General features: G+C 44.9%; 2 protein-coding genes across 4 annotated transcripts in view; both read left to right on the forward strand.

The window, feature by feature from the left end:
* Nucleotides 1-11,343: 11,343 nt before the first annotated feature.
* On the forward strand, nt 11,344-29,714 carry LOC137383944 (Krueppel-like factor 15). 3 transcript variants are annotated; one of them, XM_068057374.1, is made up of 4 exons: nt 11,344-11,556; nt 16,093-16,262; nt 18,794-19,885; nt 28,015-29,714. In XM_068057374.1, the coding sequence occupies exons 3-4, from the start codon at nt 18,927-18,929 to the stop codon at nt 28,181-28,183; spliced, it is 1,128 nt and encodes a 375-aa protein (XP_067913475.1). In that variant the 5' UTR covers nt 11,344-11,556; nt 16,093-16,262; nt 18,794-18,926; the 3' UTR covers nt 28,184-29,714. The 3 variants fall into 3 exon arrangements, with proteins under 3 accessions (XP_067913475.1, XP_067913474.1, XP_067913477.1); XM_068057376.1 differs by lacking the exon at nt 11,344-11,556 and adding an exon at nt 12,841-14,058; XM_068057373.1 differs by lacking the exon at nt 16,093-16,262.
* Nucleotides 29,715-56,836: 27,122 nt separating this feature from the next.
* LOC137383942 (AMP deaminase 2-like) overlaps nt 56,837-62,086 on the forward strand; it is a 194,206-nt gene continuing 188,956 nt past the window's right edge. The window contains exon 1 of the mRNA XM_068057371.1: nt 56,837-57,124. Within this exon, the coding sequence (XP_067913472.1) occupies nt 57,115-57,124 (10 nt within the window). The 5' untranslated portion in view covers nt 56,837-57,114. The remainder of the gene's footprint in view (nt 57,125-62,086) is intronic.

Raw genomic sequence — 62,086 nt, forward strand, 5'->3', positions numbered from 1 at the left:
AACGGGTGGTTGATGGTCGGCACAGACTCGGTGGGCCGAAGGGCCTGTTTCAGTGCTGTATCTCTAAACTAAACTAAACTAACTGGGTTACGGTTAATTGGACCTATTTGAGGGGTTGTATTTTTTGTCGCTATTGTTTCACCAGGGAGGCAAGCTTGGGACTTTGTCATCTCCAGCAACAGACCTCTGAACCTTCTCCCCAACTTGGTTCTGTCCATGACAGTGAAGGTTTCAGCTGCCTTTAACTTCTTCTTGACACTTGGATCAGCCAAGTTGCAGTGCACCATTGCACACATCTGGCCTGAATTTAGTGAGCCCGTCGTGGGTCCCGGCAGCGGACCCAGAAACGTGCGCATTCCCGCTAGTCATGTGGGTGGGTGGCACACCGCGATCACGCGGCAGGCGGCCACTTTACATAATGAAGACATGGGGGCCGACCAATCACGTGGCGGGGGCAGAATGCGAGATGCCGTATACGTATGACTCCGGAGCAGGGGTACTGGTGCCATATTTAAAGCCCTGCCAGCCCTGCTTGCATTGTTGCTGGAGTAGTATTGAGAACTATTCACACGAGATGGCTGTAGGTGAAGCAAGCAAAATTTATTCAGAACTGCAAGTATACATACAGGGGAGTATGTCTCTCAGTGAGATTCGAGAGGCGACTCAAAACTCCTTTGTTCAATCCACATTAACTTCACATGACATTCTCTGCGTCAGCCATCTAGCCTTTCCAAGGCCATCGGTTTGTGGTTCGATCACTCGGTCCCCTTCTTTGTTCTTGTCCTTTCCCCTAGTCACGTCTCCCTTTAACTGTATCTTCACAGTTGAGATTATACATTATTTTCAGTTTTCTACTTCAGTGGCTCACATAACATTGTTAGTAGTTTCAGCATTCTTCTTGCTAATTATCCCATGATTCCCTACTTCAGCTACCTTGGACTGATTTGCTGCTTTCTGTTCACTACTGAGACCAGTGTTGGAGGGATTCCTAGCCCCCACCCCCCCAACCCCCTGGAGACGGACCCCTCAGAATAGCAGAGGCAAGACACAGGGTAGCCCCACGGTTTAGAGATACCTCCCTTGAGATTTTCCTCCAGGCTCCAAGGGAAAGGCAGGAGGTCCTCTTACCCGGCAATAGCAAGAACAGGTCCTCCCACCTGTCCAAGCAAACCTGAATGGAGATTGCTGAGGAGGTCAGCAGCTGTGGGGTCACCCCACCCCCGGACATGGGTCCAGTGCTGCTGCAAGAGGGTCAATGACCTCCTTCGTTCTGCCAAGGTGACAAGTCCATAACTCTCTCCTTTTGAGGGATTGCAAGGGGTTATGGAGGAGGAATTGGGGCATGGGGAGGGAGGCACTACAACTGCGCTGGTGGACGAGTTTAGGCATCCCCTCATCCTGACAGATGCAAAGCTGCATCTCGGCCACAGGCCACCTTCTTTCACAGCTCATTCCCATTAACTACCCTGAGAGTGGATAGGGGCATGAGCCCTACCCCAGTAGGGGACAAGGGGCTAGCAGAACTGTCATGTTTATCTCTCCGCAAAGTATTAATCTTGCCAATCTCCTGTGTGTCCAACTCACCCTTCCCAGTAGCGACCCGATTGGCTCAGCTAGTGGATCAGCTCTCACCACCACCCCGCCCCCCTCCACTTATCTTTCCGGCATGTCCGTTCCCTTGTGAAAAAAGGCCCTTGCCATCTTGAACTTATCGTGCATGATTGCATCAACATCAAGGCCTTGACAAAAACAAGGCTGATGGGTGATGACACCTTCCCCCTAAATGAAGCCTCCCTGACTGGCTATACCTTCCACCACTTGCCCCACCCAGACTGACAGTGTGGCAGTGTGGCTCTTATCATCAAATCACACCTAGGCTGACTGTTAATGGTAGGTTAATTATGTTGTTAACGATACACAGGTGAAGGACATTGTTTAATTAAGGACTTAGAGCAGATATAAAAAGAGCCTTCTAGGATATGGGGAGGAAGGTAGGAGGCAGAGATATGTAATGCTGCATTCTGTGAATAAACCGACTATCAAGAAAAGGATCTGTGTTTATCTTCATTCTTCACATTTGGCTCAGATTCATTTAACACTGAACCCCTACTCTTGACACTGACTCCTCCTTTGAGCATCTCACCTTGTTCCACCCCTCTTGCCTCTTATTTAAAGTCCTTATTCTCTACCGCCCACCCAGTAGGATGAAAACTTTCTCACCGAGATATCTTCACTGCTTTCCTCCTCTGCACCGAATGACTTTTAATCTTCAGTGATTTCAACCTCTATTTCAACTCATCATGTTCTCTCTCCTCTGAGTTCACTGGACTCTTCTCCTCCCTAAATCTCTCCTTCCATGTGAACTCTCCAAACCATATTCACAACCATTCCCTTGAACTCACTAGGGTCTAGCTACTCCCATTGTATTAACAACAGATAAGGCAATCTCTGATCACATCCTTGTATCACTCTCCACTCACATCCCCCTTACACGCACCAACCCTACCTCCTTCTGTACCCAACCCTGGAAAAAACTAGCCCCCCGGTTCACTTACAACTGTACTTTCAAAATCCCAACTATCTAGCCTTCGGCCTTCTGTTCACGACATTTCTGCACCTACTGATATGCTCAACTGCACCCTCACCGCCACTTTTGATGCCCTCGTTCCCATTAAAACCAGTACCTTCTCTCACTCTGGCTGTTTCCCCCGTTAACCCCTAATCTCCGCTTCCTTAAGCCCAAGGAATGCAGACTTGAATGGATATGGTGGACAACCACATAAAGCACTATCAGGTCCTGCTCTCATCTGTTAAAATTGCTCACTGTTCCAGGATCATCCTGGAATCTAAAGCTAACCCCAGCTTCTCCCCTGCAGACCATCTTCTTAAACATCTCTCCCTTGTCCCCTTCACCCTCAGCTATAGCAATAAGTGCAAGGAGCTCACGGACTTCTTGGTCACTAAGATCGATACCATCCAATCAGCCTCCTCTACTTCCCTCCCTTCCACTAGCCCATGAGGCCAAACTTCCACTAAAGATCCCCCCCGCCCTAGAGCTGAACTCATATCTTTCTTTAGTTTCTCTCCTATCTCACTTCATGCCCTCTCTGAGCTCATCATGTCCATGAGACCCGCCTCCTGCTCTCTCGACCTTATTCCCACTGAACTGCTGATCACCCAACTTCCCCTCCAGGTCCCCATGTTAGCTGATTTTGTTAACAGATCTCTCTCTCTCTTCAGGGTCTGTTTTTCTCTCTCTCCTTTAAACCTGCCGTTATCACCCCTATCCTAAAAAATAACCCTTGACCTTGCAAACTACCGCCCCATCTTCAATTTCCCTTTCCTCACCAATGTCCTTGAATATGTTGTTGCCTCCCAAATCTGTGCCCATCTTTCCCGGAATTCCATGTTTGAATCCCTCCAATCTGGTTTCCACCCATGCCACAGTATCGTAATGGCTCTTACCAAAGTCACAAATGACATCCTGTGTGACTGTGACAAAGGTAAATTATCCCTCCTCCAACTTCCTGATCTGTCTGCAGCCTTTGACATCGTTGACCACACCATCCTCCTCCAATACCTGTCCACTGTCATCCAGATGGCTGGGGCTCAACTTGCCCGATTCCATTCTTATCTATCAAATTGCATATAGAGTATCACTTTGCATGGCTTCTCTTCTTGTTTCCGCACCATTACCTGTGGTGTTTGCCAAGAATCTATCCTTGCCCCCCTTCTCCATTTTTCATCCATATGCTGCCCTTTGGTGACATCATCCAAAAACATGTATGCTGATGATACCCAGCTGTACCTCACCAACACCTCCCTCGACTCCTCCACTACTAAATTATCAGACTGCTTGTCCAACATCCAGTGCTGGATGAGCAGAAATTCTCCAATTAAATATTAGGAAGATTGAAGCCATTGGGCTGAATTTTGTTGAGCTCTTGATGTCGGGCTCCGTGGTGGGGAAGGGGTGGGGTGGGGGTGGTGCTGAAAAATCTTACCGGCAGTGGCCCGCCAAGGAGCCCGACACCTGGATTGCCAAGTTCGATCTTCTGGGCAGCGGCAAGGCTCCAGGGCAGCCCCCCTGTCACTCGGCAATGGTTCTGACTTTAAATATTTAAATAAAGTATATGAATACATTTAAATGTAATTTCCCCTGATCCTATCGGCTGTCCGGGATCTTGCTTGCGGCAGCTGGCACTCACGCCTTCACTTTCCCTTCCTGGGAAAGCTGGCAAGACCGAGGTGGAGAAGGGGGGAGCTTAGGATTTTTAGAGTGGGGGGCGGGGGGGGGGGGGGGTGGTGAAACAGGGTTAGATCTGCATATATAGTGTAGAGGGGGAGGGAAAGGGGTGACCTCAGCACTTTGAACATTTGAGGGGGGAAGAGAGGTCAAATCATCAATGTAAGTGTTTTTGGGTGGGAACAGGGCATCCATTTAATTCCATTGTTTTGGGTGGGGGAGATGGGTCAGAAAATAAGTTTCAGTGTATTTGCGGGGGTTGGGGGTTGGGGGGTAGGTGGTTCCACTGTGCCGGTCTGGCAGCCCTTTAAAAATAACACCAGTGCAGAGGCAGCTCACCAACGCTCGCTACCGGCAGAGGGAACGTAAAATCCATCCCATTGTCTTCAGTTCCCACCACAAACTCCATCCCCTAGCTACCAATTCCATCCCTCTTCCTGGCAACTGTCTGAGGCTGAACCAGAATGTTTGCAAACTTGGTGTCATATTTGACAACGAGATGAGCTTCTGACCATATATCCACGTCATTACTAAGAACTCCTATTCCCACCTCCATAACATTGCCCGACTTTACTCATGTCTCAGCTCATCTGTTGCTAAAACCCTCATTCATGCCTTTGTTACCTCTACGCTTGGTATTCCAATGCACTCCTGGTCAGTGTCCTTAATGCACTAAGTCCCATTCATCTATCACCCCGTGCTTGCTGATCTACATTGGCTCCCAGTCAAGCAACGCCTTGGTTTTAAAATTTTCATCCTTGTTTTCAAATCCCTCCATGGCCTCACCCCTCCTCTGTAATCTCCTCCAGTCCCACAGCCCTCAGAAATCTGCACTCATCTAATTCTAGCCTCTTGAACACCCCTGATTTTAATCGCTCCACTATTGGTGGCAGGGTCTTCATCTGCCTAGCCCCTAAGCTCTGAAATTCCCTCCCTAAATCTCACAACTCTCTTTCTCTATGTAAATTCAAGTCCTTTCTTTTTCATTGTAAAAATGAAAATAAAAAATGAGGTAGTAAAGCTTCTACCCTTTGTGCTTGGTGCTTCCATTTTCACCTACTGTAGATGGTTAAGCAGAATGTACAGTATGATTGCATTCTAAGCAGATGGATAATCATGTTATGTGTTTTTTAAATGTGTTGATATGAGTAAAGTGCTGAAAGACTGCACACCTCATTAGTTAGGTAGGCATCTTGACAAAGTGAGTCCCTGCTTAAAGAGCCTGATACTTCCATGTGTGCCATGTGCCATGTTGGTGGCACCAAGTCCACTAGCCAGAAGGTTGTAAACTTGCCTGTCTATGTGCACAGTACCATTCGCAATGAAACATTTGTGTATTTCTCTATTTTATTGTTTTTTTCCTCCCAGAAGAATACAAACCGCATTTGGCAAATTTAATCTGGTGGAGCATTCCAATTGTTCGGAGCCACGATTGCTTCCTTTTAAGCATTGTTTTGGTATTTCTGTTGTCATTGTTATAAATAGTAGCAATGGTTTTGGTGCTTGGTTATTTTTCCTGAAAGGCCAGACCATGTTTTTGTGTTTGCCTGCTGCTGTGCATCTCTAAAAGTTAAACATTTCCAGTCTGACTGTGTACTAAGCTTACAATTTTATAATGCCTTAAACATGACGTTTCTGAGGCCTGTTATCTAGAAAAGCTTTCCCCTCAATTTTCCAACAGCAGATTTCAATTTTTTTGCGGCATATTACAAACCACGTCTTCGGTTTAATGTTGATGTATAACCCCTGAATCTGAGATGCTTTGCTAAAAGAGTGAAAGCTGAGAATTAGAAGAATGATGATGTAAAGCAATTGAAAATACTATTTTGTGGAAATACCTTGATTAATATTTTTAGAAATAGTTATTGGGTCTGCTTTCAGGAGGTGGTTAGCTGATGCATGATTGCTTATTTGAAACAATATTAAAAACAGATGTATACCTTAGATCAAACCTCGGGACACGTTCAATGATTGTTGCCAGGTTTTCTCACAATGCACCCATCAGATGTCTATCCTGATTAAGAATGACTTCAAATCTCTCCTTTTGATATTTTTCACATTAATGTCCTGATAGGCGATGACTGCATTATTTCATACAACTTCAAACACACCATTTTTGAGAAGTTAGAAATGAAAGAATATTAAAAGTTTCCTTTATCTATCTTCTGTTTCCCACTTTCGCTCTTGATTTCTGTCTGCAGTGTCACAATTTGTCCATTTCTAGTTTATCGGGTCGCCTCCCCTTGTGGCTCCAATCCTCATATACCTTTCCCCCATAGGCCTTTGCTTTTACACCCACCTTTCAAGCCCCCATGCTGCCAGATCTTTAGCCCCTTCCTGCTCTGTGTCCTTCTCCACCCTCTGTACCTTCTTGGAGTATTTATGGGCTCCTTGCTGCTTTGTATCCTGATGCTGTTGAATTTCTGTAAGTGAGCTGACACCAATTAGTCAAAGGCTGACGGTTAATGTTTGCATGTTTACTTCTTCAGATTTCAAGATTGTGCACTTCTGTTATCTTTATTATCACAGAATTTTTTAGAAATACTTTAAAAAGGATGTAATTGGTCTTCAGCAGCATTTCAAAGCAGGCAATAATTAATCGGCAGCCCATTTTACACTTTGCCCAAGTTTCGTTGCAATTTATTTTGGCAGGGTGTAAAACGGGCTGCCAATTTGTTACTACACGTTTTGCATTATCACCGGAGACCAATTTCACTTCCATGGTGAGAACAGGCTTCCCTAAGGCTCAGTGAGTTTACTTCAACAGCACCTCTCATTCAAGAGCAGCAATATCAAAGGAACACCATCACCTCCAAATTCCCTTCCAGGCCACATATCAGGCTGATTGACAAAATATCACCTCTTTTTCATTGTCATTTGGTCAAAATCCTGGAAATGCCCACCTAACACTATCATCGGAGCACCAGCCCTACAAGAAGGCGGCTCTCCATCACTTTCTCAATGTAACTAGGGATAAAACAAGAACTTGAATTTATATAGCACCTTTAACATAGAAAAAGGTCCTAAGGTGCCTCAGATAGGCGCATAGAAAATGGACATGGGCCAAAGGAGAGATTAGAATGTACGAGTTGAGTTTTAAGGAGGGGGAGGGGGACCTGGGGAGATAAAGGGGCTTAGGGAGGAAATTCCAGAGAGTGGGACCTATATGATTGAGGCACAGCCAGCAGTGGTGGGGTGACTGGATGGGGGTTGCTCATGAGGCAATAATTGACGAGGAAAGCAACCTTGCCAGTGTCACTGACAACCTGTAAACAAATTTAAAAAATCTCGTGAGGAGTTAAGCCATAGAGACCAGGCAAGCACAAGGTGTAATCCCTGCTGTCTGCAGAATTAATAGTTGAGCAATCAGTAGAGGCATTATCTTTGGCTTGTGGCTCAGAGTTAAATTTTATTTGATGGTGCTTCTGTGAAATGGCTTAGGGTATTGTACTTCATTAAAGTGGTATATAAATGCAAGTCATTATTGCGCTGCCACCCTGGGGAGGGAGGGAAGGAGAGAGGAGGAATTTGTAGGTTTCCTCCTCCTGACCCCTGCTGGAACTGCGCATGTATGAATGTCAGATGAAGACAGAACAGGTTTTGGCAGTGACTCCTGCTGTGGTCAGATAGGCTGCCAACTGTGATTTTCAAGCCTCCAATCATAAAATATTGGCAAACGGGGAGCACTTGGGTAATTTTAGCCCAGCAAAGTTTGATTTTTTTTCCCCCCTCATCTTTCAGCTTGATCATTTTTTTGCATCAAATATTGCTGGAATTGTGAAATGATAATGGTGCGGCAAGTTCAACGTGCCATCTGGTTCCTTGGTGAAAGATGGGACCAATAGTCTCCTTAACTAATGAGATTTAAGGATAAAGAAATAGAAGGAATAATGGAGAAGATATAGGGTGAATTAGAGTCAAATTAGATACTGAAGGAGAAATGGAGAGGAAATGAAAGATTGGAAGAAGAGAGAAAAAAAGGAAAAGTAGGATTTTTTTTAAACCTTGAGGAACAATTTAGTCCCTGCAGAAGTGAGACTCCACAGTTTTAATTGGTCCCTCTCTGAGCCTCCAAGGTTGGGTGACATTACAGGAACATAAATTTCATCCTTAAAAAGCCCTTACGTTGTTAACCCCTAATTTTCTGCATAAGTTTAATTTGTTTTAACAGCGCTACTGCTGCCAATTTCTTGAAATTCATGGGGGTGTTTTTCTAAATATAACGACAGAGTGGGACAAATCATTCAGCAATTTGTGGCGATTTGTAACTCTTCCTTGCCATCAATTACTTAAATTGGTTTAGATTTATGGGCTTTCACTCTGGGGACATTGGGATATCTTTTCATGTGGCGGGACTTGAACAGTCCAGATGGGTTGAAGCCCAACAGGGCCGGGACCAATATCCTTGCAGGGTGGTTTGCTGGTGCTATTGGGGAGAGTTTAAGTTAACTTGGCAGGAGGGTGGGAACATTAGAAAGGAAAGCAAGGTGCACAAAGGATTGGGAGAGACAGATAGCACTAGGGTAGGAAATAGTAAGGTATTGGTGGGGTCAGAGTAAGAGTGAATGCACTGTGGTCTAAATTAGGTTTACACTTCATGTATGTGAATGCACGGCATGCAGTAAATAAGGTTGGTGAGCTGTCGGTGCAGGTATCCACATGGGAATATGATGTTGTGATGATAATGGAGACCTGGCTCAAAAAAGGGCAGGATTGAATAATAAATATTCCTGGATACAAGGTGTTCAGAAAAGATAGGGAAGGGAAAAAAAAGGAGGAGGGGTGTCAGTATTGATTTAGGGCAATCGGCTGAATTTTGTCAGCCTCAAAGAAGTCCCACTGCCGGAACTGGAAGTGGTAGCCAGCCCCACACTGGCGGGCACTCTGGACTGGCATTTTACTAGTGGTGGCCAATTACCAGGCTGCCACCAGGGCCACTGTCTAATTGCAGATTGGTAGAATGGGTGGACACATGGCAGATGAAATTTAATGCTGTGAATTGTTTGGTGATACATTTTGGGTGGAAGAACAAGAAGAAGCAGTATAAAATAAGGGATACAATTCGGGGTTTGTCTTATGCAGAGAGATTGAGCACTTTAGGCCTTTACTCTCCAGAGTTTAGAAGAATGAGAGGAGGTCTAATTAAGGTATATAAGATGACTAAGGGGATTGACAAAGTAGACGTAGAGAGGATGTTTCCTCTTGTGGGGAAATCTAGAATGAGAGGTCATAGTTTTAGGATAAGAGGTAGCAGATTTAAAACCGAGATGAGGAGAAATTACTTCTCTCAAAGAGTCGTGAGTCTGTGGAATTCACTACCCCAGTGGATGCCGGGATATTGAGTAAATTTAAGGAGGAGATGGACAGATTTTTAATTAGTAAAGGGTTGAAGGGTTATGGAGAACAGGCAGGAAAGTGGAGTTGAGGGCGAGACAAGATCAGCCATGATCGTATTGAACAGCGGAGCAGGCTCAAGGGGCTGAATTGCCTACTCCTGCTCCTAGTTCTTATGTTCTTATGTTCAAGGGGGTGCAGGAACAGAGAGAACTGGGGGTATATGTGCACAAATCATTGAAGGTGGCAGGGCAGATTGAGTAAGTGGTTAAAAGTGCATACAGGATCCTGGGCTTTTTACATTGAGGCATGTGGTACAAAACCAAGGAAGTATAAAGCACTGGTTCACCCTCAACTGGAGTCTTGTGTCCAATTCTGGGCACCACACCTTTGGAAGGGTTTGTAAGCTATAGAGGGTGGAAAAAAGTTTTATGGGAATGGTTCCAGGGATGAGGGACTTCAGTTATGTGGATAGATTGGAGAAACTGGGGCTGTTCTCTTGAGAGAGGGTGAGATAGAGGAGTTCCAAATCATGAGAGGCCTGGACAGAGATGAAGGGGATGAAGGGCTTACCTTATGAAGAAAGGTTGAACAGGCTGGGCCTATACCCCTTAGAGTTTAGAATAATGAGAGGTGGTCGTATTGAAAATATAAGATCGTGAGGGGACTTGATAGAGTGGATACTGGGAGGATGTTCCCACTTTTGTGGGGAGACTAGAACTAGGGGACACAGCTTTAAGATGGAGATGAGGAGAAATCTTTTCTCTCAGAGGGTCATTGGTCTGTGGAATTCTCTTCCCCAGAAAGCAGTGGAGGCTGGGTCAATGCATTCATTCAAGGCTAAGTTAAATAGATTCTTGATAGATGAGGGAGTCGAGGGTTATGGGGAGCAGAGAGGAAAGTGGAGTTGAGACCACCACCAGATCAGCCATGATCTTATGGAATGGTTGAGCAGGCTTGAAGGGCTGAATGGCCTACTCTTGCTCCTAAGTCCTATGTTCCTATATCCTATGTTCCTGATAGAGAAACTATTCCCAGTGCCTGAAGGTGTTGTGTGATTGCCTTTAAAATCTTAGTATGCTAATGAGCCAAGTACCAGGACGTAGTCATATGACTACATGCCAGTCTCACTCTGTCACTGTAACACCAAGCGGCAGCTTCTGTAATAGCTAGCTCTGTACTGTATATATTAGTTAGCTGTTTGAGATCTTCAATCGATCTGAACTCCATGCATCTCACTTATGTTGCATCAGACAACATAAAAAAGCTTCTCATTGCAGAAGGAGAAGCAGAGGACACCGATTCAAGGTGAATGGCAAAAGAACCAACGGTGACATGAGGAAAACCTTTTTCCACGCAGCCTGTGGTTAGGGTCTGCCTGAGAGTGTGCTGGAGGCAGATTCAATTGTGGCTTTCAAAAGGGATAATTATCTGCAGAGGAAAAAAACGGCAAGGCTACAGAGAATGGGACTAACCGAACTGCTCTCGCAGAGAACTAGCATGAACACGATGGGCCGAATGGCCTCCTTCTGTGCTGTAACCATTTCCAGTTCTATGATTGAGACAAAGTATCAGGGCAATTACTGTACTTGATACAATGTATCCCGTCGGTGCATTGTATCACCGCAGCGATTGGAGGGGGGCTGCAGAGATGATTGACAGGGGAACAGAGCACGCCCCGCCCCTACCCGGACGAGCCTCCTTCCCGCCGGCCAATGAGCTGTGAGAGATCCGGGCGAGCCTCTGGCACGTGACGCGCCCGCTCCAGCTGCCAGCATGGAAGGAGCGGGCGCGTGACAGTGGGGGAGGTAGAGCGCGCGGAGCGAGATTCTGCTCCTGAGCAGCGCGGCGCAGCGCAGCGCCCCGACCATAAGTAGAAGAAAAAAGTTAAATTTGCAAAATATTATAGTAGTGCAACGACAGCGGGGACGGCAGATGTTTCCTACGGCTGCATTGCATTCCCTATGCAAATTCAGGTCAGAGAAAATAATTTCAAAATAATGCTACACTCCAAATGCCTATTTAATTTGTAAAGCTAATGGCTACAATTGCCTTGTGCAGCAGTGTTTTTTCCCCTTCCCATGAGTTTAAAATTGCTGTCTTTTTAAATGTCTTAAACCACGTCATGCTAAGAAATGGATGTTTTGGAAAAATAAGAGCTGTTCCTGTGTTTGATTCTACTTAAATTGTAACTTTCTTTCAACTTGTCGCGAAAAAAAACAAAGATGAGTTTTTAATTTTGTTTCTTTTTAGTTGCCAGACGGAAGGAGTAAATTTTTTTGCAACTTTCTCTCGTCTTCCTCTCCCGTGTAATTCGATCCAATGGAAGGGCAGCTGTCTTTTGCTGTGACTGACAGCTGCGCCGACCAATGGGGAGCTGGGAATTTGCTGCTGCTGTTCCAAATTGGAACAAGGTTTCAACACACGACCAATGGGCACGGGTTAGGGGCGGGCCCTATGGCTGAGTGGCTGATGCAATGTAAACCTCGAGCTGTCACAAGGCAATGCAGCACCAACCTTGCCTGAGACAAGGGTCTCCTGTGTGGGCACAGCTAACTTTTAACAAGAAAAAAAAATACTTCCCTTTAACCTTGTGGATTTAAATAACTAAGAAAATTCGGGTTTGTTTTACTATTTCACCCACCCTGTTCTATGACAACTTTATAGAAAGAGATGGAGAAACTTTCAGGACACAGTCAAGATTTCAGCATCATACTTAGAAAGGCAATGAAGCCCAGTAATTTTCAATAAAGCTTGTTCAGAATCAAGGAAATAAGCTCAGTTGACCTCAGAATGTCGTTTTTGCAATAGCTGGACATTATAGCCTTAAAGGAGGTGCCAAAATACATTGTTGCATCTCAAAATAATATATTTTGCATTACATGACTGCCTGAATCCTTTTATAAAAGTTATATATTCACCTACAGAAATTGCTGGAACTCTGCGATGGTCCTGCTACTATCTTCAAAATGAGAAGTTAACTTAAGGTTCCAGCTGGAGATCTGTTGTCATAACTGGGTCTATTCGCTTTTTCAGAATTTTTATCTATTTCCAGATTTAAAAAAAATTTTTTTTACTCGTCCTTTAGTTCCCCCTCATGCTCCTTTGCCATGTACTTTTATTTGATCCAAAACACAGGCAGACAGAGATTGAGAGTCCTCTCCCAGTGCTGCTGTGTAAGCAGTTTACTAGGGTTGTATGTGTGTCCCCTCTTTCCTTTCCACCTCCATTTGTTGCTTAGTGTCTTATTTTTATATCCTTTTTCCTGTCCATGTGAAACTTCATCTTTGTTCTGATGATTGGCATATGGGTGAGAGCTTGAGCTATTGGGAGGAGCACATTGTTAAATCCAAAGTGTCATATCTTAGGGTTTTTATATTAGATATTTTCTTGGGTCCAACATAGAAAATAGTTTTGTAAGCAGCCATTGCATCTCCTACAATCCAGAGTGGACCTTTTCTGTCCAGTATGTAACTAAATGATAGTGAGACCCTGGGATTGTAACAGAGAATGCTTTCTCTCAGTTGGCTACTGGAATCGTTCTCATGCTACAAAGTGATTCTCTTCGAAAAGCGTACAGAATATGCATACTTACTAAACCGAGACTCAGGCTAACTTTAACCTAAACTGCCTAGTGGGTAATTGATCGATCAGCCACTACCTTACCTAGTTTTACTACCCATTGCCTTCAGTTTCCTGTGATGAAGACAGTTGGACAATTATTTGAAATCCAAATACATAAAGTTGCAACATTCTATTAACTTACAAAATGACTTGAGCATCAATCCACCCCCTACCCCACAGTTATCAGCCATTCATCCTGTTGAATTTCAGGGATACTGTAATGCAATGCTCAACATGCCCAGCCAGTGCACAACAACAGTGACCAAAGCCAACAGAACAAAAATATGGTGAAAACAGTAGAATCAAAGTTAGAGGAGGTCGTGCTTTAACTGGTCAGACCATATCTTGATGACTGCATCCAGTCTGATACAGAGAAAAATGGGAGACTTTCAAGTCCTGGAGGCAGAAGACTTCGGGCTGATCCTTAGTCTCAAAGGTTTAAAGAATGAGGGAAGGCTACAGAAACAGGATTTTCAGCCTTGAAAGAAGATATCTCAGAGACAGTACAATAACATTTATACAAGGTGGTTAAGGGTATGGAAAAGGCAAATACAACATATTACTTTATAATGAGAGAATAGGGCACAAAAGACATTTGGAGCCCAATTGCATCTTTCCCAGTTCCAATTTTGTTGTTGTTCTCGATGCCTATGTCACTAACGCTGTACTCCCTCCAGTTGAGAATGGAACTTCAAACATTTGTTCGCATGTAGCAAAGAAATCCAGGAACACTGGCATCTTTACTCCATATTGGCTGTAACTTGATTAACTGGACATCATTGACTCAGTCCATACACTCTTGTACCAATGTGGCCATCATCTGAGGATTTGATTACGTGCAAGTGTGATCCTCGGTACGTGTTTGGAAATTGGCTGACTTGATTGCACTATTCTATGTGTGAATCTGTGTTCAGCCCTGGTCTCTTGAAGTTTTGTTAAATTGACAGGAGAGAGGAGAAGATCGATTCACCAACAGGGGTGTTGCATTGAAGATGTATTTGACTTCCTTTATAACAAAAAAAAATTCTGGTCACAAGATCACTTCACTGAATGATTCACTGTGGTGGTATTGAGTTAACTGGAAATGCAGTATTCTTTAAAAATGAGTCACCAACAATCTGACGATGCCAACAACTGGCACTTCTAAAAAATAAATACAATGTAAAAAATAATAGGCATACCTGTTAAGACATCACCTGGGGCACAGATTTAAGGTGATTGGTAGAAGGATTGGAGGGAACATGAGGAAAACCTTTTTCACCTAGAGGACGGTGGGGTGTCTGGAATTCACTGCCCAGATCGGTGGTGGAGGCAGAAACCCTCAACTCATTTAAAAGGTACCTGGACCTGCACCTGAAGTGCTGTAACCTGCAAGGTTATGGACCAGGTGCTGGAAGGTGGGATTAGAATGGGCGGCTAGTTTTTTTTCAGCTGGCGTAGACACAATGGGCTGAATGGCCTCTTTCTGTGCCATAACTTTTTTCTATAGTTCTAACATTTGAAATTAGATAATCCTTTCCTGTTGAATGGTAGGCCATGACAAGCTATTCCACCTTGCCCAGAAAAGTAGAACCCGAGGACAACATGGACTGCATCTCGTGGTTGGGGGGTGGTGGTGGTGGTGGGGGGGGGGGGGGGGGGGTTAGGGAAAGAGACAATATTTCAGCGAATGAGTGGTAATTCTATCGAACAGGCTTCCTAGGGAAATGGAAGAAGTAGCTAGTCTTAATTCTCTCAAATACAAATTAGCTAGAATTCTTTAAGATTGGTTTTTTAGTGATACAGTATGTGTGTAATTTGAGACATGATATACAAACAATGTTGAACGGGCAAAGATTCTCTAGTTCATCTAGCCAGCCCCATGTAATTGCGATACCTCGAGTATCACACCATATGTACTCCCCACCCCACTTGATAGCATGTGAGCTCCTGGGGCAGGCAAAAAAAAAGATTAAAAGCTCAGGCAAATTTGGGGATAAAAGATCTGGGAAATTCCTCTCCACTCATTTACGCAATTGAAATTGGTCTAGGGGATCATTCTGGCCTTGAATTCCCTGAAGCGCCTACCTTTCTGTAAGAGCTGTTGTTCATCCCAGTCGGAAATAGGTCCAGCTGTTGCTTGAAGGAATTCAACAAATCAGTGTCCACTGTGCCAGATGGCAGCCTGTTCCAGAAATCCACTATTCTCTGGGAAAAGAACCAGCTCTTGACAGCTAAACAAGATCTGGCATTGTACAACTTTAAATTGTGATCCCTGGTCCTCCCTAACCTGTTTAATTTGAACAAACTGTCAACTGGCGCACAATCTATTCCCTTTATCATCTTATAAACCTCAAACCGATCACCTCTCACGTCTCTGCTTCTATAAAGTGTAGAGTTCCAACTCTTAGCCTATCTTGACATCTAAGATGTTTTATACTGTGAATTAATCTAGTGGCCCTCCTCTGCAAACTTTCTAAAGCTTTGATAACACCCATCATGTGAGGAGATCAAACTAGGAACATTATTCCAAACGAGGTCTGAACCAGGCCCTATACAAGGCCAAAATAACATGCTTTGTCTTATACTTAAGTCACCCTATGAATGCACCCCAATACCCTATTTGTTCAAGTTAACACTTCATGGGATTGCTTATGTACCTTTTAGAGAATTGTGCACTAGAATGGTCAAATCTCTTTCTTTCTCTACCTTCTTTAATGCTTTTCTCTGAAGGGTGTAGAAATTATAGTGTGCTTGTGAGGAACAGGTGACTTTAGACCTATGGTTCCCAAAGCTTTTCACCACTGGGGGCATACTCACTTCATATTTGGGTCTGTTACAGACTTATGATAGATAATTGATTGCCATGATTAGTGAACAACTTTATTGTTGTATTTTGCTTCTACTAGGATGGTAGACAGTGAACTAGATCGACCTTGGTAGCCTTTTCGTCGAGCAATTCCTATGTTAGTAATAGGTTTGCAAAATTTAACTTACGATGCAATTGTTTCTCATCACATGGCACCAATGTTTAACCTGCCAGGTCCATATTCCTCCTCCTGACAGCTTTCTGGTTCATGTAAGTACTGAAAATATCATGTACCTCAACATTTGTGGCTTCGCCAGTATGTCTCTTTCAATAGAACACAAACTTGTTTGAAATGTTGGAAATTCTTGAAATACTCACCAGGTCAGGTAGCATCTGTGGAAAGAGGAAGGTAGGGTCGATTGACTGAGATGTGACCAAGATACAATTATTTTAAACTACAATTGAAAATTATGATCTTGGCAACCTCTTGCTTGTCCATTGACAATGACTGTAGAATAGAGGTGGGGAAGACCCAGCTGTACATAGTTAAGTAATATTTTATGAGACACGTGTCCAAAGGACGCATCAGTTTTGGAGACTCAAACCAGTTTTTCCACATAGTTACCCTAGGATGTGATCCATTCTAGGGTAACAATGTGGAAAAACTGGTTTGAGTCTCCAAAACTGATGCGTCCTTGGGATACGTGTCTCATAAAATATTACTTAACTATGTACAGCTGGGTCTTCCCCACCTCTCTACCATTCTGGCAGTTTCTACTTTGAACAGTAATGTTAGTCTAGGTTGCATTGCCACCACCTGACTCCTGAACTGGGATGTAACCACTGGCTCAGAAGACAGATTACGCTGTCTTGTTTAAAAACTGTCAGTCATTTTCTTTTCATACCAACACTTCTCTAGAAAGGAGAAGGCTGAGGGTGACCTGGCCGAGGTCTTTCAGGTTATGAATTGGTTGGTTTGATAGAGTAGATATGGAGAAGATGAATCCACTTGTGGGGGAGACCAGAACTAGGGGCCATAAATTTAAGTTAAATCCAACAGAGATTTCAGGAGAAACTTCTTTACAGGCTTTACAGCCTGACTCTATCCTCGCCCAGTTTCAGCAGGGATTGGCTGAGCAGCATATCTCTGTGGGAATTCTGAGCAGATTATCTCCTCTCGCTAACCCAGGGATGCTGAGAGCAATGGAAGTTCCTGCTTACTCTTTTCCCCCACCCTCCATGTAAGGCCACTCATCTCATGTCGTAAAGGTTTAATACAAAGCTACGAATAAAGAAATACAGAGCGCCTTTTGCTATCACAGGATGTCCCAAAGCGCTTTACAGCCAGTGAAGTACTTTTGAGTTCTGATGAAGGGTCACTGACCTGAAACGTTAACTCTGCTTCTCTCTCCACAGATACTGCCAGACCTGCAGAGTATTTCCAGCATTTCTTGTTTTTATTCCAGATTTCCAGCATCTGCAGTATTTTGCTTTTATTTAAGTACCTTTGAAGTGTAGTTGTAACGTTGGAAACATGGCAGGCAATTTCTGCACAGCAAGCCCCCACAAACAGCAGTGTGATAGTGACCGGATAATTATTCTTGTGATGCTGGTTGAGGGATAAATATTGGCCAGGACCCTGGGGATAACTCCCCTGCTCTTCTTCAAAATTGTGCTGGAAGATCTTTTATATCCACCTGAGAGAGCAGACGGGGTCTTGGCTTAATGTCTCATCCAAATGTCAGTTAAAATCTAAAATAAAATAAAAACAGAAAATGCTGAAGGTACTCAATAGGCCAGGCAGCATTTGTGGAGAGAGAAACGAGAGTTAACGTTTTGGGTCGATGACTTTTCATCAGAACTGCTACTAAGGGGACACAGTTAAGATCTAATCTTGCATCAGAGCTACTAATCCCTGCACATGTCCCCAGACTTGTCAATATCTCCAATAGGTTAAGTGCTTCAATTTCCTGAGTTTACAGCAAGGTCTTAATTGTTCCTAAACTTTACAGTGTTTTTGGCTTGGCTTAGATTGGCCAACTCAGTTTATCTGTCTGTCTGTACCACATCATGTAGTTGTATCCCACTATGACACTATGGGTGTATCTGTACTGCACGGACAGCAGCGGTTCAAGACGACAGCTCACCACCACCTTCTTAAAGGCAATTAGGGATGGGCAATAAATGCTGGCCTAGCCAGCAATGTTCACATCCCAAGAATGAATAAAAAGAAAACATTTATCCATTGCATTATTGTAGAGTTCAAAGCCGTTACTATACCACAGCAAGGCTGAAAGTGGGTTTTGTTGACATTTAGGACAAACCATGATTTCAATTGGAGCCCATTCAGCAAATTTGCTACAATTCTCCACATCCCTACCCTTAATTTTAGTCTTGCATCTGGGGCATTTCATGCATTTATTATAACTGTGTGAGCTTCAAACAAACCTCAGCAGTCATGGTGTTTTCTGGGGAAATCAGGACCTGTGTCTGTAATTAGCAGCATTTTCTTTAACTTTAAGAATGAGAACAGCTCTCCGCCTTTTCGTAAATCGAACTGAATAGCCCAGGATTGACAATGGGTCACTGACCCGAAATGTTAACTCTCTTTCTGTCTCCGTAGTGGCTGCCAGCGCATGTTCTGTTTTTATTATAGCCCATAACATGTCATTGATTTCAATATCAAAGCCTTAAAAAAGAGAAAATATATTGGTGTTAGAAGAGATTAACACAGATTTAAATCACTTTTGCACTTAGAATGTTTAAATTTCTTTTAATTTATTTTTCTTTCTTCCTTGCAGACAAAACCCTCATTTGTAATGGTGAGTTACAGACACTAAGCGTTGAAATAGATAGCACTGTTTCTTCATCTCGTCAAGGTTTTGTTTTCATTTCTGTACTGCACCTTTGAATTGCTTGGAGCTTGGAAGGCAAATGGTCTCATTAAACCGCAGTGAGCCACTGTGTATTACTGATGTGCTGACACCTTTGGGAAGTAACTGTAGCGTGCAACATGGTGAATTGGCACCGAGTTCATCGTTGCTGGAAGATGATGGCAGTGATGGATGCAGCCCTCGTTCTTGCTCAAGCCCAGATTCCCAGGATACCAACTACAGCAGCGTCAGTTCCAGTCCGCTGGAAAAATGTAGCGTGATGGGGATGCTGGTGTCTAAACTTGACAGCCGTCAAAGCATAGATGCTGAGGTGTTGGAAGCTCAGGTGAAAATGCCTGATTTTTGCTCTACTTTGTCTGGTGACTTCATCCCCACGCTGGAGGAAATTGAGGAATTCTTGAAAGAAAAGATGGAAATAGTCAAAGACGGACTTTCGGAAAACAGTGCCACCTCAGAAATCAAAGTGGAGGTGAAATCGGAAGCTTCAGGTGACTCTTCATTGGAATCCAGTGGATGTTCTTTGTTATCTTCAGAGAGCAGTGGGCTTGGATCTAGTCCAGAGGTGGCTGTAACAGCTGCGACTGGGAGCGTTCCTGTGATTCTTCAGCTTCAGCCTGTCCAGGTGCCCAATGCATACCCAACGACACAAACGCCAAGCAGTGTGAAGCTGACTCAGTTAGTTGTAAATGTCCAGGGTCAAGCCTTTGCCTTGGTGCCTCAGCGGGTCCAGACTCCAGCAAACAGTGCATCCCGCCAATTTGTAAAAATCGCACCTCTGCCCAGAGCAGCAAGGTCTATGGCTGTTGGCAGCTTGGTGAATGTTGTTGAGGCCACCCAGAAGCTTCAGAAATCATCCTCCGCTGACATAATCAGAGTGCATAAGTGTTCGTTCCCAGGGTGCAACAAGATGTATACCAAAAGTAGCCATTTAAAGGCACACTACAGGCGCCACACAGGGGAGAAGCCCTACTCCTGCACGTGGCCAGATTGTGGCTGGCGGTAAGTCAATTATTGCTTCTGTTAACGTGTTAAAAATATGTGCCTATGCCTGGCTTCTGTCCACAAAATTTTACCTTCCCGTGTCATGTTTTTGTCACATTTTTGTATCAAGTTTTTCCAGTTAAAAAAAAATCTATGTCCACCTTTAGGATGGAAACAGCTATACAAACCTATCATGCTTTACATCTTCCTGCATCTCCCAGCTCTTCAGTCTGTACTTCAAGGAAACTCTAAGCAGCTCTGCTTCCCACGTCCTTTTTTGCTTGTATAACTGTAAATTTAAAATCAATATATTATAGACCTTAAAATGGTGATCATTTATTTGATTAAAATGAAAATCAAAGTCTGTGTTGATGTACTTTGGATATTACTGCCTTCTTTTTGAAGGTCTGAATCTTTTCAATCTTCTCAAAGGTTTTTATTTTAAATCCTGCAACTTTTTGCCTGGATCGTCTCTTTCGCCACAGATCAAAAGACTACTTCTTTGGCCCATTAATCAGATGCAAGTGCTGCTGGTTTCAGTAGCAATGAAGCCACTGCAGAACCAGGGTAGAAAGTTCTAAGTGAAATGCCTAACATACTTTTGAAAATTTAACATTCAACATGTACAGCTGAAAAAACTTCCATTCCTAGGATAAAATTTTGTGATAGCCTTTGGCATTTTGTTTTCTTCGACAAGAAAAACGAGAATAGCTAAGCAATTATCTCTACTCAATTCTTTTAATTGCATATAAATCCCATCTACCTTAATAGTTTTGTGTAGGAGCTGATTGTACCATTTTTGTTTATTGAGCTTCTATTAGTCCACTTTTGAAAACAAAAATTCAGAACATGACATTTCAGCTTTGCTGATGCCCTGAAGTTTTCGACATTTTGAGTTCCTGACCTCAGTCAAGCCATCAGATAGCACTGACTTGATTTCTAAACCAGCTGTGACACAAGTGTGGTTGCGTTAATTTCTCCAGTGACATTACATACCAGCTCAAGGGATGGTTGTCCCTGTGTTGTTGAAGTCGGGGATGGGAAGGTAACACATTAGAAACTGAATAGTTACCTCTGTTTGCCATTTCTCTTTGGTCACGGCAGCCGAGCTGTACGGACCAGAAATGTGGTTTTCACATTTTTGGTTGATACAAGCCTCCCTTCCCACTGAGGAATTGCCCAAGACTGGAAAATTGGTGTCAGAATTGTTCCTGTTTTGCAATGTGAACAGGGCGGATTCCCTACCACCGAGAGCACATTGTAGAACTATGCCAGGAATCTGTCCCGCAATATAGTGCACTGTTGCACCAGAGTTCTCATGTCAGCAAGAGTTCATTGTGTTAAAGGCACTTATTATTATGCACTGGAACTCTGGAGCCTCAGCTGCATTGATTTCATAGATCCCATGAGCTGTGATCTCAACTTTTTCTTGCCAAGTCTCTTTTTTTTTTCCTTTAGCAGTGGTAACACCATTAAACCTAAACAAGGAGCAGGTACATAGTGTAATGGTTCTGTTATTGGACTTGGACTAATAATCCAGAGACTGTGAGAATCCCACCATGGCAGTTTGGGCATTTGGATTCATTTAAAAAAAAAATACCTGTAGATAAAAAGGCAGAATCGGTGAAAGTGCCTGTTCAACCATTGGATTGTCACAAAAATCTAACTGGTTCACATAATGTAATTTAGGGAAGGAAAGCTGCCATCCACACCCAACCTGACATAGATGTGATTCCAGTCCCACACCAATGTGGCTGTCTTAACTGCCCTCTGAACTGCTCTAGCAAGCCACTCAGTTAAAACAGGGCAACTAGGGATGGGCAGTAAATGCTAACCTTGCCAGTGGTGCCCACATCCCAAGAATGAATTAAGAGAAAATAAGTGCCACTCTCTCAGGACTGCAGAAGAAATGTAAAAGTACCGGAAAACGGGGCCATTGGAGCTTCTGATGAGGAACTTCCCCAGAGAAGTAATTCTTGTGAATTGTGGCTGGTTACAGAATATGATTGACGGAAGTCTAAGAATTGCTGTATTGTAGTGGGAGAAAGGGAATTCCTCAAATATTAAAAAGATAAATACCTTGTAAAGGAGGCAGCGGGATTAGCAATATGAACTGATTAAAACCTCAGAGTGGTTGGGCACATACTAATAATTTTGACTCGCGACATCTCGATGCTTGTCACTTAGTTGGCCTTCAAGATTGGGAGCTGAGACCTCGCACTGAATTTTTCAACATGCTGCCTCTCCCAGTCAGCATCTGTTCGCATAATAGGCAGAGTTTAATCAATTAGTAATCGTGGCAGTTGTCTTCTCTCGTGATCTGTCATGTGACATTCCACCCATTGTAAATTTACTGCAAGTGACTTCCTGCTGCTCAAATTACGATGTTAGATTAGTAGTGACACAACATAGACTTTAAAATATATTGGCCCTGATCTTCCTGTCAGTGGTGAAGCTGTGGTTAACGCTGCTGACTGCACAAAAAGATACAAACTTACCTGGTTTGTAGTTTGCAGCAAAAAACTTCCTTCTCTTCCTGCAGCAAGACCTACTGTCGGGACAAGAAGCATGGCCTTAGGCACCCCCGGCTCCCCTCAACCCCCACCACCACTGCCTGCTCAGTCCCGCCGATGTTGGAAACAACACTTGATGGAGGGGAAACACATAGTGACACTGAGGAGCATGGGGCAGGGGGGTGGTGAGGAGCGAAGCCAGAGGAATAGGGGGTGGGAGGGGGGCGGATCCAGGGGAGCTGGAGTGTTTTAAGACTCCTTTTGGTTTTGCATGATGAATTTAAAGGGATGTTCACGTACTTGTAAGTTGTGAGTTTGTGTGTGATTAAAATCAAATATAGATTAATTCCTCTCTGGTGTAACATACACTAACAGATGGAATGGAAGAAGTCATTGAAATTATAAATCCTTACTGCAGTTTGTTTTATCTTTCAAAGGTCGCAACATAAATATCAGGATACAGTAAGTAGAAATAATTAGAATTAATGTTCCCCATGGGAGAAAAAGCAGAAATAACATGAGTTTTTCAATGCATTGTATTCACCCCAATAAGAGCAATTGTGAGCTACTATGGAACAGTCATAGAGAGATAAAGCACTGAAACAGGCCCTTCAGCCCACCGAGTCTGTGCCGACCATCAACCACCCAGTTATACTAATCCTACGTTAATCCCATATTCCCTCTCACATCCCCACCTTCCCGCAATTCTCCTACCACCTACCTACACTAAGGGCAATTTACAATGGCCAATTTACCTATTAACCTGCAAGTCTTTGGCTGTGGGAGGAAACCGGAGCACCCGCCAGAAACCCACGCAGTCACAGGGAGAACTTGCAAACTCCGCAAAGGCAGTACCCAGAACTGAACCCAGGTCACTGGAGCTGTGAGGCTGTGTTGCTAACCACTGCGCCACTGTGCCGCCCAACAGTACTACCTCAAAATTAATTTTTGCCTGTGCAGGCATTGACAGCATTAATTTTGTTGAGTTACTTGATAAATTCCTCACATTTTTTCCATCAGATATGTAACCTGCCGATTTGTAATCTAAGATTATGATCTGAGCCCTCACGGGAAAAAGAAAATTGAAATGCATAAATAATAATTGAAATGCTCAGCAATCTCAAAAGCTTGTTCGAGTCCTGTCGACACTCTCTATTCATTCTAGTGCAGTGCTTCAACACAATGAACAGGCTCTGCACATGCTAGTATCAGCTGTAAAAAAAAACTACGTAAAAAAATTAGTGTAACTTCTGGACAATCAGTCCAAGTTCCCTGTCCCTTTAGAGCCCGTCCTGGCGGAATCATCAGCACGTGCTGCGCTGGAGCCCAGTGACGCAAGCCACAACTTCTAGTTTTCGACACAAATGCGGTCACCAGACGTTGTGTTGCTGTTGCTGCTTTCAATAGCAATGAACGTCTCAGCGTATTGTAATTAACAACCAGAACAGCAGCGTAACAATTGCTGCTTCAAAATGGTTAAAGTAGCCTATTGTGAACTGTTCAACTGTCATCTGTTTTAGTTTGCCCTTCCAAATTGCCCAACCCCTGCTGTTTCTGTGATTCTTCAAAAGTGTTATCATCATCATGCATCACTAGATGGTCTGCTTCACATCCCCGTTTTAAATCAGTCCTGTGAGCTAAAGCATTAAAATAAATGCACGTCTGGGTCACGAGTATTCTGTAATTGCAGCTAATTATCATCTGAAACTTTGGTATTAGAGGACAGATTTTCTCCCCCGCTGGCTGGTTTAGGTAGCGTCAGCGTACAATTAGTTCTTAAATGATCCCAAGATCTTCACATGAACGCCTCTAACTAGGAATCTATTCCATGTATTGATCACTTTGTGTGAAGAACTTCCCAATATCAAGCTTCTGTGAAGGGCATTGAGACATTTTACTACATTATGTAAATATAAGTTGTTTGAGATGTTTCTGAGAGGGATCAGGCCATATATAAATGCAAGAAATGCTGGAAATACTCAGCAGGTCTGGCAGCATCTGTGCAGAGAGAAGCAGAGTTAATGTTTCAGGTCAGAGACCCTTCTTCAGAACTGGCAAATATTAGAAATGTAAAAGGTTTTAAGCAAGTAAAACGGGGGTGGGGCAAGAGATAACAAAGGTGAAGGTGTAGATAGGACAAGGTCGCAGAGAATAACTGACCAGAAGATCATGAAACAAAGGCGAACGGTATGTTAATGGTGTGCTGAAAGACAAAGCGTTAGTACAGATAGGGTGTGAATGACTGTAAAGCACAGAGCACTCCAAGCACAAACATGAAAAAACACATTAAAAAAAAAACCAAAACAGTGGGTAAGCACAGTGGAAACAAACTGAAAAACCTAAAATAAAATAACCAAATAAAAAAGGAAAACGAGAAAAAGAAAAAATAACTAAGCATAAAAAGGGGACCCTGTCATGCTCTGAAATTATTGAACTCAATGTTCAGTCCAGCAGGCTGTAATGTGCCTAATCGGTAAATGAGATGCTGTTCTCAAGCTTGTGTTGATGTTCACTGGAACACTGCAGCAATCTCAGGACAGAGATGTGAGCATGAGAGCAGGGGGAGTGCTGAAATGGCCAGCAACCGGAAGCTTGGGGTCATGCTTACGGACTGAGCGGAGGTGTTCCGCAAAGCTGTCACCCAATCTGCATTTGATCTCCCCAATGTAGGGGATACCACATTGTGAGCAGCGAATACAGTATACTACATTGAAAGAGGTACAAGTAAATCGCTGCTTCACCTGAAAGGAGTGTTTGGGGTCTTGGAAAGTGAGGAGAGAGGAGGTAAATGGACAGGTATTACACCTCTTGCGATTGCAGGGGAAGGTGCCCTGGGAAGGGGATGAGGTGGTGGGGGTAATGGAGGAGTGGACGAGGGTGTCGCTGAGGGAACGATCCCTTTGGAATGCTGACAGCAGAAGGGAGGGGAAGATGTGTTTGGTAGTGGCATCAAGCTGGATGTGGTGGAAGTAGCGGAGGATGATCCTTCGGATCTGGAGACTGGTGGGATGGAAAGTGAGGACAAGGGGAACCCTGTTGTGGTTCTGGGAGGGAGGGGAAGGGGTGAGGGTGGAGGTGCGGGAAGTGGGCCGGACACGGTTGAGGGCCCTCTCAACCGCAGTGGGGGGGAATCCTCGGTTGAGGAAAAAGGAAAACATATCGGAAGCACTGTCATGGAAGGTAGCATCATCAGAGCAGATGCGTCGGAGATGGAGAAACTGAGAGAATGGAATGAAGTCCTTGCAGGAGGGAGGGTGTGAAGAGGTGTAGTCGAGGCAGCCTCCCTCCCAGAACTGCGACAGGGTTCCCCTTGTCCTCACTTTCCACCCCACCAGCCTCCAGATCCAAAGGATCATCCTCCGCCACTTCTACCACCTCCAGCGTGATGCCACTACCAAAGCATCTTCCCCTCCCTTCTGCTGTCAGCATTCCGAAGGGATCGTTCCCTTCACCACACCCTCGTCCACTCCTCCATTACCCCCACCACCTCGTCCCCTTCCCACGTCACCTTCCCCTGCAATCGCAGGAGGTATAATACCTGTCCATTTACCTCCTCTCTCCTCACTGTCCCAGGCCCCAAACACTCCTTTCAGGTGAAGCAGTGATTTACTTGTACTTCTTTCAATTTAGTGTACTGTATTCGCTAGTCACAATGTGGTCTCCTCTACATTGGGGAGACCAAACGCAGATTGGGTGACCGCTTTGTGGAACACCTCCGCTCAGTCTGTAAGCATGACCCCGAGCTTCCGGTTGCTGGCCATTTCAACACACCCCCCTGCTCTCATGCTCACATCTCTGTCCTGGGATTGCTGCAGTGTTCCAACAAACATCAACGCAAGCTCTAGGAACAGCATCTCATTTACCAATTAGGCACACTACAGCCTGTTGGACTGAACATTGAGTTCAATAATTTCAGAGCATGACCAGTCCCCCTTTTTATGCTTATTATTTTTTTCTTTTTCTCGTTTTCCTTTTTTATTTGGTTATTTTATTTTAGGTTTTTCAGTTTGTTTCCACTGTGCTTACCCACTGTTTTGGTTTTTTTTTAATGTGTTTTTTCATGTTTGTGCTTGGAGTGCTCTGTGCTTGGAATGCCATGTGCTTTACAGTCATTCGCACCCTATCTGTACTAACGCTTTGTCTTTCAGCACAGCATTAACATACCGTTGGCCTTTGTTCCATGATCTTCCGGTCAGTTATTCTCTGTGAGCTTGTCCTATCCTCACCTTCACCTTTGTTATCTCTTGCCCCACCCCCGCTTTACTTGCTTCAAACCTTTTACATTTCTAATATTTGCCAGTTCTGAAGAAGGGTCTGTGACCTGAAACATTAACTCTGCTTCTCTCTGCACAGATGCTGCCAGACCTTCTGAGTATTTCCAGCATTTCTTGTTTTTATTTCAGATTTCCAGCATCTGCAGTATTTTGCTTTTATCATATATAAATGCAAGTTCTTTTTTCTGTGTGTAGGTTATATTTTAGGCATGTGTGCTTTGCAAACAAAGAAAAGGTTTACCAAGTATATTGCCATTTGTTTGAATGCTCATTTAGTTTATCTAAGTAGGTCCCTTGCGCTCACGTGGCTCAACTCAGTTGGAGCAACTATAGTGCCCCGTTCCAGAGACTCAGGTTTTATCTCACGGGGGTGGGGAAGACTTTGGTTAATGCTGCTGATTGTTATCCAGCACCTCCCATTGAGAGCAAAGAGGCCAAAACTGTCAAAAATAATCTTAAAAGCATGTACTAATAAGGTTAAGTGTTTCTCAAGCATCTCAGCAGCCACTCTATTCTCTCCACACAATAGGTCCTGTGTGATTATGTAGGACAGTTAATACAAGCCTTTAGTTTCCCCACCCACGTAAACTTCAAGAACAGTTCAAAAAGCCAAACATGCTCTGATAAAAACAGAAAATGCTGGAATTGCACAGCAGGTCATGCTGGATCTGTGGAGAGAGAGAGAGAGAGAGAGACACACATACCGTTAATGTTCCAGGTCGACAACCTTTCATCAGAACTGGAAGATGTTAAAGATATAACAGTCAGTGAACAAGTAGAGAGCCAGGGAGAGGCACATCATCTGGCATTATAACAAACACCTTCATCACCATGCTCTAATAAGTTGTGCTACATATTTATATATAAAAATCGGATAATTTTATGTAACAGAAATTTGTAGTCCAGTCCGGAAGTGCTGATGAAAAGCCTGTTCAGCTCCAAGGTTAATATTAACAGCAACACACGTTTATATGTTTCAAGTGTTTGTTGGTTCTGTTGTCCCAATGACTGGACCTTTCAGAAAGACAATAACCGCTTTGTAACAGAATAATCTCCAGACACACTGCAATCACAGTCTATTTCTTCGGATTAGAATTTCGAATCATTCTGCTATGTCTCATTTAATGGAACAGCAAGGTTATTACTGTCTCCGATTTTACTGTTAAATGGTTCCTCTTGTCACATACAGTTCAATAAAAGTATGCTGTGATGCTGCTGAATTTTTTTTTTAACGTGTAAAATTTCTTCTGCATGGGTAGATGTGTGGGCATATCCATTATGTTGGGTGCAATAGAACTTTTGCCATCAAATTCCCCAGTGATCTCTCATTGGTAATTTGTATCTTTTTGAAATCCTCCAGGTTTTCTCGTTCGGATGAGTTGTCCAGGCATAAACGCTCCCACTCGGGAGTGAAGCCATACCAGTGTCACATCTGCGAGAAGAAATTTGCCCGCAGTGATCATTTATCCAAGCATGTGAAAGTGCACCAGGGACTAAGAAATGACAGAATAACCAGGACAGCCAGTTAACAGTCAGATCTCTTTCCCCCTCTATAGGAAAGTGCACCAGGGCCATTCAACTTCTGTAGGGAATGTACAAAAGACATCAAAATGTATTAATGTGTGTTTGTAATCTTAGGATTTGGGTGGGAGTGGTCTTTAACAGTTCTTAGTTTGTAATGTTATTTCTCTAAGTGATAAAATGAGTTGCAATTCTAATGTATGCTTTATTCTACTCCTCATCCTTACTATATAACTACAGAAATGTTGGTTGGTTCACATTTATCATTGTAATATAGACTCTAGTTGGGTCGTTGGGCTGTTTGTTGTGCTTCCTGTCAGATATAAGGGATGTTAGTGCAGAGGAATCAGTACCAAGAACTCCATGGGCAAATGTAGCACAGAATTGGTAAAAGAAGAGGGAGGATGTGAAGAGAAACTTTTTATGGAACAAATTATGATCTGGAATTCACTGCCTGAAAGAATGGTGGAAGCAAATTCATTCATAGCTTTGAATAAATACTTGGAAAGGAAAAATTTATAGGGAAAAAGCAGGTGAGTGAGTGGATAACTTTTTTTCAAAGAGCAGAGACAGACATGATAGGCTGAAATAAAAGCAAAATACTGCGGATGCTGGAAATCTGAAATAAAAACAAGAAATGCTGAATGATAGGCTGAATGGCTGCCTTCTATGCTGTAAGATGCTATGTGATATTTTATTTGGTTGCTGGTCCAGTTCCATAACAGTGTTCCCATCTAGACTCCGCACAGCCATGCAGCAATCACAAAGGTACCGCACAAGCCATTTGCCAGATTTAAGATACTGCATGTGTGAGGGATCATTGCTAGCAATCCATAGGTTAGAGATGAAATTCCAGTATAAATCGACACTGTTAGAGAGGCTTACAAGGATAATAAGTTGTGAAATTGAATTCAATATATTCTAATTTGTGACTAGTATCAGGGAAAAAAAAATGAGCAGTCCAGCCTACATGTGACTCCGGTTTCACACTGCATGGTTGACTCTTAATGCCCTTTTAAAGTAGTATAGTCTCTATTAGTTATTTTTTTTAAATGTCAATCTCAGGGCAGCTAGGATTGAGCAATAAATGTGGCCTTGCCAACGTAACCAATTTCCTGAGAAATTTTAAAAGGCAGCAAAGTAAGGCTTCCTCATCCATCTGATTGAGGTACAACTCCAAAAAAAAAAAAAAATGCCCCTTCTGCAGTTGAAATCTTCTCATGCCAGCCATCCTTGTGAGACCCTCTGATTTATCTTTTATGGATTTATGTCCACTTGGAACTGTGGTAGAGGTTCTACATTCCCTTTCTTGACACAGAGAACGGCCTGATGCCAGGTGTGATGGAACAGCTGTCTAACCCAGCTTCCCAAATCCAGTGCTGTATCCATCACTGAGAAAAACTCATTTGGCCCATTAAAGCTCATTGGTAGGACCTTCACTCTTCCTTTTTTAGTATCTGGTTACATTTTGAGCAATTTAATATTTTTGCCATTGACCCTGCATGAACGATTATCCAAACACTCATTGCTCTTGAGTTTTTTTTTTTAAAAAAACATCTTCCTAATGTCTATTTTGTTTACTTTTCATTAATATGATTTTACCACCTGATTTTACCTTTGAAATAATTTGCCTTTTCTATCAATAAATGAAACTTTTGCAGCTAACATGTCAAAAAGCATTTATTTTATTCTCAAATTCCCAGTCACGTCCTTCAAAAAAAGGTGCACCTTAAATTCCAACCTCAGAAAAGATTCTCAAAAGCAACTCCTAGTCATTCACCAGATCCTGAAAAACAGTGTGCTTGTATTTCTTACACACTCATCCTCTTCTTTGAATCCATGCAGTGTGGGGTTTATTTCCTTTACTTTTATATTTCTTCTGCAATTCTTTATATCCCAGAACCTCAAAACTGTGGAACTCCTTGCTACTTCGTCTTTCATTTGTCCTACAACCTTTGAGAACATGGTTCTGGAGTAGATCATTCAGTCTCTTGCTCCTGTTCCTCAACTCAATTAGATCATGACTGATCTGTATCTTAACTCTATTTACCTACCTTGGTTTTATATTCTTTAGTACCCTTACCTAATAAAATTCTATCAATCTGAGTTTTGAAAATTTGGGGTAAGAGTGTTCCAGATATCCATGACATTTTGTGTGAAGCACTTCCTGACATCACCCCTGAAGAGCTTAGCTCTAATTGTAAGATTATAGCCCTTTATCCTTGATTTCTGTCCATCAAACCTATCAAATCCTTTAGTCATAAACATTTCAATTAGATCACCCTTTAATCTTCTGTAGTCAAATCCTGAAACTTCCTTATTTATGTTGTCCTATCTCCTGCTGCTTTCAGGTGTGATGCTGCCTGAATTATGGACCTTTACATGGGCTTTTTGGTGATGTATTACAAGTGAAACTCACTGAGGATGCAATTACAGAACTGATTTATTACAGGTTTTCTGATAGTATGTGGAAATTTGGAAGCTGTACAAAAGGGCAGGCACTGTATTAGAGTGCACTGTTCCTGTGTGAAGGAAAATTACATCGTGGGTATGAGTTTAAGTTGCAGATCATGTTATGCCGAAACTTGTCACAGACAGAGAATTATACTTGGAATTTGTCAACCAAAAAATGTGAACTCTATTCTGTAGCAGTTGCAAGTGATTTTAAAATGAAATTCTGCCATTCTGTAGTTCAGAGTTACCTTATTGCAGGATACTTAGTGCTTCTGGGGAGAGGGGGTGTGGTTGAGGGGTTGTTAGCCAAGGTTTTTGCTGTTGATCACTAGCCAATGAGCCCTGTTGGAAAGTGCTGGTGTTGGACATCAAGTGAGCACAGAATTTGGTTGGCTAGGCTGGTTCCCACATAGTTGACTGGTCTATCAATGTCCACTGTTGAGACTTGCACACAAGTGGTGGTCATGTGATTAAGATACCCAGGGTTGCCAATGCCAATGGAACAGTACCATAGCTTGTTGCCTTCAGGAGAGAAGCACAGAAAATTGAATTGGGGAAAGTAATGGGAAGTATCCTATATGAAATTTAATAAAAGTGCTCCATCCCAAAGAAAACCTATATTGAGAGAAGTTTTGAACTACAATCACGTGCAGGTTTGAGGCAGGTTAGTGATTGGTCCATCTTTAGAAAAAAATCATAATTTAAAAAAAAAAGAAAATTCAACTGATTGGAAACCCGAACTCAAGTTGCTCTTGAATATTTTGATATGACCCAAATTTCCCAATTTCCAGTAAAATTACAAATTAAAATCTACTGACAGATTTTGGTAAAGTTCATCTTGGAGGGAAGCTTCCTCTTCACGTTATTAGTGATGAAATCGCAAACACACTTACAATTTCACTACAAATCTTGTAAATGGTGACCATCTTCCCCAGTATTATGGTTCCAATTCATGATTGTATTACTAAGTGTTGGGCAATACACTAGCTGCTAAGGCCATTAATTTACAATTACAGATTGAAATTACAGATTGTCAATGCAGACCGATGCTCAGATTGGTATAAAGTGAAAGGCTCTGCAGATTTGGAAGCTCATATAATGAACTTCATTTACTTTTGCACCATACACCACATTGAACCAATATCCATCTGAATCTGTTTTTGGCTCATCTCACTCTTTAATGTGGGGCAGATGCATTGAATTGTAAGATATTCCCTGGGCATATGGATTTAATCCAAATTTTTTATTATTAAGGAGTCATATAATGTGTAATGAATAAGCAAGTGGTTTTAACCATGGCGCATTGAATGAAATAATGGGTCTGCTGTAAAAGTTGTAAAAATGTCTGATAAATCATGTGAATAGTGCTAGTATAGTCTGTTTCTTTTCTTGCTGTTTAAATTTTTCACCAGTGAAGGTAATGATGCCAGAAAATGTCTTTGGTCCTCTGGTTGGCCATCTAAATCAACATTGCTGAGGATCTTCATGTAAAAGGAATTCACTTGGACTGAAGGGACTTTTCCTTAAAATCATGGTGGAGTCATTTTCTCAGCCACTGACTTTGTTACTGAACATTTGAGCATGTGCACAGCAAGGAGATCAAGTGCAGTCATTGCAAGCTTCTTCCTATTAAATACACTTGCATCATGATGTTTGCTTTTGTTTGGAATGAAGAGAAGTCGTGCTAATTTTTAGTCCAATAGATTGGTAGCTCCAATCTAATCAACATTTTGACATTGAGGCAGAGGGTGATGAGATTGCTGGGGTGTGTAGCTACCACTTTGTACAATTGTTGGATTATCCAGATTTTGCACTTGCCATTTAGTTTGGAATTTCTTTCCCCAAAGAAAAGTTTCTGTTAGATCAAAAAGTGTGTGCGCTTAAAGAACACTGGAAAACGGAACTAGCTATTGTGACTTCACATTGCGTGTGTACTTTGACACTATGGGCTAGACGGCCATCTCCTGATAATTCAAAGTAGATTTTGTTTTGCACTAAAAAATTTTAATTATCTGAATGTTCATTAAGCAATTTTTATTATTTATTCATGGGATGTAACTGTTGCTGGCAAGGCCAGCATTTATTTCCCATTCCTAGTTGTCATATGACCGAGCAGCTTGCTAGGCAGTTGAGAGTAAATAACACATATTAAAATGGGAATTTATTACGTACTTCAATTTTTATTAAGTATTTTAAATTAAACAACTTAGAATTAAGAGTAGATAATAATTGGTAATATTTTTTATTTTTCCACTTTATCCCTACCAAAAAAAGTGTCTGGTTAGAAATAAGTATTGAGGGATCCTGATAACGGCTTGAGGTTGCATTGTCCATTGGGCAGATATTGCACCAATTGTGAGAGTTAAAAGAAAAAGATCTTGCTTTTGTAATTCATTATTGGGAAGTGGGAATGCAAGGCCAGCTTTTATTGCCCGTCGCTAACAACTAAATGTCTAGCTTGGCCGCTTCAAAGGACAGTTAAGAGTCAACTGCGATGGTGAGAAACTGGAGTCACATAGGCCAGGATAAGGACAGTAGGTTTATTTACCTAAATGAGATTGTTTCTTTATGAAAATCAACAGCTTCATGGTCACTTTTACTGACACTAGTTTTTAATTTCAAAATTTTTTAAAAAACTGAAATCAGATTTTCAAGCTGGAGTGGTGAAATTTGAGATTTTTTTTCTCTCTATTCCCAGTCCAGCAACATAACCACTAAGCTGCCATATGGAGAGCACTTCGCAGTCGATTAAGTACTGTTGTAATGTAGGGAAAGAGTAAGTCAATTTGGTTACAAGAAGATACCACAAGCAACAGTGAGATCTATTTTTTGGTGGTGTTGGTTGAAGAATAAATGTTGGCTTGGGCAATGGTTGAATTCCCGTGTTGCTCTTATAGTGCCATGGGATCTTTAACATGCATTTCAGAAAGCCGGAGGGACCTCAATTTAACATCTCATCTGAAGGACAGCACCAAGAACAATGCGTCATGCCTGCAGTACTGCACTGGGTTGTCAGCAAACATTATGTGGTCAAGTCCCTGGAATGGGGCCTGAATCCATAACATTTTGAGTCACAGGTGAGAATACCACCACTGAGCTGAGGCTGGCATTTTGCTAACTTTTCATTCAACTTTCTTTAATGGTGGGGCAGAGAGAGAAGGAAGACTGACATCATCACATTATGATATCCACACATGCCTATCTTGCAATTAGATAAAATACATTAAACCTGCACAATCTGAGCAAGTTTTTGCATTTTTTTTAAATTGGAGTTTTGGCTGTGTTCTCATGTTGACCATGCATTGTTGGCCCAAAGCTAGTTCAAAGTGGATGCACTAAAGCACATAATTGTGGCAAAATCGGGATTTAAATAAAAGTTAAGTTGTGAACTACTGAAAAGGGAGGGGCAATTCAGCTCTTGCAACTGGTGATGCATTCCATCATGCACTTTAAGAATCTTTGATAAATAAGTACAGCAATTTCATGCCTTTGTTCAAACACTTTCTTGGTCTATATCATTGCTGATTGTATTTTGTGTTAAATATAAATGTAAATTGTTATTGTAAGCCAATTAGCTTTTGGCTTATCATAGATCAAGAAATAAGTAGCAACACAAAATCACATCTCTCAAGCTGTTTTATTTTCCTAACTCAACATGCAAAAACAGTGTGGTTATTGGAGTAACCATTACAAATAGCACTTGAATTACAACAGTACAGTAGCAGCTGAGTTCAATTTAACATAATTAGAATAGTACAGCACAGAAAGAGACGATTGTCTCATTGAGTCTGCGCCAGCTCTTTTGAAGAGCAATCCAGTTAGTCCCATGCCCCTGCTCTTTTTCCACATTCCTGCAAATTTTTCTTCAAACGTTTATCCAATTTTCTTTGGAAGGCTACTATTGAATCTGTATCCACTGCCCTATTTGGCAGTTCCATCCAAATTATCAAAACTGTTTTTTAAAAAAAAACTTTTATTCTTCATGTCACATCTGGCTCTTTTGCTGATCACCTTAAATCATGATTTTAAGCACCTCGATCAAATCCTCTATTGGACTTCTCTGCTCTAAGGACAACAACCCCAGCTTTTATAATTTATTCACATAACTGCAATCCTTCATTTATGGGACCATTTGAGTAAATCTCTTCTGGAGCCCCTCCAAAGACTTCACATTTTTTCTAAAGTGTGGTGCCCAGAATTGGAAACAAAACACCAGCTGAGGATGAAATGGCATTTTATTTAAATTTAGCATAACTTCCTGGCTTTTGTACTCTTCCTCTATTTATAAAGCCCAGAATCCCATAACCTGTCCTGCCACCTTCAAAGATTTGTGCACAAGCATCCCCAGGTGACTCTCTTCTTGAATCCCTTTAAAATTGAAAGATTTAGCATGGATTGTCTTTCCTCATTCTTCCTACTAAAATGTATCACCTCAATTTTTCTGCATTGAATTTCATCTTTTTGTATATCGATTCCATCAGCCTGTCTATGCCTGTTGAAGGATATTACATTCTTCCTCAGTGCTTGCGATATTTTGAAGTTGCATCTGCAAATTTTAAAATCATACACCCAAGTCCAAGTCATGAATGTATATCAAAACAGCAGTGATCCTAGTACTGAACTTCGGGGAACTCCACTATATATCTTCCACCAGTCCAAAAAAGCCATTCGCCACATACCAGGGGCAATGGCCAGGGTGAGAGAGACTGGTCTTTTTGCTAGGACCAGGGCATCAAAAGTGGAGGTGAGGGTGCAGTTGAGCAAATCAGCAGCTGCAGCAATGTTGTGGCAAACAGAGGGCCAAAGGTTCGACAGTTGAGATTTTGAAAGTGCAGTTGTAAGTGATTAGGGGGATAGTTTGTTCCAGGGATGGATACAGAATGAGGTAGGGTTGAGGCATGGAAGGTGGAGATTGAGACAAGAAAGTGATCAGAGATGGCCTTATCTGTAATTGATACGATGGGCCTAGCAAGACCACGTGAGATGGCAAGGTCGAGGGGGTGGTCGTGAATGTGGGTTGGGGAGTTTACATGCAGGGAGAGACTTGGGGAGGATGATGAGTCGAGGTGGAGATTAAAATCACTGAGGATAAGAAGTCACTTGATGCAGAGACTCAGGGAGGAAAGCAGCAAAGATACCTTGGTGATAAAACTTTTATTGTACTTGGGAGGGCAGTAGAGAACTATGACTTTGAAATAGAGGTAAAGGGGTGAAACAAGGTGAGATGCTCGAAGGAGGAGAAAGTGCCAGAGGAGTAGGATGTCAGGCCAAGGTAATAAGTGCCACACCACCATCGTGATGGTCTTGGCGAGGCAAGTGGTAGAAGATGTAACTGGGATGGGTGGGGGGGAGGGGCTTCATTAATTGGTAAGGTGTCATCACCCCTCAGCCAGGTTTCCGTTTAAGGTCATGCTTTCTATGCAATCATCCACAATAAGTTCATGGATGACAAAGGCCTTTTTCACGTGATTGGGCATTGAGGGAAATGCGTAGATGGGTGCTGAGAGCTTACCTGCTGGCAGAGTTTACAGGATCAGCAGTGGGAGGGGTGAGTTGGACAGGAAAAAGATTAGCCCCCACCGGACAGGAAGGTCGACAATAAAGTAGGATGGAGCAATTGGGGGTTGCTGCTCACAATGAGCCAGTGCCGAGTGCCTTAATGAGCCAACTGGAGGAAGCCAAGAGAGGCACAGAGGGAAGCTGTCTAATAGGGAGTCAAACCTTGGATGGCAGCAAGAGAGCAGGAAGGTCGAGGAGTACTGAAGGATTGGGGTAAGGAATTGGGAGGGTAGAGTAGGTGGAGGGAGAAGTGAAAGGAGGAATGACAATAGAAGAGAGTCGAGGAGGGATAAAGAGAAAAGAAGTTAGAGAGAAAGAGCAAAAGATTGATGGGATTGAGTCTGCAGCGACAGCGAAAATGCGCCACGCATGGACTCGGAGAGCTCATGTTACATAAAAATTAGGCTACATAAAAACATGATGGTAAACGGGAATAGGAAATAGATGGAGATAATAGGAAGAAGTCCAGAGTTAAAGTTGGAGGTCCCGTGGTAGAATAATGAAGACGTGGGTAAGGTGGAGTCAGCATGGAGCATCAATGAGCTGTTATGTGATTGGAGACAGGTGTAGCGACTGAAGTCCAGAAGCTGTTTGAGGGTACAGTATCAGAGGACGCATTGAGGGATGTATTTTCATAGGGATGAAGATCCAAGAGGTATAGAGTCAGCTGCAAGATAAAAAGATGATGGCGAAGTTGATGGTTAGCATAAAATCCAGAAGCAGCAGAGGTTTGTTCTTCAGCCCAGGAACAGACGAAAGCCAAAAAACCAGTATAACAAGTGGCCAGTCACAGGCTCAGCACAAACATCGCAGTGGTGGGGGAAAGTCCATATGCACACCATCAATTACAGTGCCATCATTTATCCTCTCTGTTACCTCATCAAAAAAAGTTAACCAGTTTAGTCTAACATGGTTCGCCCTTAACAAATTTTTGTGCTCATTCTCTTTTATTAGTCCATGCTTGGCCATGTGGCTGCTAATTCTCTTCCAGGTTATTGTTTCTAAAAACTTCCCCACCACTATCATAATAATTGCCAGGTTTATCCTTTTGCCCTTTTTTGAACAAGGGTGTAACATTTGCAATTCTCCAGTCCTTTGGCACCACCCCAGTATCTAAGAAGGATTGGAAGATTATGGCCAGCCTCTCCACAATTTCTACTCTAGGATGCATTCCATCTGGACCGGGTGGCCGATTGACTTTAAGTACTTGTTAGTGTCGTAAATAGTGAGGAGGAAGGCCCTAGATTATAGGACAATATAAATGGGCGGAACTGTGGCAAATGGAGTTTAATCCTGAGAAGTGTCAGGTGATGCACTTTGAGAGGACTAACAAGGTAAGAGAATATACAATGGATGGTAGGACCCTAGGGAGTACAGAGGGTCAGAAGGTGCTTGTCCACAGATCACTGAAGGCAGCAGCACAGGTAGATAAGGTGGTTAAGAAGACATATGGGATACTTGCCTTTATTAGCCGAGGCATAGAATAAAAGAGCTGGGAGTTTATGATGGAACTGTATAAAATGCTGGTTAGGCCGCAGCTGGAGTACTGTGTACAGTTCTGGTCACCACACTATAGGAAGGATGTGATTGCAATGGAGAAGGTGCAGAGGAGAGTCACCAGGATGTTGCCTGGGCTGGAGCATCTCAGCTATAAAGAGAGACTGGATAGGTTAGGGTTGTCTTGCTTAGAGCAGAGAAGGCTGAGGGGGGACCTGATTGAGGTATACAAAATTATGAGGGGGATTGATAGGATAGATAGGAAGAAACTTTTTCCCTTAGTGGAGGGGTCAATAACTAGGGGGCATAGATTTAAGGTAAGGGGTAGGAGGTTTAGAGGGGATTTGAGGAAAAAAAATTTTCACCCAGAGGGTGGTTGGAAACTGGAACACACTGCCTGAAGAGGTGGTAGAGGCAGGAACACTCACGACATTTAAGAAGTATTTAGGTGAGCACTTGAAACGTCATAACATATGAGGCTACGGGCCAAGAGCGGGGAAGTGGGATTACCTTCGGACGGGTGCTTGATGGTCGGCGCAGGCGCGTTGGGCCGAAGTGCCTGTTTCTGTGCTGTAAAACTCTGACTCTATGACTGCCAGTCTTTCTAGTACCTGCTCTTTTTATCTACACATACTTATCTCATCCAGTATCTCTGCAACCTCCTTGTTTACCGCTTTGACAAACATTCCTTGGTAAACATTGATGCAAAGTACTAATTTAGTACCTCAGTCATGCCTTCTGCCATGACCAACAGATTTCCATTTTGGTCTGATCAGTCCCACCGATCCTCTTACAATTCCTTTACTGTTAATATGTGGGTGGAAGTGCAGATTCCCTTTTATGTTGGCTGCCAATCTATTTTCACTGCCTATTTGCCCCTATTATTTCCTTTTTTCTTACCCTCTACACTTTTTATATTCAGCCTGATGCTCCCTTGTATTATCAAGCTGACATTTGTCATATACCCCATTTTTCTGCTTCGACCTACTGTCTTAACTCCTTTGTCATCCAGGGAGCTCTGGCTTTGGTTGCCCTCCCGTTCTACCTTGCACGAAGGTACCTAGACTGCACCCAAACCATCACCTCTTTGAAGGCCATCCATTACACCATTGCATTTCTACCTGCCAGTCTTTGACTCCAATTTACCCAGGCCATCCTTCTCATTGCAATTCTGGAATTTATTTATTTATTTAGAGATACAGCACTGAAACAGGCCCTTTGGCCCACCGAGTCTGTGCTGACCATCAACCACCTATTTTATACTAATCCTACATTAATCCCATATTTCCTATTCCCTACCACATCCCCACAATTCTCCTACCACATCTACCTACACTAGGGGCAATTTACAATGGCCAATTTACCTATCAACCTGCAAGTCTTTGGCTGTGGGAGGAAACCGGAGCACCCGGCGGAAACCCACGCGGTCACAGGGAGAACTTGCAAACTCCACACAGGCAGTACCCAGAATCTAACCTGGGTCGCTGGAGCTGTGAGGCTGCGGTGCTAGCCACTGGAATAGGGCGATGCCAACAACAGTAATTACTCACATTTATATAGTTCCTTTATTGCAGTAAAATGTCCGAAGACACTTCACAGAAGTGTAATCATCCAAAAATTGGCAATCCCTAGTTGTATAGCCAAGTAATCATATACTATGTATTCATGTTTATGATATCAGTATGATTTATGACTTCCTTGTTCCTGAAATGGTTACAACATCGAACCAAAGTTAGATAATCATCTATATTAATCTGTCTTTGGCTTGCCTTACAATGAGTCAAGGCCACAGATTGGCAGTTTTTGTGAGAAATACAATGCAATCTTAGAGTGTTATCCCCAAAACTGTGTTAAAACCTTACAACACCATGTAATGATTGAATTTATATCCAGTTTGAGAGAGAGAGGAATGGGTCTAAGACTAGTATTTGAAACTTAAAATAAGGGCAACTATGTGGGCATGAAAACTGAGCTAGCTGAAGTGAATTGGGTTACTAGGCTAGGAGATAGATCAATAGAGAAGCAGTGGCAGACATTTAAGGGGATATTTCAGAATCCTCAGAATAAGTATATTCCTACTATAAAGAAAAATTCTAAGGGGAGGACCCACCATCCGTGGTTAATTAAGAAATTAAGGAAAACATCAAACTTAAGGAAAAAGCATATGATTGTGCAAAGATGAGTGGCAGGTCAGATGATTGGTCAGACTATCAAGAACGGCAGAGAATGACTAAAAGGTTAATCAGGAGAAAAAAATTAGAGTATGAGAGGAAGCTAGCTAGCAATGTAAAAATGGATAGTAAGAGTTTCTATAGGTATTTGAAAAAGAAAAGAGTAAGTAAAGTGAGAGTTGGTCCTCTGGAGAGTGAGAATGGGGAGTTAATAGCAGACAATAAGGAAATGGCAGATGAAATGAATAAATAATTTGCTTCTGTCTTTGCCATTGAGGATATAAAAAACATTCCAGTAATAGCTGTAAATCAGGAGGTGGAAGGAAGAGAGGAACTTGGTGAAATTACAATCACCAGGGAAGTGGTACTGACCAAACTAATGGAGCTGTGGACTGACAAGTCCCCGGGTCCTGATGGGCTTCATCCTAGCGTCTTAAAAGAGGTGGCTAATGAGGTAGTAGATGCGTTGGTGTTAATTTTTCAAAATTTGCTAAATTCTGGAAAGGTTACATCAGACTGGAAAGTAGCAAATATTCTATTCAAGAAGGCTGGTGGGGAGGGGTGGGAGGGGGTAGGCAGAAAACAGGTAACTATAAGCCAGTTAGCTTGACGTCTGTCGTGGGGAAGGTGTCAGAATCGATCATTAAGGAGGCTATAGTTGGGCACTTAGAAAAACTCAAGGTAATCGGGAATAGTCAGCATGGTTTTGTGAAAGGGAAATCATGTTTAACCAATTTATTGGAGTTCTTTGAAGGAGTAACATGCGCTGTGGATAAAGGGGAGCCCGGATAGAAGATTGGCTGGCTAGCAGAAAACAGTGAGTATGCATAAATAGGTCCTTTTCTGATTGGCAGGATGTGATGAGTGGAGTCCCGCAGGGGTCTGTGCTGGGGCCTCAACTTTTTACAATTTATATCAATGACTTAGATGAGGGGAGCGATGGCATGGTAACTAAATTTGCAGATGACACAAAGATAGGTAGGAAAGTATGTTGTGAAGAGGACATAAGGAGGTTGCAGACCGATATAGATAGGTTGAGTGAGTGGGCAAAATTTGGCAGATGGAGTATAATGTGGGAAAATGTGAAGTTGTTCATTTTGGCAGGAAGAATAAAAATGCAGAGTATGTCCTCAATGGGGAATGACTACAGAATTCCATGGTGAAGAGGGATGTAGGTTTTCTAGTGCATGAGTCACAAAGGGTTAGTATGCAGGTACAGCAAGTAATAAGGAAGGCTAATGGAATGCTATCCTTTATCATGAGAGGAATTGAAAATAAAAGTAAGGATGTTATGCTTCAGTTATACAGGGCATTGGTGAGACCATATCTCGAATACTGTGTTGAGTTTTGGTCTCCTTATTTAAGGAAGGATGAGAATACGTTGGAGGTGGTTCAGAGGAGGTTTACTAGATTGATACCTGGAATGAGCGGGTTGTCTTATGAGGAAAGGTTGGACAGACTGGGCTTGTTTTCACTGGAGTTTAGAAGAGTGAGGGGAGACTTGATTGAAATATATAAGATCCTGAACAGTCTTGACAGGGTGAATGCGGGGGAGATGTTTCCTCTTGTGGGTGAGTCCAGAACTAGGGGGCACTGTTTGAAAATTAGGGGTCACCCTTTTAGGACAGAGACGAGGAGAAATTTTTTCTCTGAGGGTTGTGCGACTTTGGAACTCTCCGCCTCAAAAGGTGGTGGAGGTGGGGTCATTGAATATTTTGAAGGCGGAGGTAGATAGATTCTTGTTAGGCAAGGGAATCAAAGATTATTGAGGGTAGATGGGAGTGTGGAATTCGAGGCAGAAACAGATCAGCCATGATCTTATTAAATGGCGGAGCAGACTCGACAGGCTGAATGGCCTACTTCTACTCCTAATTTCTATGGTCATATGGTAATAACAGAATTTGATGCTATCACTGTAAAGCAATGACCTGGATATTAATTTAAAAAAGACTGGGCTTTTATAAATCACTGTTACAAATTTTGGGTCTGCATTAGATATTCTATTGGATCCACCATCACTGGTCATTTCTGTAACTAAACCCGTCACCCAGTATGAACTGGCAAGTATCTTTCTCCAACATCCAGTTACACAGTAGAGTGGCCTGGGGATCATAAAAGATCCTCATTGTGTGTACTGGCTATTGTGATCTAGCATCTGCTGCAACTTGGATTCTCCTAGCTTTGAAATTGTGGACTGATGAGCATTTTCCAGAAGGGTTAACTGTAATCCAATGAACTAGTTTATTTTATGTGAAATATATGAATGAACAGAATACAGTTTTCAGTATGATGCAATCAATTTTCTATCACTCCTTGTAATAATCAATAAAATTACACATCTTCACCCTTTCATATGGGCCTAATTCACTTTACAAGTCAGCAATCTCTGAAATGCTGGAACTAACCTGAGGAAATGCAACCAACTTGCCTCGCCCAGACTATTCCAGGTTCTCAAACTATCCAAGACCATCTTTTCCCAGAGAAAGGAAGAGGGGTTTGGCCTCTGACCTCTTCTTCAACTCTCTGTGCTGAGGATTTGCTTGCTAAGCTGCCAATCAAAGGTATCCCCTTCAATGAAAAAAACTTTCCTTCCCCTTGGTGCAGGAATTATGGCCATTAAATTGTTTATCTAAACCCCTTATGGGGTGCAATGAATGGAAGCCACTCTTGCAGTACAGGTTTCAACATCTCTGAAATATGCTAATGATTTCCCCTCCCCGCCCATTGTATCACTGATATGGATAATAATTTTAATGATTAACTCATTCCCTCTTGAGAGGGCACCCATTGTTTAGCATCTCTAGGCTTTTTGCTATCAAGTCAGAAAGTATGGGAATTAACCCTTTGTAACCTGATCCTGTCTTTACATCAGAAGCACAAACTACATTTAACCAGACATCCATTCTAGACCAAATAGGTATACACCTGGAAATGTTTAATCATCTTATCTGGTCCTCAGGATGTTAAAAAGACACTTCTCACTTAATGAGTTACTCTGAAGTGTAATCACTGTTCCAAAGAAGGGTCACTGACCCAAAATGTTAACTCTGCTTCTCTTTTCACAGATGCTGCCAGACCTGCTGAGTGGTTCCAGCATTTCTTGTTTTTATTTCAGATATCCAGCATCCACAGTATTTTGCTTTTATATCACTGTTATTCTTCTTCCTTTCTTTTTTCTTTGGCCTCCTTGTCTCGAGAGACAATGGGTAAGCGCCTGGAGGTGGTCAGTGGTTTGTGGGGCAGCGCCTGGAGTGGCTATAAAGGCCAATTCTAGAGTGGCAGACTCTTCCACAGGTGCTGCAGATAAAATTGGTTGACAGGGCTGTTACGCAGTTGGCTCTCTCCTTGCGCTTCTGACTTTTTTCCTGCCAACTGCTAAGTCTCTTCGACTCGCCACACTTTAGCCCCGCCTTTATGGTTGCCCGCCAGCTCTGGCGATCACTGGCAACTGACTCCCACGACTTGTGATCAATGTCACAGGACCTCATGTCGCATTTGCAGACGTCTTTAAAGTAGAGACAAGGACGGCTGGTGGGTCTGATACCAGTGACGGGCTCGCTGTACAATGTGTCCTTGGGGATCCTGCCATCTTCCATGCGGCTCACATGGCCAAGCCATCTCAGGCGCCGCTGGCTTAGTAGGGTGTATATGCTGGGGATGTTGGCCGCCTCGAGGACTTTAGTGTTGGAGATACGGTCCTGCCACCTGATGCCAAGGATCCTCCGGAGGCAGCGAAGATGGAATGAATTGAGACGTCGCTCTTGGCTGACGTACATTGTCCAGGCCTCCCTGCTGTAGAGCAAGGTACTGAGGACACAGGCTTGATACACTCGGACTTTTGTGTTCCGTGTCAGTGTGCCATTTTCCCACACTCTCTTGGCCAGTCTGGACATAGCAGTGGAAGCCTTTCCCATGCGCTTGTTGATTTCTGCATTGAGAGACAGGTTACTGGTGATAGTTGAGCCTAGGTAGGTGAACACTTGAACCACTTCCAGAGTGTGGTCGCCGCTATTTATGGATGGGGCAATGGTGACGTCCTGTCCCATGATGTTCGTTTTCTTGAAGCTGATGGTTAGGCCAAATTCAGTGCAGGCAGCCGCAAACCTGTCAATGAGTCTCTGCAGACACTCTTCAGTGTGAGATGTTAATGCAGCATTATCAGCAAAGAGGAGTTCCCTGATGGAATGAGGTGATGATACTTAGTAGCTTTGGTGGACATCCAATCTTTTCTAGTAGTCTGAAAAGACCAATTCTGCTGACAAGGTCAAAGGCTTTGGTGAGATCAATGAAAGCAACGTAGAGGGGCAACTGTTGTTCACGGCATTTCCCCTATAGCTGGCGAAGGGAGAACAGCATGTCAATGGTGGATCTCTCTGCTCGAGAGCCACGCTGTGCCTCAGGGTAGACTCGCTCAGCCAGCTTCTGGAGCCTGTTTAAAGTGACTCGAGCGAAGACTTTCCCTACTATGCAGAGCAGGGAGATTCCACTGTAGTTGTTGCAGTCACCGCGGTCACCCTTGTTCTTATAGAGGGTGATGATATTAGCATCGCGCATGTCCTGTGGTACTGCTCCCTCGTCCCAGCACAGGCAAAGCAGTTCGTACAGTGCTGAAAGTATAGCAGGCTTGGCACTCTTGATGATTTCAGGGGTAATGCCGTCCTTCCTAGGGGCTTTTCCGCTGGCTAGAGAATCAATGGCATCACTGAGTTCCGATTTTGTTGGCTGTACGTCCAGCTCATCCATGACTGGCAGAGACTGGACTGCATTGAGGGCGGTCTCAGTGACAACATTTTCCCTGGAGTACAGTTCTAGGTAGTGTTCCACCCAGCGGTCCATTTGCTTGCGTTGGTCAGTGATTGTGTCCCCTGATTTAGATTTGAGGGGGGCAATCTTCATGATGGTTGGCCCAAAAGCCCTCTTAATGCCATCAGACATTCCTCTGATATTTCCGGTGTCAGAGGCCAGCTGAATATGACTGCATAGGTGTTTCCAGTAGTCATTTGCGCAGCGCCTGGCTGTTCTTTGTGCAGTGCTTCTGACTGCTTTAAGTGCTACGGATGTTAACTCGCTGGGGGCTTTCTTGGAGTTCAGCAGTGCAATGCGTTTAGCGGCTATGACAGGTTCCAGCTCTTCAACGTGAGATTGAAACCAGTCTGCATTCCGCTTCACACGTTTGCCATAGGTGGTTATTGCTGAGTCATATATGGCATCTCTGATGTGGGCCCACTTGGTCTCTGCATCCCCTGTGGGAGTGTTTTGAAGGGCTTTTTCGAGTGAATTTAGAAACTTACGTAACAGCTGTGGATGAGAAATTCTGCTGGCGTTGATGTGCGGGTAGCCCTTCTGCTTGGAGTGATGCAGCTTCTTTGGTTTGAGTCTAACCTTGCTGCACACCAGGGAGTGGTCTGTGTCGCAGTCCGCACTGTGGAAGCTGCGTGTGATTTGAACGCTGCCTAGAGAGGCTGGCCTTGTGACGATGAGGTCCAGCTGGTGCCAACGGCGTGATCTTGGGTGCCTCCAAGAAACCTGGTGGCAGGGTTTAGTGTGAGAGAATGAGTTGGTGATGCAGAGGTTGATAGGTACACAACTCAAGCAGGCAACAATAAACCTATAAGGCTTCCCCCCTACCCCAGATGTGACTCTTTTCAATTGTGGCTGATTGTGTTAAACTGTGCATGTGTGTGCTATAAACTGTATGTTTGCTGTATAATAGAGAAGTTAGTATTTGACAACAAAGTTTGACTTCTGCTGTCAGTAATGGATACATTGATCATTCTAAAAGATATACATTTGTTAAGTTATTGGTGTCATGATCTATATGATGTGGAAGCTGTAGCTGCATTTTTTCAGTTCCAATTAAGTGTTTTCTACCTTTCCCTTTCAGATACTGATCAACCTGCTGTGCACTTGCAACATTTTCTGTTTTTGTTCTTACATTGACACATTTTCACTCTGTGCTATTTCTAACTCATACCTGTATACCTTCTGCTGCCAACAGCCTGCAAAATGCCTTGTCCAATACCACTGCACTCACAAAAACCCTATTAAATACAGCAAGAAAGATGACAACACAACCTGTAGCCTGATCTTGAGTCATGTGCCATAATGTGATTAAAAGACCCTTATAATTTTGAACAAGCAACTAGTGTTTTATAGTCCTTTCCACTTCCATGTTAGCATGGTGTCTTTTTGTTTTGAAAACACAATGTATTTTTTTGAACAGTTGCTGAATAATTTAAAGCCTCCTCCTGTACCTTTAGCATTGTAATAACTAATCAGGCTCCACAACTCATGGGTGAACAGCTTCTGTGATGTTGCATGCTGCTTCATAATAGATCATTTGTACAGTGTTCTGGGCAGATCATGCGTCAAAGATAGGGGACATAAGGTCAAACTAGTAAAAGGCAAGTTTAGGACTCGTGTCAACAAGTTCTTATATGCCGTGGATAGTTTGGAGAAGCTGGGGTTGTTTTCTTAGAAAAGTTTAAGAGGAGATTTGATAGAGGTGTTCAAAATCATGAGGGGTCTAGACAGAGTAGATAGAGAGAAACTATTGCCGTTTCCAGAGGACGTAGATTTTAAGCTGATTGGCAAAAGAACCAATGGCGATGTGAGGAAAAAACTTTTTTATGCATAGAGTGGTTAGAAACTGGAATGCACTGACAGTGTGGTGGAAGCAGATTCAATTGTGGCTTTCAAAAGAAAATCAGATAAGCATCTGAAGAGAAAATATTTGCAGGGCTGTGGGGAAAGGGCGGGGAGTGGGACTAGCTGAGTTGCTCTTGCAGAGAGCTGGCACACACAAGACAGGCCGAATGGCCTCTCCTTCTGTGCTGTAATCATTCTATGATTCTAGCATTGTTGATTCCCTACACTCTTGGCTTGAAATAGAGAGGGAATGAAGGAAGATTAAACAAAGAGTTTTCAATAACTGATGTTCAAAATTTTAAAACGTCTTTCCTTGGCATCTACTCATATCCTGTTATGAACTTGACATTAGGTATGTACTTCAGTGTTCACTATCTTTTATCACGATTTTCAAATGAGTTGCCCCACTGCATTGGGTTCTGCCAAAGCCAGATGATTTGAGCCTTTCTAGCTGGGTACAAATATTAATGGCAATGCAAACTCCTGCCAGATAAAAGTTGCTTGTGCTCTGTATTCTTTGCTGGCAGATGTACAGAATTTCTGAATACATGTTTTATATACAGAATGGTATTTCTACTGCTCTGCTTCTCTTAACTTGTACTAAATCAACACAAGATGGTACTGAAGAGCAAAAGGTCCCAAAATTTGAAGCCCTGAATTTATCCAGTTTTCGGCAGGTGAGTTTTAGTACGTTCAAAATATGCAATATGAATATGATGGCCAAGAGGTTCCTATGGAGGTGCCCTCTCCTTCCCCTTGCAGCTTCAGCAGTGGGCACCTCTATCTGTGGTGCTACAGAGCTGCCAGTCCTCTGATTGGGCTGGCAGCTTGGAAAGGCAGGCAACAGGACATGGATAAGCTAGCAGAATGGGTAGACAAATGAGGTGATGCATTTTGGCTGAAGGAATAGGGAAAGGCAATATAGACTTAAATGCGCAGTTCTGAAGAGTGTGCAGGGACAGAGGGACCTGGGGGTTCATGTGCATAAATCTTTGAAGGTGGCAGGACATATTGAGAGAGTAGTTAGCAAAGCATTTGGGATCTTGGGCTTCATAAATAGAGGTATTGAATACAAAAGTAGGGAAGCTATGCTCAACTTTTATAAAGCTATGGTTAAGCCACAACTAGAGTATTGCACCCAATTCTGGTCAGCACACTTGAAGAACGATATGAGGGTCCTTGAGAGGGGATTTAGCAGAATGGTTGCAGAGATGAGGGATTTTAGCTACAAGTCTATGTTGGAGAAGCTGGAGTTCTCCTTGGAGCAAAGGATATTGAGGGAAGATTTGATAGTGTACGAGATTATGACAGGTTTAGATAAGGTAGACAAAGAAAAGCTGTTTCCATTAGCTGATAGTACAAACAAATATAAAACCACATGGAGGCATCCTAGATCAAAGCATTGGCACCTCCTGGATTATGTTATTGTTCAGGTCAAAGATCTAAGTGATGTCTATATCACTCGATCCGTGTGGGGGTGTGATGCCTGCTGGACAGATGACCGACTTGTTCGATTGGTGATAAACATTCACCAAGCACCAAGATATCACAAAGTCCAAGAGAAAGAGGAACAATGTCTCAGCCCTAAAGAGCTTGACCGAAGAGAGCAATTCCAAGTGCAGCGAGATCAAATAAAGTCAGCTATGCTAGACTCTTGTGCCCAGACCATTGGGTTTGGGCATTGCCATCACCAAGAATGGTTCGACAAAAATGATGCTCAAATATGTGACCTCCTGGAACAAAAATGAGCAGCCTTCATTTCCTGGCTGAACAACCCAAGTTTGCAACACAAGAAGGCAGCATACCAAAAGCTCAAGGCTGACCCCCAAAGACAAATCCGGAAGATAAAGGACATATGGTGGGGAGAAAAAGCCCAAGAGATCCAACAGTATGCTGATTATCATGACATGCAAAGCTTTTTTGAAGCCACCAGGGCCATCTATATACTGAGCTCTAGTGGACAAAATCCCCATCGTTCGTAAGGTGGCATTTCTCTTCTTAAAGATGGCAATGCCATTCGTAAATGCTAGAAAGAACATTTTGAACAACTCCTCAACCGTGAATCCACAGTGGCAGCTGATATCCTCCAGTGCCCTGTGGTAGAATCCATGGGTGAACCACCAAAGATGGGAGAGCTGCAACAAACAAACAGATAAAAAAACAACTATGGTATTCCAGCTGAGGTCTTCAAAGCTAGTGGACTTCTGCTCACATCTAGATTTCATGCACACATCCTAAAGATTTGGGAGGAAATAAAATTCTCACCCAACTTCAGGAATGTGAGAATTGTACCTATTGTTATGACCAGGTGAGAAAGGTGTCTAGGGGGTCCCTTTTAGTCTTCATCTGGTCTTATTGTAACAAGGTTTAATTTTTAAACACACTGTTTTGAGCTCCCCCGTGGTGAATCCTTGCTCACCGCTTTCCAATTATAAGGCAAAGAAATGAGCACAAACAGGCTTCCTTAGGTTTAAAGAAGAAAAGTGAAATTTATTAAAAGTTAAACTCTAATTCAGTTAACGCCTACGGATACACGCCGTGCCCCTTGCTAGCATGCATATGCGATACGCACATGCAAATAGAGACAGCAAAGAGCAGAAGAAAAATAAAATGGAGAGGTTTGAGGCAATATCACAAGAGTTTCTTGCTACTGTGTTTTGAGCTCATTGTAGTCCTTTTGTAGGTAATTTTTGCTTTTTGTTGGGGCCCAGTATTCTTCTTAAACCTTGTTCACTGTAGGAGACTTTTCTCTCTTGGGGTTCATATGCCTTCAATGGTTTCCAAAGCTGGTGAGAGCGAGATAAGAGCAGACAGGAGAGACGTCTTTTCAGTCCAGGAACAAACAGCTTTCTCTTCAGTTTAAATTCTCTGTGGCAAGTTCAAATTTACAAAAAGAAAACAGCCAGTTAGTCATGTGACTAAACTGGCCTGACCACGTCTGTTTGTGTATTCAGTCATTTTAGCAGTTAACCTGGAATGCTAGCCTCTCCACCTTCAACATCTGGTAATCAAAAGTCCATTGTGGATTAAATTGGAGCAGGGAGTGGTCCCTTTGTCCTTTCCAAGCACTGTCTGTTACTATGCAAATGTCTTTCCAGTCAGGGGCTTGGCAATTCCTTGTGGTAGGCCCTTTTTTCTTCCCAGCAACAATTTTAAGTTTTAATGTGCATGTGGTGAAATAATGTGTGCCTCATTCTTGGCAGGTGGGGGCTTGCATGACACTATCTTCAAGAAGGCAGATGAATCATGATGTAGAAACTATTGAGGTACTTCCCTCTTGTCCATAGCAGGGAAAATCTTGACACATATTCTCCTGAATTACCTACTTCCTGTGGCTGAAGAAATCCCCCCAGAGACATAGGCCGGGATTTTATCCAGGTGATGGGGGTCTCGGCCACCGGCTAAAGCACTAGCAAGAGCCTTGCGTTGCCACCTCTGGGGAAGGCTCGTAGCATTATGTGCCAATTAGGCACTTGAGAGGATAGCGGCGGGTCTTCCCCAGGATTAAGGACCCTGGTGACGGAAGTCCAGCCCGTTGAGGACTGCCAGCCAATCAGAGGCCGGCAGCTCTTTAACTGAGAAGTGCCGCCGCGGCTGCTGCTGGTACTGGATTCACTGGAGGCTCTGGACCCAGGCCACAGGTGAGTCAGGGTGGGAGGGTTTATGCTGGGTGGTGTTCGGGAGGAATGTAGGGGGTCAGCAGCAAGGGCAGGGGGGTGGCTATCAGTGGGCAACACCCTTCCCAATACTGGGTCCCTCATCAGGCATTCAGTGCCTTTTAATGAAGGATCCCCACCCCCCTGAGCCAGCAGGCAACCCACACAGGTTTGCTTGGCATGCTCCCCGTGTGACGACAGGCCCGCTCACCACTGGGCTGATACCGGTGGAGGCAGGAAACAGGCTTTCCCGTCCCGGACTTAATTTGGGTGGAGGCAAGAAGGTGGTGGGATCCCTCCACCCCCCCGCCGCCACCATCCCACCCAATTATATGCTTTTCCCTGTCTCCAGAGTTGCCATGGGTGAGAGCATAAAATTCCCCCCACAGTGTGCCTTTAGGCCTTCCAGAGGAACATCCGACACGAGAACAACATCCAGAACTCTCCATTGTATTCATTGACCTGACCAAAGCATTTGACTCAGTAATTCACGAGGCTCTGTAGTTTGTGTTCCAATGATTTGGATGTCCAAGAAACTTCTTTACAATCATGAAATTGCTGCATGATCACATGACTGCAACTGTCTTGAGTGGGAGATCTGAAACAGATGCTTTCAAATTCCGGACTGGAGTCAAGCCAGGCTGTGTGATAGATCACCCTCCTCCTACTATTCACCTCATTAAAAATCAACTGCCCTCTGGTGTCAGTATTAAATACTGTCTGGATGGAAAGCTCTTTATCTCAGTCACCTCCATGCCAAAACCAAACTGAGCATCACAAAAATACACGAGCTACAGTTTGCGGATGACTGCAGTGTCATTGTCCATTCTGCACCACAATTGCAAGATACTCTCGATCTCTTCAATCTTGCATACAAGAAACTTAGCCTGTCCTTGAATGTTGTCAAAACAAAAGGGGCGGCACAGTGGCGCAGTGGTTAGCACCGCAGCCTCACAGCTCCAGTGACCTGGGTTCAATTCTGGGTACTGCCTGTGTGGAGTTTGCAAGTTCTCCCTGTGTTTGCGTGGGTTTCCTCCGGGTGCTCCGGTTTCCTCCTACATGCCAAAGACTTGCAGGTTGATAGGTAAATTGGCCATTAGCAATTGCCCCTAGTATAGGTATGTGGTAGGGAAATATAGGGACAGGTGGGGATGTGGCAGGAATATGGGATTAGTGTAGGATTAGTATAAATGGGTGGTTGATGGTCGGCACAGACTCGGTGGGCCGAAGGGCCTGTTTCAGTGCTGTATCTCTAAACTAAACTAAACTAAAAAACTCATATATAAACTCACACCTGGTTAGCCAAATGTTCCACGTCACATATATGTTTAAGGAGAGACTCTGAAATATGTTGAGCACTTCTCAAACCTTGGCAGTTACCTCTCTCAAAAGTCCACCATTGATGAGGAGATCCAACGCCGGATTAGCTACGCCAGTTCAGCCTTCTACAAACTATGGCAGCGAGTGCTTGACAACTAAGACCTCCACAACAAAAGTCTTACTATACAGAGCAGCTGTTGTCACCACGCTACTGTTATGGACAGGTGAGAAATGGCGTGGCTGGTTTCCACTGGTCACCTCTCAACTGACCACAGATAGTGTTTTGTTTAAGCTATTGTTTCAGCCCGTGTATTTGTTGGCCAAATAAACAGACAGTGATAGCCTGTTGCTCATTGTAGAATTTCTCCTTAGAGAACTAAACAGCTCTTTCCTCCAGTAAGCACGTTTCGCTGGTGTCTCTCAAAAACTGGTTTTAGATGGTTTTTACACAGTTAAATTGAAACATTACACCATGTGACCTCCTCACTCTCCTGCTGTTGCCTAGGTAACAGGTGCAGCTTAGTTTTTAAAGGCAAACTGTTTTTAAACAGTGTCTTAAAGACACACTGTTTTAAACCGAGGAGAAAATAAATACAGTTCCACGACACCTCAATGTGTTTCATTACAATGCAAAAAAATAGAAACTGGGAAAAAAACACACTAACGTTTTTCACATCATGCACCCATTCACTCCACTGATAATTTACAGAATATTCTTTGTACCATCTCCATCCATGTAACTTAACATGATTAAATTCATGACAAAGCGTCAGCGATAACATTGTTTTTCCATGAAATATGTACAATTTTCAAATGATAAGGCTGTAACAACAACCTCCAACTAAATATTCTAGCATTTCGGTTTTTAAATTTTTCCACAAACGTTAATGGGTTATGGTCAGCGTATATTTGTGTTTCTTTATAGTCTTGGCGGACTTATACTTCGAAATGTTTGAGAGCCAGCAAAAGTCCTAATATTTCTTTTTCCACAGTGGAATACTTTTTTTGATGGCAATTTAGTTTTCTTGAAAAGTACCCTACTGGCTTTTCTATGCCCGATTCGTCATCCTGCAATAGGACTGCACCAACCCCCAGGTCACTAGCATCGATTGCTATTTTAAAGGTTTAGTAAAATTTGGAGCAGCCAACACTGGTTCATTAGGTAAGATTGTCTTTAGCTTTTCAAAAGCTGCCTGGCATTTATCTGACCATACTACTTTGTTTTTCTTTTTTTGTAGCAAATCAGTTAATGGAGCAGCCACAGTATTAAAATTCCATACAAATTTACTGTTAAAAACCGCAAATCCCCAAAAAACTCATTATTTCCCATTTAGATTTAGGGATAGGGAACTCTACGAAGGCTTGTACCTTTGCCGTTTTTGGCAATACTTGTCCTTGCCCCACTACGTGTCCGCGGTAAGTTACTCTTGCTTTTCCAAATTCGCTTTTTGCCAGATTTATCACTAAGTCCACTGCTTGTAACTTTTAAACAAAATGATTAGCTGGTTTAAGTGTTCTTGGCAAGTCTTACTGTATATTGGTACATCATTGAGATATACTACACAGTTGGGAACACTGGCTACCACCTGATTCATTAATCTCTGAAAAGTGGCTGGGGAATTTTTTAGCCCGAATGGCATCACCTGGCACTGATAAAGACCGTCAGGTGTTTGGCTCGAGGAGTCAAAGCAACTTGCCAGTAACTTTTTAACAAGTTGATCTTGGTAAGAAACCAAGCACTGCCCACTCTGTTTATACAGTCTTCTAAATGCAGAATTGGGTAGGAGTCTGCCTTTGTTACTGCAATGACTTTTCTGTAGTCAATACAAAATGGGGTTGACCCATCAGGTTTAGGTGCTAGAACTATTGGTGAACTCCAGCTGCTTTGACTAGGTTTGATTAAGTTGTTTTCCAGCGTGTATTGGATTTCTGCTTTTCCTTGGGCCTGTTTGTCCGGACTTAAGCGGTAAGGATGTTGTTTTAAAGGAACAGTTCCCCCTATATCCACATCATATGCGGCTAAGGTTGTACATCCTGGCTTATCCCTGCAGACTAATCTGATAGTTGGAGGTTCAATCTGAGAATTGTCTAGGCCTCCTTCTGCCTCATCCTTACTATCCTTTCCCTTCTCAACAGTGCCGATTACCTCAAATACCTGAACTGGCTTATCCTCCTCCCTGCAATAATATTGCTTTAACATATTGATGTGACACAATCAGTTCTTCTTCATGCGATTAGGGGTGACAGTCAAGGAATCTACCTTACCCACTCTTTTGATCACTCTGAATTGGCCACTTAATGGTTCCCCCTGTAACGGTAACAACACCAGTACTTCATCCCTGGTTGAAAATTTTTGCATTCTTGTCTGTTCATTTTCTCATATTGGCTTGGGATGCTTTAAGGTATTCCTGAGCCCTACAACACTGCTTTACATCCATTGTAAGGCCTGGCCAGTAATAATATTGGCTTATACATGATTTGGTCTTCCGAATTCCCCTATGTCCTGCAAAAGAAATGTCATGTGCTAACCTTAATAATTCATGGCAATATTTAGGTGGGACCACTACCTGTTTAACAACTGTCCATTCTTCATCCACAGGTCTATGAGGCGATCTCCATTTCCTCCTCAAAACCTCGTTTTCCATATAATAGCCTTCTGGAACTCCTTTTGCCTCAGCTTCTGTCACAGCTTTCTGTGCTATTCCTTATAACTCTGGATCAGCTTGCTCTGCTGCTATTATAGAAGATCCGTTAAACATCTCATTTGGATTATCTAAATCCCCAAATAAGGTTTCAGATACTCAGCTATCTGTTTGTGGTGCCACTTTTACCTCAGACAATGGAACCTGTTTAGCCATTGCTCGGGTGACTACACACGCAGGAAATATTCTTGGAACTTGTTCCTGTAATTGTTCTGTTTCCCTAACTTCACTTGGTTCCTCTGTAATTATAGGAGAAGCTGATACTTTTGATCCAGCCAAATCATTTCCTAGGAGTAAATCAATTCCCACTACTGGCAAACAGTGGACAACTCCTACAGTTACCATCCCAGATATTAAGTCACTCTCTAGATGCCAGTGTTGTAGCTGTACTGGAACAGCTTGACTAGGGTGTAGTAAGTTCTGGAGCACAAGTCTTCTGTACTGTTACTTCTGTACTTATTTTATGTAGTAACCCTTGATGTGGCACCTTATCAAATGCCTTTTGGAAATCCAAGTACACCACAACAACAGGTTCCCCTTTATTCACATTGCTGGCTATTTCTTCAAAGAACTCTAATAAATTAGTCAAACACGATTTCCCTTTCATAATACCATTTTGACTCTGTCTGATTGCATTATGATTTTCTAAATGTCCTGCTATAACCTAGTTAATAATAACTTCTGGTCATAATTGCAGAGGACGTTATCCAACTCCCTAATTATCAAATCCCCTACGACTACAACATTTCTGTATTGCTTCTTCCTCATTGTGCTGATTTCTGCTCCATTGTGCAATGCTTGGCATTCTGGCCACCCTCCCTGCAGCCTACATACTAACCATACAGTTAGGAATTACATTGTACCTGTTGAATAGGGCCAGTGTCTCTGAGACACCACCTTCTGTGCTAACACTTGGTTACGCCTAACCTGCTGATGAAAAATCAAACTCTCCCCCTTTCTGCAGTATGTTTTCCTCTGTACTCTCTCTCTTCTCTTGTACTTTGGAGAAAACTGTAGTGAAATTCATCCCCCTCCTTTGTGAGTCAGAGTATATCTAACTTGCACTCAAGTTCAATGACTCTGAGGTGTACTGACTCAAGGTAGCGACATTTCCTGCAGATGTGGCCATCCAGGACAGTCCCACCACCCACAAACTCCCACATACTGCAGTCCCAACACACTTCCACTGACATTATAATTATTTATTTATTGTTAGTGGTAGTTTATTTCAAGAATTAAGTCACCTGAGATCTAAAACATATTTAGTGATGGATTTAGCTTTATTTCAAATTAATAAGTTAACCGGAACCCACTTCTATTACACCAGTCTTTGAGCCATGCATTAATTTCTCTAATCTTATTTGCCCTACACCAATTTGAACGTGGCTCAGGTATTAATCCAGAGATTATTACCTTTGAAGTCCTGCTTCTTAATTTAACGCCTAATTCCACATACTGACTATGCAGAACCTCTTTCCTTGTCCTGCCTGTGTCATTGGTACCTACATGGACCACGGCGACTGGATCCTCCCCCTCCCACTGTAAGTTCCTCTCCAGCCCTGAGCAGATGTCCCCAACCCTGGCACCGGGCAGGCAGCACAGCCGTCTGGACTCTCACTGTGGCTGAAGGAATGTTGACTTGAACAGCGGGAAAACTCTTTAGATTAGATTTTTTGATTGACCGTATTTTAACAGTGCCAGTAACCAATCTGGTTATGGTGGAGCATTAAAATAATGCCAATTGAAAAATCTAGGCTTTCATCTCTTGCCATGGCCAGGAGTGGCATTGGGACCGTACAATTGTACGCAGTCACGAGGCAGTCAGAGGCCCTGAGTGTATCCAGTGAAAAGAGACCAATGCAATGGTAATAGCTGACCCTTTATCCTTTTGTGAACTATTTTTACATCACCTATTGCAAACATGCCTTTTCACCATTGTACGTGTGTGGATATGACACCAGATTAAGTCAGTATGTTTGGTATTATTGTCTAGTATTTCAACTTTTGCACTTGGAAGGCAAATGCCACCCCAGGGTAAAGTCTGTGTGTGTGGGTTCTCGTGTAGCACACTCCCTTCTGCATGTGCATGAGGGATCCTACCAATTTAACAATACCATTAAAAAAAAACTTGTATTTGTATTCTGCCTTTTGACAATCACAGGACATACCAATATGCTTTGCAGCTGATGAAATACTTTTGAAGTGTATTGACTGTTGTAATGTAGGGAGTGTGGCAGCCAATTCCTGCATTGCAAGCTCCCAGAAGTGCAGAGATATTGGTCAGGTAATCTGTCTTTGTGATGTGCATTGAGGGATAAATATTGGCCAGCACACCAAGGGAGAACTTCCCTGGAGGTTCTTTGAAATAGTGCCATGGGATCTTTTATGTCCCTTTGAGAGGGCAGGCATCCGAAAGACGGCACCTCTGACAGTACAGCATTCCCTCCGTATTGCAATGGAATGTCAGCCTTGCTTTTTCTGCTCAAGTCCGGGGGTGGGACTGTAAACCTGTCAGGGGGCGAGAGCGCTACCCACTTTGTGTTTTAATTCGCGTTTCTGCTTATGATGTCAGGTTGAATTATATTTTTTGAGGTGGTGGATTGTTTGGGGGCGGGAACTGTGTTTTTTTACGATGTTTTTCTCGATTTATTCTTTGTTGCGTCAGGAGGAGCGTTTGAGAGACGCGAACTTCGCAAATTCTGATTACGTTCCTCTCTTTCCGACTTCCTACGGGTTGCAGGAATTGTTTAACGAGGCACCTGGCGTTTTATTATTTCTTTTCAAACTCCTAGCTTTTTTCTACAGGAGTGCAAAGTTCTAGCATTCTCCAAGTTGTGTTTTAGAAGGTGTAAAATAATCGAGGATAACTTCCTGGAGAGTTTTATTTTGTATCAGCTTTTTAGTGTGACTGCAGTTTGGAGAAGTTAACGCTATGGCTCGAGGTGAGTGAAACTTCGAAACCCAGTTAAAATTCCTGTGTTAAAGGTTCATGCAGTTGTCGATAGTTCTGGATTTGCATTGACTTTATGACTGTGGAGCTTCGGCCCTTCAGTAAACTTGCAGCACTGACAATAAAAAGGGGAAACTGCTGCTTTACTGGGGAAAACTGTTATTAAAGCGAAGTGTTTGGAGGTGGATTTCGCAAGGGAGACCGCAGTGTCATTTAATATAAGTTGCAAAATGTTTGAACAGTCTTAGATCAACATCAGCACAGCTCAAAAGTCCTTAAATCAACACTCTGGATTTTCTGGGATCTTTGGGCCGCTGCACTGAAGTTCTTTTTCCATGATTTTCTGCTGAAAGCACGGACTCACTTCTGAGTGCTGGTCACCTTTGGTTCAACTCCAAAGGGCCATTCTTCCGGGAGGAGACGAGTGATTACAAACAGGATCTTTGTTTCTGTGCGTCATTGCACCCAAACTTTATCATCATTTTGCAGCCACTGCAACATTCCGCCAGTCCCCCCTCCTCCCCCCTTCCTCGTCCCGTTCCCCTCTCCCTCCCCCCCCGTCCCGTTCCCCTCTCCCTCCCCCGCCCCGTCCCCCTCCCCCCCCTCTCCCTCCCCTCTCCCTCTCCCCCCCCCGTCCCCCTCTCCCTCCCCCGTCCCCCTCTCCCTCTCCCCCCCCCGTCCCCCTCTCCCTCTCCCTCTCCTCCCCCCGTTCCCCTCTCCTCCCCCCCACGTCCCCCTCTCCCTCCCTCCCCCCCCCCGTCCCCCCCCCGTTCCCCTCTCCCCTCCCCCCCGTTCCCCTTTGTTTCCCCCCCCGTTTTCTCCGCGTCTTCTCCTTTGTTCCCCCGTCTTCTCCCCCCTCCCCCGTCTTCTCCTTTGTTCCCCCGTCTTCTCCCCCCCCCCCGTCTTCTCCCCTCCCCCCCCCCCGTCTTCTCCCCTCCCCCCCCCCCGTCTTCTCCCCTCCCCCCCCGTCTTCTCCCCTCCCCCCCCGTCTTCTCCCCTCCCCCCCCCCCCCGTCTTCTCCCCTCCCCCCCCGTCTTCTCCCCTCCCCCCCCCCCGTCTTCTCCCCTCCCCCCCGTCTTCTCCCCTCCCCCCCCCCCCCCGTCTTCTCCCCTCCCCCCCCCGTCTTCTCCCCTCCCCCCCCCCGTCTTCTCCCCTCTCCCCCCCCCCCCCCCCGTCTTCTCCCCTCCCCCCCCCGTCTTCTCCCCTCCCCCTCCCCCTCCCCCCGTCTTCTCCCCTCCCCCTCCCCCCGTCTTCTCCCCTCCCCCTCCCCCCGTCTTCTCCCCTCCCCCTCCCCCCGTCTTCTCCCCTCCCCCTCCCCCGTCTTCTCCCCTCCCCCTCCCCCGTCTTCTCCCCTCCCCCTCCCCCGTCTTCTCCCCTCCCCCTCCCCCGTCTTCTCCCCTCCCCCTCCCCCGTCTTCTCCCCTTCCCCCGTCTTCTCCCCTTCCCCCGACTTCCCCCCTTCCCCCGTCTTCCCCCCTTCCCCGTCTTCCCCCCTTCCCCCTTCTCCCCTTCCCCCTTCCCCCGTCTGCTCCCCTTCCCCCCTTTCTCCCCTTCCCCCCCTTCTCCCCTTCCCCCCTTCCCCCGTCTTCTCCCCTTCCCCCCTTCCCCCGTCTTCTCCCCTTCCCCCCTTATCCCCTTCCCCCGTCTGCTCCCCTTCCCCCCGTCTGCTCCCCTTCCCCCCTTTCTCCCCTTCCCCCCCTTCTCCCCTTCCCCCCCTTCTCCCCTTCCCCCGTCTTCTCCCCTTCCCCGTCTTCTCCCCTTCTCCCCTTCCCCCCGTCTTCTCCCCTTCCCCCCGTCTTCTCCCCTTCCCCCCGTCTTCTCCCCTTCCCCCCGTCTTCTCCCCTTCTCCCCGTCTTCTCCCCTTCTCCCCGTCTTCTCCCCTTCTCCCCGTCTTCTCGTCTTCTCCCCTTCCCCCCGTCTTCTCCCCTTCCCCCCTTCCCCCCTTCCCCCCGTCTTCTCCCCTTCCCCCCGTCTTCTCCCCTTCCCCCCGTCTTCTCCCCTTCCCCCCGTCTTCTCCCCTTCCCCCCGCCTTCTCCCCTTCCCCCCGCCTTCTCCCCTTCCCCCCGCCTTCTCCCCTTCCCCCCGCCTTCTCCCCTTCCCCCCGCCTTCTCCCCTTCCCCCGTCTTCTCCCCTTCCCCCTGTCTTCTCCCCTCCCTCCCCCCCGTCTTCTCCCCTCCCCCCCGTCTTCTCCCCTCCCCCCGTCTTCTCCCCTCCCCCTCCCCCTCCCCCCCGTCTTCTCCCCTCCCCCTCCCCCGTCTTCTCCCCTTCCCCCCTTCCCCCGTCTTCTCCCCTTCCCCGTCTTCTCCCCTTCCCCGTCTTCTCCCCTTCCCCCCCTTCCCCCGTCTTCTCCCCTTCCCCCGTCTTCTCCCCTTCCCCCGTCTTCTCCCCTTCCCCCGTCTTCTCCCCTTCCCCCCCTTCCCCGTCTTCTCCCCTTCCCCCCGTCTTCTCCCCTTCCCCCCTTCCCCCCGTCTTCTCCCCTTCCCCCTTCCCACCGTCTTCTCCCCTTCCCCCCGTCTTCTCCCCTTCCCCCCCGTCTTCTCCCCTTCCCCCCGTCTTCTCCCCTTCCCCCGTCTTCTCCCCTTCCCCCGTCTTCTCCCCTCCCCCCTTCTTCTCCCCTCCCCCCCTTCTTCTCCCCTCCCCCCCTTCTTCTCCCCTCCCCCCCTTCCTCTCCCCTCCCCCCCCTCCCCTCCCCCTCCCCCTCCCCTCCCCCTCCCCCTCCCCTCCCCCTCCCTCTCCCCCTCCCCTCCCCCTCCCTCTCCCCCTCCCTCTCCCCCTCCCCCTCCCTCTCCCCCTCCCCCTCCCTCTCCCCCTCCCCCTCCCCCTCCCTCTCCCCTCCCCCTCCCTCTCCCCTCCCCCTTCCTCTCCCCTCCCCCTTCCTCTCCCCTCCCCCTCCCCCTTCCTCTCCCCTCCCCCTTCCTCTCCCCTCCCCCTTCCTCTCCCCTCCCCCTTCCTCTCCCCACCCCCTTCCACTCCCCTCCCCCTTCCACTCCCCTCCCCCTTCCACTCCCCTCCCCCTTCCACTCCCCACCCCCTTCCACTCCCCACCCCCTTCCACTCCCCTCCCCCTTCCACTCCCCTCCCCCTTCCACTCCCCTCCCCCTTCCTCTCCCCTCCCCCTTCCTCTCCCCTCCCCCTTCCTCTCCCCTCCCCCTTCCTCTCCCCTTCCTCCGTCCTCTCCCCTTCCCCCGTCCTCTCCCCTTCCCCCGTCCTCTCCCCTTCCCCCGTCCTCTCCCCTTCCCCCGTCCTCTCCCCTTCCCCCGTCCTCTCCCCTTCCCCCGTCCTCTCCCCTTCCCCCGTCCTCTCCCCTTCCCCCGTCCTCTCCCCTCTCCCCTTCCTCTCCCCTTCCTCTCCCCTTCCTCTCCCCTTCCTCTCCCCTTCCTCTCCCCTTCCTCTCCCCTTCCTCTCCCCTTCCTCTCCCCTTCCTCTCCCCTTCCTCTCCCCTTCCTCTCCCCTTCCTCTCCCCTTCCTCTCCCCTTCCTCTCCCCTTCCTCTCCCCTTCCTCTCCCCTTCCTCTCCCCTTCCTCTCCCCTTCCTCTCCCCTTCCTCTCCCCTTCCTCTCCCCTTCCTCTCCCCTTCCTCTCCCCTTCCTCTCCCCTTCCTCTCCCCTTCCTCTCCCATCCCCTTCCTCCATCCCCCTTCCTCTCCCCATCCCCCTTCCTCTCCCCATCCCCCTTCCTCTCCCCATCCCCCTTCCTCTCCCCATCCCCCTTCCTCTCCCCATCCCCCTTCCTCTCCCCATCCCCCTTCCTCTCCCCATCCCCCTTCCTCTCCCCATCCCCCTTCCTCTCCCCATCCCCCTTCCTCTCCCCATCCCCCTTCCTCTCCCCATCCCCCTTCCTCTCCCCATCCCCCTTCCTCTCCCCATCCCCCTTCCTCTCCCCATCCCCCTTCCTCTCCCCATCCCCCTTCCTCTCCCCATCCCCCTTCCTCTCCCCATCCCCCTTCCTCTCCCCATCCCCCTTCCTCTCCCCTTCCCCCTTCCTCTCCCCTTCCCCCGTCTTCTCCCCTTCCCCCGTCTTCTCCCCTTCCCCCGTCTTCTCCCCTTCCCCCGTCTTCTCCCCTTCCCCCGTCTTCTCCCCTTCCCCCGTCTTCTCCCCTTCCCCCGTCTTCTCCCTTCCCCGTCTTCTCCCCTTCCCCCGTCTTCTCCCCTTCCCCCGTCTTCTCCCCTTCCCCCGTCTTCTCCCCTTCCCCCGTCTTCTCCCCTTCCCCCGTCTTCTCCCCTTCCCCCGTCTTCTCCCCTTCCCCCGTCTTCTCCCCTTCCCCCGTCTTCTCCCCTTCCCCCGTCTTCTCCCCTTCCCCCGTCTTCTCCCCTTCCCCCGTCTTCTCCCCTTCCCCCGTCTTCTCCCCTTCCCCCGTCTTCTCCCCTTCCCCCGTCTTCTCCCCTTCCCCCGTCTTCTCCCCTTCCCCCGTCTTCTCCCCTTCCCCCGTCTTCTCCCCTTCCCCCGTCTTCTCCCCTTCCCCCGTCTTCTCCCCTTCCCCCGTCTTCTCCCCTTCCCCCGTCTTCTCCCCTTCCCCCGTCTTCTCCCCTTCCCCCGTCTTCTCCCCTTCCCCCGTCTTCTCCCCTTCCCCCGTCTTCTCCCCTTCCCCCGTCTTCTCCCCTTCCCCCGTCTTCTCCCCTTCCCCCGTCTTCTCCCCTTCCCCCGTCTTCTCCCCTTCCCCCGTCTTCTCCCCTTCCCCCGTCTTCTCCCCTTCCCCCGTCTTCTCCCCTTCCCCCGTCTTCTCCCCTTCCCCCGTCTTCTCCCCTTCCCCCGTCTTCTCCCCTTCCCCCGTCTTCTCCCCTTCCCCCGTCTTCTCCCCTTCCCCCGTCTTCTCCCCTTCCCCCGTCTTCTCCCCTTCCCCCGTCTTCTCCCCTTCCCCCGTCTTCTCCCCTTCCCCCGTCTTCTCCCCTTCCCCCGTCTTCTCCCCTTCCCCCGTCTTCTCCCCTTCCCCCGTCTTCTCCCCTTCCCCCGTCTTCT

The sequence above is a fragment of the Heterodontus francisci genome, chromosome 25 (genome assembly GCF_036365525.1).
Source record: "Heterodontus francisci isolate sHetFra1 chromosome 25, sHetFra1.hap1, whole genome shotgun sequence".
Classification (NCBI taxonomy): domain Eukaryota; kingdom Metazoa; phylum Chordata; class Chondrichthyes; order Heterodontiformes; family Heterodontidae; genus Heterodontus; species Heterodontus francisci.

Excerpts from the sequence above, each read along its gene's own strand:
- LOC137383944 (XM_068057374.1), top strand. The coding sequence starts at position 18,927 with ATGGTCTCATTAAACCGCAGTGAGCCACTGTGTATTACTGATGTGCTG. Across the intron at positions 19,886-28,014 it reads TGGCCAGATTGTGGCTGGCG|GTTTTCTCGTTCGGATGAGT; the intron begins GTAAGTCAATTA and ends GAAATCCTCCAG.